The 72,089-nt window shown below is 33.6% G+C and overlaps 1 protein-coding gene and 1 long non-coding RNA gene across 2 annotated transcripts; both read left to right on the top strand.

The window, feature by feature from the left end:
• The first annotated feature begins 26,529 nt into the window (after positions 1–26,529).
• LOC128295358 (uncharacterized) lies at positions 26,530–28,793 on the top strand. The gene is made up of 3 exons (XR_008285751.1): positions 26,530–26,671; positions 27,588–27,629; positions 28,504–28,793. It is a non-coding gene; the product is annotated as an uncharacterized LOC128295358 (long non-coding RNA).
• A 10,621-nt stretch (positions 28,794–39,414) lies between these two features.
• LOC108479954 (DEAD-box ATP-dependent RNA helicase 57) lies at positions 39,415–48,338 on the top strand. Its single transcript, XM_053030994.1, is given in 13 exon segments — positions 39,415–39,538; positions 39,642–39,772; positions 39,857–39,948; positions 45,588–45,684; positions 45,863–45,896; positions 45,899–45,942; positions 46,030–46,262; positions 46,582–46,733; positions 46,736–46,775; positions 46,852–46,942; positions 47,220–47,342; positions 47,535–47,685; positions 47,787–48,338. Coding segments are annotated over 13 exon segments (1,521 nt in total). The 3' UTR covers positions 47,996–48,338.
• The last annotated feature ends 23,751 nt before the right edge of the window (positions 48,339–72,089 follow it).

The following is a 72,089-nucleotide window of genomic DNA, read 5'->3' as shown; positions in this document are numbered from 1 at the left end:
CACACGACATGTCTATCATATTACGGACCATATAATAAAATAAAAATAAATTTTATTTTTGGGTTGGATTTGTGGTCCCGAAACCACTGTTCCTATTTCACTGAAAAATGGGCTGTTATAGTTCGGGACAAAACCAAAAACTCGGGAAATTTTTACAAAAATTAGACAGTTTTTCAAACTACACACGGTCAAAGACACATCCGTTTCACAGGCCGTATGGACATTCGAAATGGAATTACATGGCCGTGTCCCAGCCCGTGTCTGACCCCGTGTAACTCGCTAACTTAGGTCACATGGCCAACCACACACCCATAAGACTAGCCAGTGTGCCCTTTCGAAATGGCCTTACATGCCCGTGTGCCAGGCCGTGTGCTAGGCCGTGCTAAACCTGTAGGGTATATTGACTTATGTCACACGGCCAAGTCACACGCCTATGTGCTAGGCCGTGTGGAGCATACTGACTTGATTTCTAATTCAACACCAAGAGACACACTGTCGTGTAACCTGACCGTGTATCACATACGACTGAGACACACGCCCGTGTAGACAAAAATAGGCTATTTACCAAGCCATTTTGCCACCTATATTTGCATACACCTATACCAAATCAAATAGTACAAAACATGGCATAACTAGGCATTTAAATCAACACCAACCAAGTTTAATTCATGATAATCTCATACCATTAACCACAATACACACAAGTATCAAATTTGACCATTTTATTCATGCTAACTCACAATCACAAATCATCTAAATGGCATCTTACAATTATGTATCATTTTGCGTAAACTAATAAGCATACTAATTCTCAAATATCAACCATTTGACATCCACAATACCTATTATCAACAAGCATCACATATCCATCATCAAACTCACAACACAAACCATATGCACATATATATACATGATCAAATATACCAAAATAAGCCAACTCTTATGGCTAAATACCAAAACCAAACAGTTAACATTTACAAGCCATTTTAAATGACTAATTTCATTACCAAACTATATATCAAAATGACCATAATCCTATACATGCCATATATCCATAAACTTAGATTCAAAAGTACCAAAGTGATAGTTGGATAGTGTGATGAAGTCTCCGACGATTCCCAAATCTGAGCTAGTTTTAAATTCACTATAAAACAAGGAAAAATAAATAATGTAAGCTATAAAGCTTAGTAAGTTCATATAGCATTAAAATCAACTTACCATATATGCGTAATTTAAGCAAATAAAACATAACATATCTCATATAGAATCACCAACCTGCCACATTTTCATTCACAATGTTAGATAAACGTTCATAAATTTCCTTATTTCAATGCTTGTAAAGTTAGATAAAACATAACATAACATATCTCATTCTCGAGCTATCAACGGGTCTGCTCACACAAGCTGATGGTCATGACAAAGCTACATGGTGCTGCTTACACAAGCTGATGAGTATCCGCAACACATGCTGGATAACTCAGCCACTAGTAGGACGTACGGACCAGCACCCAAATCACATAACCCCTAATGACATGCCATTCGTATCCTAATCTGTTCCTAAGGTTCAACAGGGATTTCACACTTACCGAGTCATCGTCGAACATGTCTGCAAGGCCGTATTCACAATTTATGCAATATCAAAGCATTTAAAACACAAACATAATAATGCTTATTACATACGAACTTACCTTGAATACAAAAAAGACGAAACGAGTCGATTAGTCCAAAACTTTGTTATTTCCCCTATCTAAATCCATATTTGGCTTTTCTTGATCTAAATTAATCACAATTAACTTATTTAATAATATCTCTATTCAATTTAGTCCAAAATACACATTAAGGCAAATTTACACATTTGCCCCTAATATTTCACATTTTTACAATTTAGTCATTATATTATAAAAATACAAATTCATGTAATTCAACCTAAACCCATGCTAGATGAATTTCAATTAGGTCCCTAGCAGCCCATATCTTTCATTTATTTCACAATTTAACCAAAAAATTTCAACATTTTTCAATTAAATCCCTAAATGACAATTTTGTCAAAAATCACTTTACAAATGTTGTTTATCTAACAACAAGCATACATTTTCTACCATTAAACATCAAAACACATGCTCATTCATCAATGGAAAAACCCTAAACCTTTAACAATTTTGCAATTTAGTCCCTGGGCTTGCTAGATTAAGCTGCAACGATCTCAAAAACATAGAAATCATTAAAAACGAAACAAAAATGGACTTACATACATAGATGATAGCTAGCCGAACCTTGAAGCTATTTTAATGGTTTTATCTTCTTCAATAATCGGTTAGGAAGATGATGAATTAAAAAAAATGACCTTTTGTTTTATTAAATTATCTTTTAATTATCTACTTACTTAATTAGTCTTATACATTAACCTTTAAAACCATTAAAAAGATGTCCATATTTGTCCATTCATATTAATAATGGTCTAATTACAACATAAGGACCTCCACTTTAATATTCCATAGCTATTAGACACCTTTAGCTAATAGAAGACAAGTTTTTTACTTTACGCGATTTAGTCCTTTTTATCAAATTAAGCACTCAAATGATAAAATTTCTTAACAAAACTTTCACACAATCATATTATCATGCTATAAAGATTAAAATAATAATAAAATAATTATTTTGACCTTGAATATGTGGTCCCAAAACCACTGTTCTGATTTGACTAAAAATGGGCTGTTACAACTCTCCCCCCTTAAGAATTTTTGTCCCCGAAAATCTTACCAGAAAAGAGGTTAGGATACTATTTTTCTCATGGCTTCCTAAGGTTCCCATGTAGCCTCTTCGACACCGTGCCGTTGCCACAAAATCTTCCTCAAAGCTATACGTTTATTTATCAACTCTTTAACCTCTCGAGCTAAAATTTTGATTGGTTCTTCGTTATATGTTATATCAGGTTGAATTTCAATCTCTGCCGGAGAAATTACATGCGATAAATCTGATTGATACCATCGTAACATCGACACATGAAATACATTGTGAATCTTTTCTAATTCTGACGGAAAAACTAATTGATATGCTACTGGCCCTATTCTTTCAATAATCTCATACGGCCTGATAAATCGCAAACTCAATTTGCCTTTGCGACCAAAACGAAGGATTTTCTTCCACGAAGATACTTTCAGAAATACTTTTTCACCGATCTAAAACTCAATGTTTTTACGTTTCAAATCTGCATACGATTTCTGTCGATCTGATGCTGCTTTCAAACTGTCACGAATTACTTTCACTTTATCTTCAGTCTCCCTAATCAAATCAACCTCGTGAATCTTTTTTTCACTAAGCTCGGTCCAATACAATGAAGTTCGGTATTTGCGACCATACAATACTTCATACGGTGCCATTTTATGCTCGATTGAAAACTGTTGTTATACGCGAATTCAACTAATGGTAAATATTTCCCCCAGTTGCCTTCAAACTCGAAAACATAACAATGAATCATATATTAGAGAATTTGAATTACTCTCTCAGACTGACCATCAGTTTGTAGATGAAATGCAATACTAAAATACAACCGCGTACCCAAAGCTTCTTGCAATTTATTCTAAAATCGCGATGTAAACCTCGGATCTCTATCTGAAATAATAAAAACTGGCCCCCTGTGCAATCTAAAAATCTCAGAGATGTACAACTCAGATAATTTGTCAAGCGAATAATTTGTACGTAACGGAATGAAATGTGTCGATTTCGTTAGTTGATCAAAGACAACCCAAATAACATCTTTCTTTTTCGGAGACAGGGGCAATCCCGATATGAAATCCATTGTAACTCTATCCCATTTCCACTCTGGTATCATCACTAGTTGTAGCAATCTTGAAGGGACCTGATGTTTAGCTTTAACTTGTTGACAAACCAAACATTTCGACACAAACTCTGAAATGTCTCGTTTCATGCTCGACCACCAATACAACTGTTTCAAATCATTGTATATTTTAGTACTTCCCGAATGAACAGATAAACAACCACTGTGTTCTTCGTGCAGATTTTTCTGAATAAGCTCAGAATTCTTTGGTACACAAATTCTCCATCGAAACATTAAGCAATCATCGGATCCGATCTGATAGTCTAAATCAGTAGTCGACTTACATTGTACTCTTTAAGATTGCAATTCATTATCACTTTTTTTAGCTTCACAATTTTTTTGAAGAAATACCGGTTTAACTTTTAACTTTTCTAGAATCAAACCATCATCAGACAAAGTTAGTTGTGTATTCATCGCTCGCAAAGCAAATAATGATTTTCTACGCAGAGCATCCGCAACAACATTTGCTTTCCTCGGATGATAATCAATCACTAATTCATAGTCTTTCAACAGCTCGAACCATCTTCGTTGTCGCAAATTCAAATATTTCTGAGTCATAATATACTTTAAGCTTTTGTGATCGGTAAAGATATGACACTTTTTATCGTATAAATGATGTCGCCAAATTTTCAATGCAAAAATAATAGCGACCAGTTCCAAATCGTGCATCAGATAGTTCTTTTCATGCGGCTTCAACTGTCTAAATACAAAGCTATCACTTTACCCTCTTGCATCAAAACCCAACCCAAACAGTTCAATGACGCATCATTGAAAATCACAAACTCTTTGCCTAACTCAGGTTGAAACAAAACTAGTGCCTCAGTTAACAATGCTTTCAACTATTCAAAAATCTATTGACATTTCTCAGACCATTCGAATTTCACATCTTTCTATAGCAATCTAGTTATCAGTGTAGCAATCATCAAGAATCCTTTAACAAAATGTCGATAATAGCCAGCTAATCCTAGAAAGCTTCTAACTTCAGAGACATTTCTTGGTGGTTTCCAATCAACAACAGCAGAAATCTTGCTTGGGTCAACTCGTATTCCTTCAGCTGAAAAAATATGTCCCAAAAATCTGATCTCTCGGAGCCAAAACTCTCATCTACTAAATTTAGTAAATAGTTGCTTATATCTCAAGGTTTGTAGCGTAATCCTTAAATGCTCGACATGCTCAGACTCATCTCGTGAAAATATCAGAATATCATCAATGAATACAACCACAAATCTATCTAAATACGGTCCAAAAATTTGATTCATCAAATCCATAAAAACTGAAGGAGCATTAGTTAATCCAAAAGGCATAACAAGAAATTCATAATGCCCGTACCTTGTTCTAAACGCAGTTTTTGGCACATTCGAATCTTTCACTCGCAACTGATAATAGCCAGATCTCAAATCAATCTTCGAGAACACTGTTGCCCCTTTCAACTAATTGAACAAATTATTAACTCTCGGAAAAGGATACTTGTTCTTTATCGTAACCTTGTTGAGCTGACGATAATCAATACAAAGTCTTATGGATCCATCTTTCTTCTTTACAGACAACACTGGTGCACCTTAGAGCGAAAAACTAGGTTGTGCAAAACCTCTATCGGTTAAATCTTGCAACTGCGATTTCAACTCTTTCAATTCTATTGGAGGCATTATGTATGGAGCTATCGATATCGGTGATGTTCCCAGTACTAATTCAAGGGCAAACTCGACCTCTCTGATCGGTGGCAACACATACAACTCTTTTGGAAACACATCTGGATACTTACAAACTACTGGCACTAATTCAATCTTCGATTCAGATACTTTTGTATCCAGTACATATGCAAGATAAGTATCACAACCTTTTCTCACATATTTCTGAGCTAACATCGATGATATCACAATAGGTAATGTAATGACCCGAAATTTATGGGTATCGAAAATTATGTTTCTGGATCACTATTTTCGTAAATCGGGTTCGTAAATATTTATTAGAAATATTTACAAATGTTAGTTGAGTAATTAATTAGATTTTGGTTAAGTGAACTAGCTTGAATTGAGATTAATTTAGTATAAGGACTAGATTGAATATAGTGTAAAAGTTTAATTATAGACTAAAGAAAATTTAAAGGACTAAATTAGTAAATAATCCATAAGGGAAATAGCGACAAATGTGTGGAAAATATAGTTCCATGTGTATGTATAATATACATATATTTATACTTAGTATTTAAGTATATAATATAATAATATTTTAATATAATAATATAATATAATAAAACATAAAATAAATGAAAGAAAATAAAGAAAAAATAGAAAAAGGAACAGAGAAAGAAACGAAAATGGAGAAAAAAAGAAGGAAAGAAAAAGAAAAGGGAAAATTGAGGTTTTAGGGTTTGAAGCTTAATTTGGTAAGTCAATTTAGTCTCTTTTCTTGTAATTTTGATGTTTTAGAAGCTTTAAAATAAAGTTTTGTTGAAATAAAGTTGAGGTTTTGGAGGTTTATAGGTTTTTAAGCATGATTCATGTTGAACAAATTGTTGAATTAGGGATTTAATTGAATGAATATCAAGTTAGAATTGATTAAGGGACTAAATTGTAAAAGAAGCTATAAGTTTTATGTTAGAGGGACTAAAGTGAAAAAAACTTAAGATTAGGGTTTTACCATGAATATTTGATGGTTAGGGTGAATATGATAGAAAATTGAATAGAAATGAAGTATAAATTGAGTTAGGAAGGTAGGTAAATCTAGTTAGTACGAAATTGAAAATTAAGGCAAAAGTTGAATAGAAATTGAAATGTATAATGTGAAATGATATATTGATAATTTTTAATTGTTTAATTTCCGTAGCTAACGTAGTATCGGAGACATCGACAAAGAAAGGAAAATAGAAGGTTGACGAAGAGTAATTCGAGAATTACAGTTTGTATTTTTGTAAACAGAACTTAATAATTAATTGTTGTTTTTATTATTTAGTGTGTATGGTAAGTGAAATAGAGGTAAGAATTGTTAATTTTGTATTGAATTGAAATAAGTTTTGAATATTGAATTGAAGTATGAATTGACTGTGATTTGAAAATTGAAAGTGAATTGAATACCCTATTAAATGTATCAGGCTAAGTCAGATATAGTTGGCATGCCATAGGATTGGAAGTGTTCAGGGATACTTCGACCTCAAGTTGATGAGGCGCTATAAGTGTCGTACTGTTACTGTTACTTTGGTTTAATCCAATGAGGTACTGAGTACCGTACTGTTACTGTTTACTTCGACAAAGCCAATGAGGCACTGAGTGCCATATTGGTGTGTTGGTTGGATCCGCGTATCTGTTCAGGTCCGAGTTATGTTAATAGGGGTAAAATACTGTACTGAACAAATGAATGGCTGTACTACTTTACTAAATAACTAATTGTTATTGATTGATTTTGAATAGAATTGAATATTTTCTTGAGAATGAGTTATGAATATAGTTATTGATATAAAATTAAAATTTTATAGTTTAAATGCATTTGAGTTGATAACTAATTTAAGTATTGGTTTATAGAAATACCACTGAGTATACTCAGTGTACGGTTTATTTCCGTGCACAGGTTAGGTACAAAAGTAACCAACGATAGAGCATCAAAGCCGATCCCGAACTCAAATACTTGGTGATGTATTTTTCCTTTGAAAAATGACATGTACCTAGGTTGTTGTTGTTGTCATTTTGATGTGTAAATATTAATGACAAATGGTGGTTTTGGTTGTTCCATATAATTACATATGTCTTAAATATAGTCTACTACATAGTTTAGTTAATTTTGTTGAATGATATTTAAATGAATCAATTAGACAATTTATGTTAGATTGTTATAAACATAAATATGTTAGAACCTTATATTATTAGTTAGTTATAATTAGAAATGTATAAGTTCATGAAATAAATTGGTTGGAATATTGGAATTGAGTTGCTTGTGGTTTAAAATTTGCAGGGTTGGTAAATCTGAATTGAAAGGTTCATTTTGAGTCTACACGGCCTGGCACACGGGCGTGTGACTAGACCGTGTGAGACACATGGCTTATACATGGGCATGTGCATAGGCATGTGTCCCTTGCACCTTAAATGTTGTAAACAGAATGCCCAGGTATTGCTATACGGGCAGAGACATGAGTGTGTGTCTCATCCGCATAAGGCACATGGCCAAAGCACACGGGCATGTGCCCTGGCCGTGCGAAAACTGCACTAGATTTGAATTAAAAAATAAATCCACATTGGTTAAGCACGTGGGCGTGTGTCTTAGCCGTGTGAAACTAATTTGTTCATGAGCAATAAGTCAGAGAGTTACACGAGAAAGAACACGGGCGTGTCTCGGTCATGTGAGCCACACGGTATGTCAGCATGGGCATATCTTGGAGACACACAGGCGTATCCCCTAGGCCACACAAACTTATGGGTACTATTCATAAGAAAATTTTTGAAATTTTACTAAAAATTTTATGAGTTTTCGATCAAGTCCTGATTTGTTTCTAACTTCTAATTTGGGTTTCGAGGGCCCATTAAAGGGACAATAAGGAAAAATACTGAACTGTATGATAAATATTTTTGTATTATTTGTGTTTGAACTGTAGTGATCGGTAATGCTCTGTAATCCTGTTCCGATGTAGGAAAAGGGTTAAGGGGTGTAACAGGTAATCCACTCGATTCATCAAAATCAATTAGAAGGATTTCACTATTCTAACATTTCAATTCAATAGTCTTTCATCTACAATTCACAATAGCGTGATGCAGCGTCAACCAATCCATACCAAGAATTACATCGAATTCATCAAACGGTAATAGCATACAAATATATGAATGAGTAGATCCAGGATCAATCAAGGCAATTACATTAGTGTCATAGAGAGAAAATGTACCAGTGATAACATTTGGTGACGATGGATCTTTGCGAGCGCTAATAGCGTATGCTCTAGCTGGTGCTTTAGCCTCAGATCTCACAGTAGAGTCCTTTGTCGTTCATTTGCTACTAGTTACGTTTCCTGTATTTCTAGGTGGGATCCCTCTAGTAGCAGTGTTGCTCGATCTTGCATTCCAAAATTTATCTTTCTCGGCTAACTCAAGGCAATCTCGAATGAAATGATCTGGAGAGGTACACTTAAAACAACCTTTATTATTCATCCAGCATTCACCAAAATATCGTCGTGCACACTGTTGACACTCGAGTTTATTATTTCTTATACTACCCACACTTGATACCGAAGTAGCTTGAGTTTTAGGACTTGAGTATTGCTTTCCACGATCTCTATTTGGATATCGATTGAAGCATTCGAATGAGTACAAAAATCCCATGATTTCTTTGATGAGGATTGATATGATTTACTCATCGATCTCTTTCTCGAGTCTCTAGCCTCAAAATTAGCTTTTCTCTTTTCTTTGTCCAATTCCTCTGCTTTGCAAGCTCGGTCAACTAGCACCAAAAATTCCTTCAACTCTAGAATCCTGACTAACAATATGATATCTTCATTCTCCATCTTCGAATCTTTTACATATAATTACCTCGGTGGAAACACATTCTCGAGCATATTTACTGAGTCTTACAAACTCTCGCTCATACTCAGTTATAGACATACGACCCTGTTTTAGCTCCAAAAACTCTTTGCATTTTTGGTCGATAAACCGTTGGCTGATGTATTTCTTTCTGAATTCAACTTGAAAGAATTTTCAGGTAACTTTTTCTCTCAGTACCACAGATACCAAAGTATTCCACCATTGATATGCAATGTCCCTCAGAAGTGATACTACACAATTTAAACATTTAGGTGGTGTGCAAGAAAGTTCATCAAATACCCGAATCGTATTTTTAAGCCAAAACTCTCTCAGGATCGTCATGAACGGTAGCTCTAAATTCTTCAGCCTCATATTTTTGAATTTTATCAACTGGCGGCTTATTCAATCATAAAAGTTCCACACCTTGAGGAGCTATGGGAACTGGTTAGGGATTAGGTGAGGGTGGAGGTTGTTGAGTAGCTGGATTTGTTCGAACTCCGTAAACCACTTATTCATCATCTGGAAGAAGTCTTCCTTAGCCTCTCCTCTCTGGCTACTCGATACGGGTCTCGACTCAGATTGTGCTACTCTGTGAACATAGATAAGCGCATTACTTTCAACATCATCAACTACTGCTCGATTGGATCCATTTACTATACGAAAACACGATTTAAACTATCAGGAGATATCACACTATCACAGGTTATATATGGCATGTATAGCTAGACTCTCACATATGCTACGTTAGTCCAAGAATCGACTAAACTGTAGCTCTAATACTAATAAATGTAACACCCCTCACCCGTATTCAACGTCGAAATAGGGTTACGGAGCATTATCGAATTTATAACACAAATAAACAAACATTTTACATACATTATTCAATTTCATGTTATCGTCATTCAACATCAATTGTATTGTCCCTAATATGAGCCTACGAGGCCTTGAACATGCATTTGAAGTGGTTCAGGACTAAACTAATAACTCGAGAAATTTTTACAAAAATTAGAAAATTTTTCAAACTACAGGGGTCACACGCCCGTGTGGACATTCAAAATGGAATCACATGGTCATGTACCAACCCGAGTTTGACCTCGTGTAACTCCCTGACTTGGGTCACATGGCCAACCACACATCCATAAGACTAGCCCGTGTGCCCTTTCGAAATGGCCTCACATGCCCGTGTGCCAAGCCGTGTTCTAGGCCGTGCTAAACCTGTAGGGTATATTGACTTATGTCACACGGCCAAGTCACACGCCCGTGTGCTAGGCCGTGTGGAGCATACTGACTTGATTTCTAATTCAACACCAGGGGACACACTGCTGTGTAACCTGACCGTGTATCACATACGACTGAGACACATGCCCGTGTAGACAAAAATAGGCTATTTACCAAGCCATTTTGCCACCTAAATTTGCAGACACCTATACCAAATCAAATAGCACAAAACATGGAATAACTAGGTATTTAAATCAACATCAACCAAATTAAATTCATGTTAATCTCCTACCATTAACCACAATACACACAAGTATCAAATTTGACCATTTCATTCATGCTAACTCACAATCACAAATCATCTAAATGGCATCTTACAATTATGTATCATTTTGCGTAAATAATAAGCATACTAATTCTCAAATATCAACCATTTGACATCCATAATACCTATTATCAACAAGCATCACATATCCATCATCAAACTCACAACACAAGCCATATGCACATATATATATATACATGATCAAATATACCAAAATAAGCCAACTCTTATGGCTAAATACCAAAACCAAACAGTTAACATTTACAAGCCATTTTAAATGACTAATTTCATTACCAAACTATATATCAAAATGACCATAATCCTATACATGCCATATATCCATAAACTTAGATTCAAAAGTACCAAAGTGATAGTTGGATAGTGTGATGAAGTCTCCGACGATTCCCAAATCTGAGCTAGTTTTGAATTCACTATAAAACAAGGAAAAATAAATAATGTAAGCTATAAAGCTTAGTAAGTTCATATAGCATTAAAATCAACTTACCATATATGCGTAATTTAAGCAAATAAAACATAACATATCTCATACAGAATCACCAACCTACCTCATTTTCATTCAGAAAGATATAACTTTCATAAATTTCCTCATTTCAACGCTTGTACGATTCATGTACATACCTGTACCATCTTGTATCTAAATTATACTCATCCACATCTTTGATATACCTGTTGAACCATTCAGAATACTATCGGAAACTTAGGAATGTCGCACCCTAAGTGCCAGATATATAGCCGAAGCTATCTCAATCTTGTATCAATATAATGCTCACTCTCGAGCTATCAACAGGTCTGCTCAAAAAAGCTAACAGTCATGAAGAAGCTACATGGTGCTGCTCATACAAGCTAATGAGTATTCGCAACACATGCCGAATAACTCAGCCACCGGTAAGACGTACGGACCGGCATCCAAATCACATAACCCCTAGTGACATGTCATTCATATCCTAATCTATTCTTAAGGTTCAACTGGGATTTCAAACTTGCCGAGTAGTCGTCGAACATGTCCGCAAGGTCATATTCACAATTTATGCAATATCAAAGCATTTAAAACATAAACATAATAATGCTTATTACATACGAACTTACCCCGAATGCAAAAACAAAGAAACGAGTTAATTAGTCCAAAACTTTGTTCTTTCCCCGATCTAAATTCGTATTTCACTTTTCTTGATCTAAATGTAATGAAAATTAACTTATTTAATAATATCTCTATTCAATTTAGTCCAAAATACACATTAAGACAAATTTACACATTTGCCCCTAATCTTTCACATTTTTACAATTTAGTCATTATCTCATAAAAATACAAATTCATGCAATTCAACCTAAACCCATGCTAGCTGAATTTCAATTAGGTCCTTAGTAGCCATATCTTTCATTTATTTCATAATTTAACCACAAAATTTCAACATTTCTCAATTAAATCCCTAAATGAAAATTTTGTCAAAAATCACTTTACAAATGTTGTTTATCTAACAACAAGCATACATTTTCTACCATTAAACATGAAAAAATCCTTAGTAAAAACCCTAAATATTTAACAATTTTGCAATTTAGTCCCTGGGCTAGCTAGATTAAGTTGCAACAATCTCAAAAACATAGAAATCATTAAAAAATGGAATAAAAATGGTCTTACATGCATAGATGATAGCTAGCCGAAACTTGAAGCTATTTTAATGGCTTTCTCTTCTTCAATAATTGGTTAGGAAGATGATGAATTAAAAAAAATGACCTTTTGTTTTATTAAATTATCTTTTAATTATCTAATTACTTAATGAGCCTTATAAATTAACCTTTAAAACCATTAAAAAGATGTCCATCTTTGTCCACTCATATTAATAATGGTCTAATTGCAACATAAGGACCTCCACTTTAATATTCCATAGTTATTAGACACCTTTAGCTAATAGAACACAAGTTTTTCTCTTTACGTGATTTAGTCTGTTTTATCGAATTAAGCACTCAAACAATAAAATTTCTTAACGAAAATTTCACACAATCATACTATCATGTTTTAAACATTAAAATAATAATAAAATAATTATTTTGACGTCGAATTTGTGGTCCCAAAACCACTATTATGATTTGACTAAAAACGGGTTGTTACAGTTTGTGATATTTATAACAATAAACTTTTACTGAAAAGTACATGTGCTTTATATGAGATGGATTTGAATCGTTCCCAACTTTTAACCAAATGACCTTCCCTATTATCTTCATACCCTAAATTGCACCGAGTGTGCGCTCTAGCAAATACGAATCTAACACAAAATCAGAAATTAAATTATCACTTTTTTAGTAGAATTACATTTATTTTCCTCTACCAGAGGTGTCTATTTATAGAGAAAAAGACAGGAGAATCCTAGTTGAATAAGAATATATTTATTTAATAGTAAACACCTTAGGTAATAACACTTGGGTTGTCGCCCATCTCATGTAATATGTAGGGATTTGGACTTCTCCTTTATTAGGCTAATTATATGTGTTTCTTGAACTTTTGACCTAACACTTTATAATTTAATCCAACCCAATACTTATTTTCCATTTCTCAAAATAAACATTATTTATTCAATTAATTTAATTAACTAATTTTTCATAACAACTTTATCGTATAAAATCTATAAGAAAATATATATATGTAATTTCCTTATTTAATGAGTTTATAATGACTAATTAATTTAATTCCATTTTCGATTTCAATTATTTAATTATAGTTAATTAAATAATAATTGTAAAACCTTAAATTAATTCTTAAGTAATTTTTGTACTTGGTGAGAAAACACATTCATTTGTTAATGAAACTCATTTTTCTTCATCATTTCCATTCATTTATATCCATTTGGTTCTACATGTAATTCAATTCTTGTTTCAACGAATTAGCGAAGGGATCAATTGAGTATATATAATTAGGGCTTAAATAATTTATAATTAAATTCTAGCTTTTCGCCGATTAATTATAAACTTATTTAGCCACGAAGTCATTCCACTATAGTATCGTGATTAAGCTCTCTCTAATTATATACCATTACGAAAGCTACTAAATAAGTGCTTGTCAAATGACCTTATCGTGAGTGAGTTACCCTCATAGGATATCCTTAATCTCTTTGGGATAAATCCATTCTCTCAATATAATCCTATTTTAACTCATGGCAACCATTACATCTTCTTTCATGAAAAGTCAATTTCTATCAAATAGTAATCAAGTCATTTTCATAAAGACAAATGACTCGTGACCTTGTTTATTTTTTATCTATCATTTAATGCCGATGAGAAGATATCATTTACCTTTTAGTTGGACTGTGAATTCTACTATTGTGAAATGATGCTATATATTGCAGAAGTTGTATACCTAAAGTACCACCTTTTAGTTCCTTATTTATTTAAACTCATGTTTTTACTTACATCAGAGTATATGAATCACACATACATAGTCCATCATCCACTTAAGATTAAGTTATGTCACATTATAAATGTCACAACTGAAGAAATCCATAAACAAATCTAGGATCTATTCTACTTGGGTCTTGTCCGATGTGCTGTTAATCAAGTCAGTAACATTTATTTTTCTATCTTCTGGGAGTTATCCGCTTTGATGCTCAAGACAAAGAATCTCCCTAATTAGACTTAATAGACGATATATTAGTCTTTCAATCAATTTTCTCATTTTCTAATTAGATTAAAGACATGTTTAGGTTATTTACTAATAAAAGTTTTCTTTCTGTATTACAGTTTGACCACATAATACCACGTAATGTTAAATAACCTGTGAGCCAATATTTGCTTCTATTTACGTACAAAAAGCGTTAAAGGCTATATATAAGAAATATTAATGTAGTCAATAGATATTTTATTAAACCAATTTGTTCGAAAAATACAAGTATATATAGACGAAAATACTACACTTGAGGTACTAGATCCAACAGTCATCCACTCACCTCTGTGAAGTAGATGAGTTATATTTCGCATTCCTATGCCTTGTACATGTTACTTAAACTCCTAGTTACTAGAGTGTTAGTAAAAGGATTTGCAAGGTTATCCTTTAGTGCGGCTTTGACTACATCCAATATTTCATCTGTTACTGCCTTCCTTATAATGTGATACTTTCTTTTAATGTGTTTCATCCTCTTATGGTTTCTGGTTTCTTTGGGGTTAGCTATTGCCACTTATTTATCACAATATAGTGTGATAGATTTTTTCCATACCAAGAATGACCTCGAGATTCGTAAGGAACTTCTAAAGCCGTATTTCTTGTTTTATTGCCTTAGAAGCCACTTAGGACAAAGACACATCCTGATGTTGATTTCCTCGAATCCCTACATGTTTCAAAGTCAAAATCAGTATATCTGATAAGAGTAAGACCTCCTTCACAATACACAAGCATATATTCATTCATTCTCCGTAACTGCTTGAGTATATGCTTAACTATTTGCCAGTGTCTTAGACTAGGATTCGATTGATATTGACTCACTAAACCTACTATAAAATAGATATTTGGACGTGTGCATAACATACCATACATGAGACTTCCTACTATCGAAGTGGAATAAACTTTTCTCATGTACTTTTTCTTTTATTGTCTTAGGACAGTCCTCCAAAGAAAGATGAAAACCTGATAGAAAAGGTTGAGTTCCTTTCTTTTAAATCGATCATTGCATAACGTTTTAATATCTTGTCTATGTATGAAAGTTGTGATAAAGTTATCACTTTGTTCTTTTGATCCTTTAAGATTTGAATGCCTAGAACAAAGTTAGCATCTTCCAAGTCCTTAATGTTAAATTATTGGACCAACCACAGTTTAACCAATGATAATGTTCCTATATCATTTCTAATGAGTAGAATGTGATCGACATATAAAATGAGAAAGACCATCCTTAATATGTTAATAAACACAAGTTCCATCAACGTTTTGCTCAAATCTAAAAGTTCTGATCGTTTGATCAAATCTTTGATTCAATGAGCAAAATGCTTTTTAAGTCCATATTGTTGGATATGATGTTCTAAGTGTAGTATATTTGTTTGTATACTTGTATTTTTTTTAAACAGTTTGTTTTAATAGAATTATCTATAAATTACATTAATACCCTTTATACATTATCCTCAATGGTTTTTTCCTTCAAAGCAAAATAAAAGCAAATATTATCTCACTAGTTAACTAATGTTCAAATAATACTAAGCGGCATTACGTGGTCGAATAGTAATACGAAAAAATAACTTGTATTAGTAGATGAACCTAAACATGTCCTTAGTCTAATCGAAAATGAGCAAATCGATTGGAGGACTAATATGTCGTCTATCAAGTCCAATTAGGAAGATGCTTTGTCTTAGGCATCTGAGTGAATGACTCCTAGAATATTGAGATATAAATGTGACTATCACATCCCAAAAACTAGGTTAGTAGAAATTAGGTTAATGAACCAAGAGTCGTCACGACCGAATTTTTATTTAGATAATCTTTTGCTTATTTGATAATAAATAAATATCAATTGTAATGATTGAGTAGTGATGGAGCTATCCTTGATGATCTGAGTTCGAATCCCTTCCCTCTCATTAATTTCTTTTCAATGAAAATTTGTTTTAAACCCTTAGTAAAGATCATATCATGTTTTAATTATTTTCCTGTTAAAATGATTATAATAAAGTGAAATGGCCTAGTGGTTAAAAGTTTAAATATTTTCCTAACGGTCCTAGGTTCAAGTCTCCTCTTCTACAATTTTTAATTTATTTTTTTTTTGTGATTTTTCCCATGTACTTAAAGCCCTTCCTGTCTAACATAGCTTTCCATAAGAGGGGAAGATTCTTTCCTTTTCTTTTGGTCAACATACCATAATTGTGGAGACCATAATCCCCTTTTCACTCCTTTATCCCCCTAACTTGCCAATTTCTCCATTTTTACCTTATGAATGGTTCATTGAACCTAGACAAGGTTGACCACACTTTTGCATCCATCCTTTCACTCTCCTCCCCTCATTGTTGCACCACCCATTTCTCCTCCCCATTTCTTTTTTTTTTCTCTTTTGATTAGCTCTTAACATTCTTTTTTTGCTTTCTTTTTCTTTTTCTCCCACTATTTCTAGCTTTGCACCACTATCAACTAACCACTGAACCACCACCTTGCCACCTCTCCCATCTTATTTTTCTCCAAATGCCACCCTTAGTGACACCTTCCACTACCGTGGCAACCACCGCGCACCACTATGCAACTTCTCTCATTTTCTTATTTTCTTTTCTCTTCTCATTCCTCTCTTTTAAGAGAGTGACTAAACCCATTCGTAAGCTTGTATAAGGCCCGAGAAAAGCTATATTTGAAGATTATGCTTTGAATTAACTATCATCATGTGACTCATGTTTTATTTGAATGCTGATTGTTTATTTATGAAATAGTTTCATGTTTAATTAAAATAAGGATTATGAATTATTTTTACTTTTTAATTGAATATTTAAAGCTGAAATTATATGTGGTTGCTCCGTTAATTGTTGTTACATCTCGTAGCCCGAGTCTGGAGACAGAACCAAGTTAGGTGTGTTACATTTAGTAGTATCAGAGTTACGATTTAGTTGATTCTAGGACTGAACATAGTGAATGTTGAGTCTAGAAATACATGCCACAATAACATGTGATAATTTGATTCTTTTGATCCGATTTGACTTTGTTTTCTTATAGATTTATTATGTTAGCAGATTCTAATCGTGCTATATCAGATAAGGTAAATGGTAATATTTCCAATTAAGGATCTACTGTTAGTGTGATGTTCTGCAAAAGCCATATGGTGAAATAAGAAGTGTTTTCTTTTAAAAGATGAACTAATGGTTCTTAGAGATACACGAGTTAATCTTATGGCTTTGCAACTACCCCCGATTGTGCCTTCCACGACACTCTCTTATCTTCAAAATTGGGTAAGTGTTCACAGACTTTCAGCTGATAATATTCGAAAACGTGGAACTAAATGATTCAGGGATAAAATTGATGATGATTTGGTCAAAACTTAATATTGCTGGAAACTACTCAGTGAATTTTTGATGAAATTGTATGTTCTTCTGAAGATAGTCTAAAACGATATGTCACTTTGAAAGATGAAGCTGATTGGAGATGAATAATTTTGATAGTAGTTACTCTTAAAGATTAAGTAAATTGTAATTTCCTCCAATAGGAATTTAAAAAGAAATACACTAGCAGATTGTATTTAGATAAGAAGTACAGAGAAATTCTAGAGCTGAAATAGAGAATTACGTCTATAATAGAGAATGAATGAGAATTTATCAGACTCCGAATGAATGAGAATTTATCAGAATCCATAAATATACTAGAGATATTGTATAGACAGAAGTTGAAATGTATACTCATTTTGAATGGGTTTAAATGAGGGCATATAGATGTTAGTGAGAGCTCTGAAATTGAAAGAGTTTGTAATTTTATCTGAACGATCACAGAAATTGGAAGACATATGCAGTGAAAGGGAGCAGACTAAGTTGAGACTCCGAGATTCTAGTAAATAGAGTACGACTAGATCATTTTTGACTCATTTATTGAAGAAATCAAAAGATGTTTATATTCATTTCACATCTCCGTCGAGATTTTCGAAAAGATAAGCTAAAATTGAGTAACTTGAGATCCCCGACTACATCAGTAACTAGTTTTGGCAGTGTTCGTAAAATAGACAAATCATTTTGTATTCACAGTGGAAAACTCATTGAAGTAAGTGTGGATTAAATAACGAGGCTTATATGTATGTGGTTCTTAGGAATAAAGAATGAGATTGTCTGAATTGAACATATCAAAAAGAGAGAGAATATGAAATCTGTGACCACTCCTCAGAAAAGTAGACGATTGGGAATATAATGGTAGTGTGGGGGACAGTAAAGTGGAGATTAAAGATACTGTCGAAACCATCTTTCTTGAAAAATGGGGTCGACTTTGATTTTGAAAACGAAAATGGGAGTCGCCACCAATCCTTTTTATTTAGGTGTGACCAGATCACCTAGTAATTCAATCATTTTAACAAAAATTTAAATTTATTAAAACAATGGTTTTTGGTCTACAAAATCCAAAAAACGGGTTCGGGAGTCAGTTACGCACGAGGAAGGGTTGGTACCTTCGATACGCCCAAAATTGGTACCTAATTGATTAATTAATGTCTTAGTGTCAAAAATTGAGAACTTTGAAGAGATTTAAAATACGATCCTTTGTTAAAAAGTTATTTAACTGAAATTTTTTTGAGAAAAATAGCGTATTTCACGTTAATCGAGGAAAAGAATTATGTCCCGTAAGTTAGGACACAATGTCTTAAACCCTCGAAATGAGAATAAACCCCGAAAATTTTGTTTATTTTGAAAGAAATTTGACTATCTCGGTTTTAGAAAGAAATCATATTCCTTAAGTTAGAATAAGATCTTTTCTTAATTCCCGGGAACATTAAAAATTTTAAAAATGTTTACTTGGTTTGGATTTATGAAGAAAATCGAAGCCCCGTAAGTTAGGGTACGACCTCTCGAATCTTAAAACACGAATTATTAAAAAACAACATTTTTTAAAATGTATCGGGTAAAAATGTAATACGAATTGGTAGTAAAATGTAAAAATAAATTTTGATGTCAATATGCGTGACAGAATAACAATAGATGCATTAATATGAATGACAATAATAAGAACAAAAATAAAGTAAAATAAATAAAACCAAAAAGTCGATAAAAGAAAAATAATAAATAAATCTAAAAGAGTAAATAAATAAGCCAATAAAATTTTAAAATAAAAAATAAACAAGAAATAATAATAGTAAAAAATAACAATAGTAATAATGATAATAATAATAATAATAATAATAATAATAGTAAAGACAACAACAATAGTAATAATAATAATAGAATATAATAATAAAATAAGGAATAATAATAATAATAACAACAATAATATAAATAATAATAATAAACAATAATAGTAATAATAATAATAATAATGATAGTAATAATAATAGTAATAATAGAAAATAATAGTATCGTAAAAATAATAATAATAGTAATAATTAATTAATTAATTTTAATAATAAAATAGCAAAATAACTAAAAAAAGGGGACCAAATTGAATTTAAAACATAAATTCAGGGCAAATTTGAAATAAATATAAAAAGAAAAGGACCAATTTGAATGCGCGAATAACAAGGAGGGACCAAAAGGGAAATTATTCCTCCCATCCAAATCGCACAGTTGCAGGAGGGACTAAATTGGAAACGAAATAAACTAATGGGCGAAAATTAAAGAAGATAAAAACTTAATTGCAAAATAATAAAAAAGCGAAAGGGCTAAAAGCGCAATTAGCCCTTCCGATTAAAAACACACGGATCCTAGGCTGGAGCGGTCGAGTCGGATGTGTAAGGCTCAAAACAACACCGTTTTTGGGTCTCTGAGACTTAACCTCTAAACGGCGTCGTTTTATTCTCTTATTTAAACCAATTTTTTTTAAATCAGCCATTTCCACCACTCTATTTAAAAAAAAAAACAGAGAAAAGGGAGGCTTTTCTCTCCATCCCCGCCTTGGCCAGCTCATGGGGGTTATCGGTGCTTCATGCACCTCCACCTCTGCCGACGACCCATGAAGCAAATTCAGGTAAGCTTCCCTTTCCTTCTATTTTTTGCCCTTTTTTTTATTTAAAATAGATTTGTAAAAAACAAAAATAAACAAAATAATAAAAAGGAAACATGAACACGAAGAGAAATCCCCAAAAAAGATTAAAAAATGACACCTTTTAAACTTTGGATCTGATTCTTTTGATTGTTATTATGCCCTTTTTTTGTATTGATTTTTGTTCGCAGTCAAATACAATCAAAATCAAAATGGCTTTATAGCCGAACGAAAAATAGAGAAAAATACAAAATTTCGCTCCTTTGTGCTTACTATTTTTCCTGTTGTTTTCGTATGATTTGTAGGTACAAAGCCAGCTGTGGCATATGGAGGAGGCGACGTGGAGCGTACGGAGGCGAAGGGCGCTGGCAGCTGTACATGGGGGTGTTGGCTGCGGCGCAAGGGAGCCCTAGGGTTCTGAGATATTTTTTATTTTTGGGCCTGTTGGGCCGTGTAACTTTGGGCTTAGTGTTTGTTTGGATTTAGGGTTAATGATTTAGGCTTGTGGGGTGCTTGGACATTTGTATTTGGGATTTCTAATTTGGGCTGGTTATTTGGGTTTGTAATATCTTGGGTTTTATTTTATTATTTTGTTTTTTTATTTTGGTTTTGGTATGGGTCCGAGCAAATTAGGCCTGTTACAAATACGATTATCAGATCTAAAGCTCAGGCTGTTGTCAAGGCTTATGTTATTCAAGTTCATGAGAAAGTTGTTTTTTCTGATGTCATTCATGGTACATTTCCTTAAAATTTGACATTAGTCCTGATATAGATTGGTTAACTTGTTATGAAATGATATAAATTGTAAATAGAAGTGGATTGTATTATGATAACAGATGAGTAAATCGATTAATGATCGAGATGATAGATTTGAATATTCCACCAATATCATGGTAATGTTATATGCTCAAATATTGATCTAAAAAGGTCTTGCATTATAGATACAAAATATATAAACTGAAGATAAAACAAGTCTGATGGTTAATGTATTCTTTAATGTGTTCACAGAAAATTTGCTAGAGTTTTCACCCAAAAGAAAAGTTGAATTTGTTATTGAATTAGCATTGGAAACTGCTTCAATATCTATTACACCATTTAATATAGTGCTGAAAATATAGAAAGAATTGAAGCCTCAATTGCAAGAGCTATTAAACCAAAAGTTCATTTATTTGAGTGTGTCACCTTGGAATACTTTGATCCCAATTATGAAAAAGAAATACGAAACTTTTAGATTTCGTATTAGTTGCAGACAATTAAACGAAACTATTGCAAATAATAGATATCTATTGTTTTGTACTGATGTTATCCTATTTTACTTGAGGAATAGAGATAAACTTGATCAACGTCTAAGATTTGTACTGTAGACTTTATGAGAAAAGCAATTGTATGCCAAATTCATCAAGTGTGAAATCTAACTTCTCGAAGCAAGATTTCTAGAACATGTAATATCGGCTAAAAGTATTTGTATTGATCCGAAAAAAAGATCATCAGTTTTGATTTGGAAACCTCCGAATAATGTACGGAAGAGCACAATTTCTAAGAATAAGTAAGTGTTACAAATGGTTAATTGAGGCTTCGTGGTGGTCGTATTACCATTAATAAAACTATTACAGAAAACTGCTAATTTCATTGAGTTTGGAAATGGTTGGCAGAGCTTATTGTGAATACTCGTTTGGCTTGGAGTTATGACGATTATGACAATTCTATTTTCAATAGATTTGAGAACTAAATCGATATTTCTTCAGAGAATTCAGGAATTTCATAAAGACAATTTGAAGATTGCTAGTTAAATGAAGATTTGTACTTCTGAATTTAGTATTAATGATAACAAAAATCTACATCTTCGTAACTATTTGAGTATGCCAAAAGATTCAAAACTGAAATGAGATAACTTACGTGAAGCTCACAACAATACCTATTCGTGTTATCAGGGTAGTATTAAAGTGTATAAGTTCACAAAATTGTTTTATTGGTAGTAAAGTATAAGAAGAGAGATTTCAAAATATGTGACAAGAAGTTTGTTATGTTAGCAAGATAATGCTTAGCATCGAGTTCCGTCAAGTTTGTTACGACCTATGATGGTTCTAGAGTGGAAATTGGATCAAGTCATTATGGACTTCGTATCAAGTTTATTGCTATCACTAAAAAAGAAAGAAGTAATCTTGAATGTTGTTGGCGGACTCACCAAATCCACACATTTCATTTAGGTTATAAAAGATTACTCATTTGAAATTTTTAATTACAAAACTCCATTACACTGGTCAGAATTGAGTGAAAGAAAACTAGTCGGGACTGATTTAATTAGAGAAACATAAAATAAAGTCTGCATTATCCGAAACTGTTTGGCAGCCAACTTAAATCGTTAAAAATCGTATATTGATCTAAAAAGAAAGGAACGCTCAGACCGGGATACATATGACCATATGAAATTGAATTAAAACTTGACTTATCATATTCAAAAAAACTAGTAAAGATCTTGGTACAAGAAGTAAAAGAACTATGCAATAAATGAGTACCATTAGTGGCAGTTCTGTGGCACTAACATGGTACAGAGGAAATTACATAGAAAATCGAAGAATCCATGAGATCACAGTACCCGAACTACATTTCAACTAAGAAATTTTGAGGAAAAAATTTTCTAAGGAAGGGAGAGTTGCAACAACCCAATTTTTTAGCGGTACCGAAAATGGTAGTTTCAAAACTTCATTTCCCGATGATCGATTTAGTAAATATTATTTATTAATATTTACAAGGTTGTTGCAGTATTAAACTAAATTCTGGTATAATGATTTTAGTTATGTGGAAAGTTAATCAACGTACAAGTGTAACAGGTCAAAACTCAGTGGTTTTGGAAATTGAGGTACTGGGACCTCATTTTCATAAACCGAGGCCTTAAATATTTTTATTAAATATATAAGGAGTTATTATATAGTTGAATTAAATTTTGGATAAGTAATTTTTTGAATTAGTGATTAATTGTGGTACAAAAACTAAATTGTAAAAATGGTAAAATTAAGTTCTATGGATTTTAAATCTTTTAAGGACTTATATATTAATTAAACCAAGTATAAAATGGCAATATAGACTATTTTAAACTATACTGGATGGGTAGGTGATGATTTTTTTAATAAATAATAGTAAAATATAATTAAATTATTATTATTATATATTACAAATATGAAAATATTTATGTTTTTCTCTTCTCCACCGATTGTACATAAAGAAAACCCTTGGAAACCAATTTTGTTTGAGCTTCAACATATTCAACCGTGCATGGTAAGGATTTCAAAGTCCATTTTTTATAATTTTTTTTGTGTTTTTGAGATCGTTGTAACTAGATTTAGCTAAATCGTACCTTCGCTTTCAAAACTGTTAATGATTTGAAATGTTGCCATTGATGATTTTTGAAGCTTTCGATGTTAATGAATTAGTTTAAAATATTAGAAACGGAAAAAAGGACTAATTTGTAAAGTTAAATTGTTAGTTTTTGAACATAGGGACTAAAGTATGAAAATTTTGAAATTAATGCTAAATTTCTATAATTATAGATTTTAGAGGGCAGTAGAAGGAGGTAACAGAAATTGGTTTAAAAATATGAGCTCAATTTTGATAGATATAACTATTTCGGTTTTAATGACTAAATTGAATAAAATGTAAAATTTTAGGACACCTTTGAAAAATGAAATTGAATTAATATATGATTACAATATGTTGTTTTGAGATGTGTGAAATTGATAAATTGAATTAAATTATATTATAGATCAAGATTTGAACCAATCAGTAGAAAAACGTAAAAAAGGAAAAATTGTGGAATAGTCCTCAGAATCGTGTTTGTAGCTTTTTTGGTTAGGTAAGTTCGTATGGACTCACTTTATTAATTTTTTATATGATTGTGTTATTTTTTTATTGCTGGTTAGAAATTATATATATATATATATATAATTTGAACCAATCAGTAGATAAACGTAAAAAAGGAAAAATTGTGGAATAGTCCTCAGAGTCGTGTTTGTAGCTTTTTTGGTTAGGTAAGTTCGTATGGACTCACTTTATTAATTTTTTATATGATTGTGTTATTTTTTTATTGCTGGTTAGAAATTATATATATATATATATATATATAAAGTTTTGGCATCAAATGGATTAAATCGTAAAACAATTAAATATATGATAAAATGAATAGATGTGTGGTAATGGATAATTGTGAAATTGTTATATAATTCGATGATATGTGTACAATGTTTGTTTCAATTAATTCTTGTTTATGTTGGATTGTATGTATATTATTTGTGATTAAGTTGTTGTAAAATAACGACTTCAGTATTGAAATGATTAAATTGTGAAATAAGATATTGTTAATAAATGTGAATGAATATGAGAACGTATATGGCTGCAGTACATGTATATAAAAATGTTCAAAGGATTGGAATGAAATGAATATGAATATGGAGGCCCGTGTGAAATTAGTGAATAGCTAGGATACAAATGACATGTCATTAGGGTTATTACAGTTTTAGGTGCTGATCCTGGATGTTTTACCGATGGCTAATGTCCTGCATTTGTTTCAGATTCTTCACAGCTCGTGTGAGTAGCATCGAGTAAAAGTCATCATTTCAACCCACAGTTCGTGTGAGCAGGTCTATTTTCACAGCTTGCGTGAGCAATTACAGTCACAACTTGTGTGAGTAATTTTATCTCGTGTATCCAAAGTAAATTTATTATAGTTCCTTGAGCGAAAACAATAATTAAATGAATATGATAAAAATAAAAATTTCAATATATATGTTATAAATTTAATATGAATTGGATGTCATATGTTATGCCATAATAAATTGCTATACATGTATATGTGAATTGCATTATAAGTGCTTGATGTATAATCAAACTAACAATTTAGTTGTTTATAGAAATGTATATGAAAGTACAAGGATGTCAAGGATGCCATGTTAATTACCAAATGGATTTAATTACTTAAACTATTTTAAGGTCAAGGTATGTTGTGTAAATTTCATATGAACTTACTAAGCATATATAATGCTTACTCGATTTCATTTTCTATTTTGTTTCTGTAGTTGACATTTTGCGAAACACATCGATTGGATCAACTTGGAGAACACACTATCCAGCTTCTAATTTAGTAGTTTCTCATTTGATTCAAACTTGGTTATGTGGTATTTATATAGGTTGGACTTGTACTTTTATGGTTTTGAATGTTCAAAGGTTTGATATAATGACGGCAATTTTGGTTGTTTGACAAGATGTTTAAAGATGTGTATTATGACACTTTAGTAAGTTATGCTTGAATTATATGTATAGTTAATTAATAATATTAATGGATTGTGTTAATATGATAGAATTGGTATGGTTGTTTGACAATGAAAATGATATGGCAAGTGATTGGTTAGACTTGTATATTACAAGTAGTTGAATGGCATGAAATGATTCATATTAGTTAGGTTTGTTTTAGTTACCAATGTGGAATATTGGTTAGATAAATAGATGATTGAAATATGGTATTTTTTTGTAACGCCCCAATTTTCGGGAATTCTGTGAATGTTGGCATAGGTTTAATTATGTTAGTGGCCTCTAGAAAGCCCAAACTTAAGATAGAACCCGACAATTTTAGTTAATTTTTGTTCCATAAGAAAAAGGGGGTGAAATTATGAAATAGGACCTATGTGAAAATGTTTGAAAATGCTATAGGCTAAATTGAAGTGGCCAAATAAATAGGAGTGCAAAATAGGAGGGTTTGCATGACAAACCTCCCATTTTACATGAAGTGGCCAGCCATCATGTTGTTGTAGACAAAATGTACACTTGATATCCATAATTTATGGTACAAATTGATAATAGGTTAGGTAAATGTTCAATGATAATAGGTTAGGTAAATGTTCAATGATAATAGGTTAGGTAAATGTTCCATGATAATGTGTTAGGTAAATGTTTCATGATAATGGGTTAGGTAAATGTTTCATGATAAGAATTTCATGTCTTTTGTATTAAAAAATTAAATGGATGAAATATGAAATTTTATTAAAAGAAAAAGGGGTGAAAAGAACAAAGTTTTGTCCATCTTTGTTCATCATAGCTGAAAGTTAGAGAAGAGAAAGGAGAGGAGAAAGCTCTTGAGTATTCGGTCATTAGGAGGAGGAAAATTGAAGGTAAGTTCTTGGTACCTTGCTTCTATTTTGAGGTTCATGAGTTCTTCTTGATTCTACCTTAACTCTTGAAGTATATTTTGATTTTTAGTTGTGTTGTGAGCATTTAGTCATGAATTAAAATGAAGGAAATGGTTGTTGTTTCATGTTCTTTTGATGAAAAATGGAAGATAGGTGAAGTTGAGCCAAACAAATGAGCATGCATGTGCCTTAGATGCTAAAGGAAAAAAATCGGCTAACATGTTCGCTTTAAAATGATGAAATGAAGATTATACTTAAGTAAAATCATAGATATGTGATGATTGATTGGTGATATACATGTTTAAATAACAAGCATGCAAGTTAGGTGTGAAAGAGTGATTTGGTAATAAATCTGCTTGGGACAGCAGCAGTAACGTGACTTTGGAAAATCACCATAAATTGTGGGAGATGAATTAGAAGCTGAATAAGTTATGTAATTAAAGCTTATTGAGTCTAGTTTCTAATGAAATAAACAATAACATATTTTGAATTCTGTACAATGAGAAATTTGATTTGTAATGAAGAGTGGTCAGATTAGTCAAACAGTGAAACATGGGAAACTTTGATAAAAATCTGGTATTGATTGGCTAAACCAAAAATTCTGAAAATTTTATGGATAGAAGATATATGAGTCTATTTTCAGGGAAAATTAATGGCAATTGATTTGGAGTTTCGTAGCTCCAGTTATAAATGATTTAGTGACTATTGCTCAGGAAGACAGCTTGCAGTGAAATTACGATTATGTGGTAAACATTGACAAAAAATTGTTAATGAGTTGCTTATTGATTTCTTATAAGCTTACTATGATCTGTAGGTGTGGTTGGCCGAATATTGTAAGGGGTTAATACGTAGTTCGTATTTGAATAGTTAGATTAACGTGTTCGTAATCCAATTGTAGGCAGTTCGTGTGTGGATCTTGTCAGCATATCGTCGCAAACAGGTGTGTAACTGACACCCTCTCATAGACTAGATTGGCAAAAGCCGAAAAGCCGAAATGCCGAAAAGTCGGTATTTTGGGAATTTGCGAGTGTGCGAATGCTTGTAAGATAGTTGGGTTTGTATATTTGGTAATCTAAAGTAATAAACTGCAGTACGCGCGATTTCGTACATTTTGATAATTTGGGCTTAATGGGCCAAAGATCGGGTTCATGGGCCAACGGGCCCAATTTAGTAAGTATGTGCGGTAAGTGTTCTGATAGTACGTAAATAGTTAGGATATGCATGAAAACCCTAAAAGTAGCTAAATTACTATAATACCCCTATGTATGGAAAATTACTGTTATACCCCTAGGTGCAAAATTACCGTTATACCCCTAGGGTTAATTTTGACTGAAAAGCATGACGATCTGATTCTGTATGATGTATGCCATGATTATATATCTGTTGCATGGGGACATGGGTTATATTATGGAGGAAGCGTTCTGGTGGCTATGCCACAAATATCCGATCCGTAGCTCGCCACATATATCTGCTTTTGGTGGCTCGCCATGATTATTCATGTCTGGTGACTCTGTCACATTATTCGCTCTGCAGCCATGCTGCAAATTCGTGGTGTGTAGCGGTTGGGTGGGTCGAGTTGTCTCCCCACGGTGTAAGGTTGGTACGGGGTGTATACGGTTGGATATGGTTGGGTTTCGCATAAACATGTAATATCTGCTACGCTCGCTATGGGCCTATGGGTTTTGTTCTGAATTCTGTTCTGGGCTAAGGCCAACTTATTCTATTTCTGTGGTTTGAGCTGATTTAGACTATGGTTAGGTTATTTTACACACTGAGTTTCCCCAAACTCACCCTTTTTATTTTCATCCACGCAGGTAATCCCCAACCATAGTGGGCTTGGAGCTGTGAGGGAATTCGGAGTGGCCACCCGTTCTAAAAGTTTGATTTTCTTCTGGTGAATTGGACATCCTTTTATTTACGTTTGAAGTTTTGGGTTTTTAAATGTAATAAGGCCGCTTAATTATTTTTGATGGTTTTAATATGTATTACTAAGATAGGTATTACTTATTTTAAATGTTGAAATTGGATAGCTTTAGGGCGCGTTTTCAAAAACAACAATTGATTTCAAAATAACACGACAACAAGCAAAGCTTCCGCAATGAAAGTATTTTCCAAAATTAATTACTTTTCCTAAAAATGACTTAATCAAATCGGTTTCCTAGAAATATCCATGACGTTAAGGTGTGGCAATGGCGGTATGCATGTCTAGGATTGGATCCGAAGGAGCTTGGTACTTAGCGATCCGATGGAATCACCACCTCTTTTCCGGTTTCCTACCTGGTGCACAACTTCCATTCACTTTAACCCTTAATGAATTAATCTTTTGAACATCAAGTACGATTTTCTGGACTTAGAATGGAATTTTTTTTTTACGTTTTTATGTGGCATGCCGGATCTGGCCATAACTTCTGGGCCGGGTTTGGGGTGTTACATTTTTGGTTTAGTTTTGGACTGTTTAAATGGAAAATATTGGATGTTGAAGTGGCATTTTCATGCATGCAAGAACTTTGAAGAATCAAAGTTATTTATTCAATGTTTTAACATGAAATTTTTGGGTATTGTTGGAAAGTTTGTGTATGTTGAATGAACCCTTGTATGCATGTTTTTGGATGGTTTTAAGTGCAGTTGTTATAATTCAATTATGCACCAATGTGTTTTAAGTGATATTGTAACAACCCAATTTCGGAGAAATCGAAACAGTGGTTTTGGGACCACAAATTCGGGTCGAAAATAAAATTTATTTTTATTTTATTACATGGTTTGTAATATGATAGACATGTCATGTGAAAATTTTGATAAGAAAATTTTACCGATTATGTGCTTAATTGCGAGAAGGACTAAATCGCATAAAATGCAAAAGTTGAATTCTAGTAGCTATAAGGATTAAATAACTATGGAATTCAAAAATAAAGGTCCTTATATGGTAATTAGACCATTAAAGAAAGTATGTAGATATTTTAGTATGACTCATCCATGAAAAAATAAAAAAAGGCTAAGGACTAAATTGGAAAGATGAAAAGTTATTAAATGAAAAATTAATTAAATGAAAAAGAAAACAATTTCATATCATCTTCCCCAAATATTTTCATGGAAACCCTAGGAGAGAGGAAGAAGACTTATCAAGCTTATTTGGTTATGTAATCAAGCCCCGTTTTTAGTAATTTTTATATTTTTGTAACTGAGATAGTCTAAGCTATCTATTTAAGGGATCAATTTGAGAAGTTATCAAAGTATGAAAAATGGGTCATGGATGTATATGCTGAAAATTAGAAATTTATGGTAGAAAATGAAAGGTTGTTGATAGATAAACAACTTTTACAAAGTGATTTTTGATGAAAACATGATTTAGGGACTAAAATGTGAAGTTGTGAAATTTGATGAAAAATTCTGAATTTTTGTGAATATATGTGCTGGAATTTTTGTAATGGGATTTTGGTTAGGCTTGGAATAGGTAGTAAATTGCACAAATTTTATTTTCTGAGCCTAGGGACGAAATGGGAATTTATGGAAAAGTTAGGGGCAAAATGGTAATTTTGCCTAGGATGAAAATTAAGTCCACTTGAATGTGAAATATGGTAAATTGATGTTAAATTTACTCGTATAGATCCGGATAGACCAAATTTGGAGCTAGAATGAGGAAAGAGGAAAATGTCGGATTAGTAGATTTTACGTACACGAACATTGTCGAGGTAAGTTCGTATAACTACATTGTGTTTATTTACATGCTTGTATCGATTGTGTTTATTCAAATTGTATAAATTTCATAAATATATGTAATGATTACATATCCGATCAAACCCGATAAATAAAAATGTTTAAATTAAATGATAATGCCAGATAGATGATAAAGGATAAAATATGAGAATGTTACTTATATGCTTGAAATGAACGTGGAATGTGTTTATTTGAATTATATGAATGTTTTGGATGTATGAAATAATCACATGCCCGATAATTCTTGAGAAAAATGTTTAAATACCGGTTTAATAAAATGGAAAATCGATGGATATGTGATTTCCCAAAATGGATGAGGTCCTGCATTTGTTGCTGACGGGATTTAACTTGGAGAAGTAATCCTACTGACCTCATTTATGGAAGGATTTATCTGAGACGGGTAATCCTGATATAAGTCCTCCCGAGCACATGTTATGTATTGGATTTATCCCAGACGGGTAATCCAGATCAAGCTCTTTAGAGCATATGTCATAAAAAGGATTTAGCCTGAACTGGTAATCTTGTTGTTTATATGTGTGGCTCGAGAGTGTACTATCTGAAATAGTACCTTATGGGTACTATTAAATATGAATTGACGGATCCTGATTTGTACACCTTGAGTGTACTACCTGTGTAACCATCGATATTTCAGATAAATTCAATGGGTAAAAATCTTGACATGAGAAATATGAATAAGAAATGAGTTATTACATTTATTTGTCTGAAATACAAGAAAATGATGATACATGACAAAATGATATATTAAAACATGAGATGATGATAATTTTACATGGACTTTATTTGATAAATATATGTTCATTCTTGATTATAGACTTATACACCTTAAGTGTACTAATCGCGACCTTGATATTTTGAATGATGTAAGTAAAGTTCTGACTTGAAATGATCTAAAATCGAAATGAACTATTATGAAATTATACTTGAAATAATGAGATGAATTATGCATGTTGAATGAATACATGTTGTAGAAAGCATATGTGCTTCGAAACTTGGTTGTTGTTGAGCCCATATATATTTTGATGTTATTATGGAATATAAACAAGGACGATAAGAATGTATGTAGGGCTTGAGGTCAAATTGATTGATTATGCCTTACATAGTTGCCTTGAAATAGAATGAATTGTAACTTAAGTACCATGTTATACAAACTTACTAAGCATTTTATGCTTACTTAGTTTTATTTCCCTGTTTTAGAGTAAATCAGAAGCTCGTTGGATTGGAAGCTTGGTAGAGATCACTCACATTATCCATCGGCCCATGTCGGTACAATATGGTAAAGCAATTATGGTTACAATGGCATGTATAAGATATATTGGCCATATTGGCATATAAATGTAAATGATGCTTGTACCCTAGCCATTGGAATGGCTAGTAATGAGTTGTTTTGATATACTTGTAATGTCAAACTATGGTAGCTACATATATGTTAAGTAGTTGATCAAAATATGTTTAACACATGTATTGAAACAAGGTAAGATGGTAAAGATGTATGCATGTTGAATGATGGAAATTACTTAATTTGAATGCTTGGAATGGTTGGATTGTACTTGGTATGTTTTGGTGTAGGAAAATGGTGAATTTAGGTGACAAATGAGGCTAGGAAATGACTTTATTTTGTCCACACGGGTAGACACACGGGCGTTTGTCTAGGCTGTGACACACGGCTGAGAAAATGGGTGTGTAGTTAGGCCGTGTGTCCCCTGCACCTTAATTTTGAGAAACAGAATGCTCAGAATTGAACACACAGGAGTATGTCTCAGCCGTGTGTGCTACATGGCCTAGAACATGGGCGTGTGTCTTGGCCGTGTGAAACTTGCATCTAATTTCAAATTGAATTAATTAATCACATGGCTTAGCACACGGACGTGTGGCATGGCCGTGTACACAAGTTAGAGAGTTACACGGGGTCAGACACGGCCTGCAGCACGGGCATGTCCCAGGGTCACACGGGCGTGTCCTTTGTACCACACAGGTGTGTGAGCCCTGCACCTTTGAAAATTTTTGAAATTTCGCAAAAAATTCTTAGAGGTTCCTATTAAGTCCCGACTCGATTCTAATGCTCGTATTGGACCTCGAGGGTCCATTTAAGGGACGTTACGAATGATTTCGGAATTTGAATAGTAACTTGCATGATTTATCTGTAAAATGTGATTGAATGTTCCAGTAATGCTTTGCAACCCTATTCCGACGGACATGGGTTAGGGGTGTTACAGTTGTTGTTTTAAAAAGGTTTTAAAGTAGCCCAATTTGGCATCACATGGGCGACCACACGGCCGTGTAAGATACACTAGTCGAGGCATGATTGTATGACATGATAGTTTGACTACTGAATAATGAACAATTAATTCCACATGGGCACAGTGAGTTACACGGCCTGGGCATATGGTCGTGTGACCCCTATTTGCAAAATTCTTCATACTTTTGAAAAGTTTACAGTTAAGTCCTTATTTGTACTCAGGTTAACTTAAGAGCTTTCATAAGCTCAAATAAGACTTAAATTTAGTTTTATACCATAATATTTGAATGGATTATTTAAAGAATTTATTTATGTTTTAACTGATCCGTAACTTTGAAAATGTTGCAAAATAGTCTTAATTAAAATCTAAGTTGATATTAAGGCATACGTAAGCTTGTATAAGGCTCGAGAAAAGCTAATTTGATGATTATGCCTTGAATTGACTATCATTGTGTGACTCATGTTTTATTTGAATCTTAATTGTGTATTTATGAAATATTTCTTATTTAATTGAAATAAGGATTATGAATTATTTTTTATTGTTTAATTGAATATTTAAAGCTAGAATTACATGTGATTGGTTCGTTAATTGTTGTAACATCCTATAGCTCGAGTCTGGCAACTAGACTGTGTGAGCAGTGTTATAGTTTTTTTGTAATTGATATCTTTTTTCTGAGTGTACCCCTTTGCTACAATTCTGGCACTATAAGTTTCAAAGTTTCACTTATAATTATAAAATTATTTAATCATGAAGTCATTCTACTATAGTATTATGACTGAGCCCTCCTTAATTACGCACCATTACGAAATTTACTTAATTAGTGCTCGTCCAATGAACTTGTCATAAGTGTGTTACCGTCATAGTATATCCTTAATCTCTTTGGGATAAATCTATTCTCTCAATATGATCTTATTTTACCTTACGATAACCATTACATCTTCCTTAATGAAAAGTCAATTACTATCAAAAAGTAATCAAATCATTTATCACAAAGACAAATGACATGTGGCCACGTGTACTTTTCTTCTATCATGTAATGTTAATGAAATTATATCATTTACTCATTAGTTGGGTTATGAATTCCACTATTGTGAATGATGCTACATACTACAAAAGGCGTATATCTAACGCACCAGCTTTCGATTCCTTATTTATTTGAACTCAGGCTTTTACTTACATTAGAGTATACAAGTTATGCATACATAGTCCATCATCCACTCAGGATTATGGTATGCCACACTATAAATGTGAAAAGTGAATAAATCCATAAATTGGTCTAGGATTTATTCTTCTAGGGTCCTGTCCAATGTATTCTCAGTTCAGTCAGTCAAATTTATGTCTATATCTTTTGAGAGTTATTCGCTCTGATGCTCAAGACAAAGTATCTCTCTAATTGGACTTGATAGATGACATATTAATTTTTCAATATATTTGCTTATTTTTTATTAGACTAAAGACATGTTCAGGTTTATATACTAATATAAGTTGTCTTTTTGTATTACGATCCAACTACGTAATATCACTTAATATTAGTTAAATGTTTAGATAACCTGTGAGCCAATATTTGCTTCTATTTTGCTTTGTGTACAAAATCATTGAGGATAATATGTAAAGGGTATAAATGTAAATAATGGATATTTTTATTAAACCAATATTTTCGATAAATACAAGTATACAAAACAAATATACTACACTTAGGACACTAGATTCAATAGTCTCTTACTTGCCCTAGTGAAGTAGATGTGCCTAATTTTGCATTCCAATGGCCTCTACATGTTTCTCAAAACTCCTAGCTACTAGAGTTTTGGTAAACAAGTCTGCAAGGTTGTCCTCTGATGTAACTTTGACTACATCCACTATTTCATCTGCTACTGCCTCCCTTATGATGCGATACTTTCTATCAATGTGCTTCATCTTCTTGTGGTTTTTGACTTCCTTAGTGTTAGCTATTTTCGCATTGTGATCAAAATACAGTGTGATAGCTTTTTTCATACTAGGAAGGAATTTATGATTCGTAAGGAACTTTTGAAGCCATATTTCTTCTTTTGTTGCCTCAGAAGCAACTACATATTCGACTTCTATAGTGGAGTCAGTAGTAGAACTTTGCTTGATACTTCTTTAGACCTATCACCTAGGACAAAAAAACATATCCCAATGTCAATTTTCTTAAATATTGGCATGTTTGGAAGTCATAATCGGTATAACCGATAGGAGTAGATCTCCCTCGGAATAGACAAACATATATATGCTTAAGCTTGCTAGTGACTTGGACTAGGATTCACTTGATATCGACTCACCAACCCTACTACAAAACAAATATTTGGACATCTGCATAACATAGAATACATGGGACTTCTTATTGTTAAAGCATAAAGAACTTTTATCATGTATTATTTTTCTTATACTGTCTTAGGATAATCTTTCAAAGAATGATGAAAACTCGATACAGAAGGTTGTGTTCCCTTCTTTGAATCGATCATTGCATAACATTCCAATATCTTGTCTATGTATGAAGCTTGTGATAAAGCTATCACTTTGTTCTTTAGATCCTTTAGGATTTGATTGCCTAAAACAAAGTTAGCATCTTCCAAGTCTTTAGTTAAACTACTGGTTCAACCACAGTTTAACTAACGATAATGTTCCTATATCATTTACAATGAGTAGAATATCATCGATATATAGAATGAGTAAGAAAATATTTCTATCCTTAATATGTTTTTCAACATAGGGTTCATAAATATTTTGTTCAAATCCAAATGTTTTGATCGCTTGATCAAATCTTTAATTCTATGAATGGGATGTTTGCTTAAGTCCATATATAGATCTAAGCAGTTTGCAAGCTATATGCTCATCTCTTTTAGTTATATATCTTATGGGTTGCATAATATAAATACTCTTTTCAATATACTTGTTCAAGAATGTTGTCTTGACATCCATTTTCTAGATTTCGTAATCAAGAGATGACATAATGGATAAGAATATATGGATTGACTAGATCATGGAAACCAAAGAGAAAGTTTCTTCATAATTGATACCTTCTTTCTGAATATACCATTTTGCTACATATCTGGCCTTATAAGTTTTCATTTTTCCATCTGTATTGCTTTTGTTCTTGTAGATATATTTATACTTTACAGGTTTTATCCTTTTTTGCAAGTCTACTAGTTCCCACACTTAATTGGATTTCATAGAATCCATCTCAATTTTCATATCTATTTCTTAAAGCTTGGAATCAGTACTCTGCATCACATCATCAAATGTGAGTAGGTCATCATTTTCCTATTCGAAAAATTTAGTGTTTAAAGCACTTCTGCTAGACTAGAAGAACTAGGGCCTATGAGAGACCCTCCCACTACGATGAACCCCTTATACTGTTGACCATTTGTACGTCTACTATTAGGAGTTGACTTTGAAACCATTATTGTAGGGTTTTGTGTATTTCCTAAAATTTCCTTGAGTACTTCTTTATTTCAAGGTTTAAATTTGTTCATATAACTCTCATCAAAGAAGGTAGCATAAGTCAACACTATAATTGTTTGCTCTTTTGGGTTATGAAACAAACCATCTTTTGTTCCTTTAAGATACCCCACAAACATGCACAATTTTGTCCATGAATATAACTTTTTCGCATCTTTATCTAATACATGGGCTAGGCATCCCCAAATCCTTAAATGTTTTAGGCTTGGCTTATTGTTGTGCTACAATTTGTATGAAGTTTTAGGAAAAGGAAGATTTGAGATAATCGTTGATTAATTACTTAGGCATGGGAAGCTACCTAATGATCCAAAGAACAAAACAAAAGTCAAACATCAAGCTCTTGAATTTATTTAATTTAAAGGTACATTTTATCAAAATTCATTTGATGGAGTCTTTCTTTCGTGTCTGTGAGAAAATTAAGCACCACAAGCCTTAGATAAAGCTTACTCTAGAGTATGTGGTGCATATTAGTCAAGATCCAAGTTGCACTTTCAAATAAAAAGGATGGGGTACTACTGGCCCACGATGGTAAAAGACTGCATGGACTACACTAGGAAATGTCAAGCTTGTTAGTTTCATGCTAACTTCATCCATCAACTACCTGAGTCATTACATCCAACAATCACATATTGACCATTTGATGCTAGGGGACTTGACTTGGTGAGGCCATTATTGAAAATTTCAATGGGACACATGTATATACTTGTTGGGATAAATTACTTTTCAAAATAGACAACTTATTGAGAAATGAAGAAAGAAATTGTGGCAAACTTCATCAAAACAAACATCATCCATTATTATGGTGTTCCACTATGCGTTATTATTGATATATGAAACAATTTGACATAAACAAGTTGTGTGCCCAATTTAGTTTCAAACAATACCACTCTTTGATGTACAATGCTCTAGTTAAAGGCAAAAGCTATCAATAAGACTCTGTGCAATCTTCTTAAGAAGCTTTGTGGGCCTAGAAAACTACATATCGTACACTAACTCAAGCCATTCCATATGTATTCATTTATGGTGTCAAAGTTGTTTTACCACTTGAGTGAAAAATTTCATCATTGAGATTACAATTCATAAAATTCTTTCAAGTGAAGATAATGTGCACCTACTACTTGAAGGATTGGAGGCACTATATGAGAAAAGATTAGAAGCAAAAAAATATTTGGAATGCTACCAAGCTTGATTACTCAAGGCCCTTAACAAAAAAGTGAAGTTGCGACCTTTTGAAGTTCAGGACTTACTTCTTATTATGAATGGGTAAGAAGTTTGTGTCAAAATAGGACGGGCCATATGTCATTCACGAAGTCTATACCAATGGTGCATATCAAATCTTTAATCAAGATGGTGCCAAATTTGGACCAATCAATAGCAAATTTCCAGGCTACTATCCGTGAAGATTTTCACTGCTAAGCATGAGTTTAAACTGCACAAAGAAAAGAAAGCAAAAGAAAAGCTAATTACATGGTTTTTGTACTTGGTTTAGCCTAACTCAAACAAAAAAATCCTTTACTTGAAAGATTATTCTTCATATCATATCTTTTCATGTAAAGTATTTTTTAGAAGTTAAATTTCTTTTGAGGTTTATTTGTAGTTGATATGGCTCATTCATGTAACACTTCCAAGATGATATGTGGAGAAAAAATATCATTCATTCCAAATTTGAATACAAAGTAAAGTTCTCAAAATTTCCTCTATCAAAAAAAAAAAATAGTCAAGGTTTCCACTTAAAAAAAAACTTCAGGTCTCCTTGAAAAGCTTCTGACATGTTTTGCAACAAATCCAAGCTTTGTACTTCATCTTCATTCCAGTTTGACTATAGAGAGTTAATGCTTGAAACCGCTTTTTGCTCCAATGACAGAAATTCCTAAAGCCAAATCTTCTCTGAATTGCAATGTAATGACATAATGTGATCGTTTCTTAATCAATAAGTTTAGGGCACACTTGATCTTCAATCATCATAATACTTCGCAGTGTAGGGGTGGGTCTACCTTGGTCTTCATGTTTGGTACATGATCCACTTCTCACCATCTAGAGGTTGTGAAAAGTTGAATGAATTTCCTACCATTTGGATGCTTCAAAGACTGACCGAATCTTCTCACAAGCTAGATGTTTCAAAGGGTTGATTGAACTTCCCACCATTTGGATGCTTCAAAGGTAGACTAAATCTTCCCACGATCTTGATGCTATTAAAGATTGATTTGACTTTTCACCATCTTGGTGCTTTGAATTGTTGAGCGAGTCATCCCACCATCTTGATGTTGCAAAGGGTTAAAAAAATATCTCCACTATCTAAATACATCAAAAGAGAACTAAATTTTACCATCTCAAATATTAAATCTTACAAAATTTGGGATGAACCTTATTTGGTTACCATAAGAAATGAATATGCTATCCTTCGCCATCTTGGTGCCTCAAAATTTGGATGGATCATCTTTGGTGCCCATGAGCTATCTTTCACCATGTTGACTCCTCTAAGTTTAGATTGAATCTTCCTTGATGTGCATCCTCCACTATCATGAAGTGTCTAAGTCTAGGACGGATCATCTTTAGTGTTCATAAGCTACCTCAAAACTTGAACGAATCATTATTGGTGTGAATAGCTTTTATCACCTCAATGTCTATAAGTTTGAAAAGGATCTTCCCTGCATGCGAGCTATGCCTCATCATCTTAATGTCACTAAGCTTAAGATGGATTATGAAATCACCAAATGTCTATTAACGTGTGCTTGGGAAAGCAAGAATAATTGTAAAAAAAATATAATTTTGAATTGTAATTACACTCTCTTATAATGAGAACAAAGTATACTTGCCTAAAAACCTTTGACTAATAGAGTATAATTACATCTGGAAAAAAATTAAAAAAAATAAAAATTTGAAGTCATGATGGCTAATTACCTAGTATTGTTTTTCTTTACATTCTCAACGAAGCAAGTAATAGGATACTTCAATTACACTCAATTTAATAGGACATAAAATAAAACGATTATCCAAAACAACCACATATGTATAACTACAAACAATTACACCTAAACCCAATTATAATCATCTTTTTATCACTACAGGAAATTAGGACTTTAGCGGCGTTTGGACAAAAAACGTTGCGAAGGTTATACATTAGTGGTGCTAGCAGAAAAATGCCTCAATAAATAAAGAAATAGCAGCATTTATGAGAAAAATGCCACAAAAGATTAGCAATAGTGGCATTTTTTGTCTAAACGCCGTGAATATGTATTATTTTTTGCGAACCGGTGCCGTTTTGTTAGCCCCGGCATGCCTTGCTCTTTTTCCCAAAATCAGTTCCTCTCCCCAAAATCCCTAAGTAATTTTCCTAGAACCTGTTCAGAGGAAGTTACGGTTTCTACCAAAAAAAGAAAGCGTAAACAAGCAGCTTCAGGTATTATTTCTTTTTCTTCGGTTTTTTTTTGAAAAAATAATTGACTACTATATTGAATACTCATGAGAAACTTTTTTCGTGTGTGTGCTTGATTGGAATGTAGAAGCAGTAGAAGGATTTAATGTCTTTAAGAATTCAAAAAAAAAAACACTAGTTATAAGCGAAGATAACAAAATAGACGAGGGAGAAGATAATCTTTCTAAAGAAAAGAAGAAAATAAACCTAAAATTGGAGGTTTGCTTATGAAAAATCATGCATAATTTGCTTATTTTGTGCACTATATTTGTTGTAATTTTCTTATTTTGTTGATGAGATTAGGTAGATTTGATTTTGCAGAAACAATATAATATTCATGTTTCTGGGAATAATGTTGTGTCTCCACTGAAGAGTTTCGCGGACTTAAGCTTAGTGTATGTGTTCCATTATGAAGTGTTTTTAACTTAGTTGACATTTGACTCTGCCTTTGGTTGCTATGAGTTAAGCTGTTCCTCAAAGGGATAAATATCAAATTTGCATATGAACATTGCTCCAATATTCTGTTTGATACATGAGTTTTGATTTAGTGCAATTATGCATGTGAAACTTGAATTGTGGTTCATATGTATGCATGAAGCTTAGATTTTGATTTAAATGTACACATTTAAAGAAATGAATATTGTTAGTGATTTGTAAAATGGTGTTAATTCGATAATATTGTTAGTGATTTGTAAAAATTGAATCAAATAAATATTTTTTTTACATAAAATTGCACAAAATCAAAATTCATGTATGGCATTGCACATTAGGTTTGTTCAAAGGTGGCAACTACAGCAGCAACATGCATGCAACCATGCAATCATGCACGAGCATACAAGTGACTGAGCATCACAGCTGAAGCATGCTATTGTCCAAGGAGTAATTCGATTGGCATGTCCATGTAACGGTTGACTTTTGTTGTTCCAATATAACCTTTTGTATTTGCTAAGGTTTAGTTAGATACTTAGCTGTTTTAGTAGCTGTTTAGGAAGTCATTATGCTAATTTAACAGGTTATTTACTTGCACAAGCAAGCTTTGTTTTTTACCAATGTAATCCATCTACTTATGTACATGTAATTTTGAACTTTTCAAGTAATGAGAGTTGCCAACTTGTTCTCTCAATTTGTTCATCCGATTTTTCTTCTGTTTTGAGCTTTCAAACACAATATTTCTTTGCTTGTTTCATTGATCATTTGATTGAAACTTAACACATACTTCATCAGGGATTATTGCTTTGTTGCTCTAGCTTCAACAAGAGCTTCATATTTCATCCGGATAACTTTGTTTTATTTTTCATCCTGTGAAAAATTCCAGCAAATGGTATCAAAGCCAGTTGTCTTTGAGGGCCTTGGTGTGCACAAATTTATGGTTAACTCGTGTTTGAAAGAAAGAAGCAGGAGCTGTTGTTGTTGGCTTGTTTTTTAGTTGCTGTAAGTATGAGCTTCTCACCACCACCACCCCCTGTTTTTACTGGTGAAAACTACAATATCTGGGCTGTGAAAATGAGGACATACTTGCAGGCACATGACCTGTGGAATGTGATCCAAAATGACACTGAGCCACCTCCTTTGAGAGCAAACCCGACCATTGCTCAAATCAGGCAGTATAATAAAGACTGTGCAAAGAAGTACAAGGCCATGTCATGCCTTCAAAGTGGAGTTTCAGATGTGATATTCACAAGAATAATGGCCTATGACAATCCAAAGCAATCATGGGACAAACTCAAGGAGGAGTTTCAAGGATCAAAGAAGACTAGGCAACAACAACTAATAAACTTGAGAAGGGACTTCGAGAATCTGAGGATGAAGGAGTCAGAGACTGTCAAGCAGTACGCTGACAGGATCATGGCCACAGTCAACAATATAAGACTACTTGGGGATGATTTTAGTGACCAGAGGGTAGTTGAAAAAGTCATAACAACCCTGTTAGAGAAGTATGAATCAAAGATCTCTTCCTTGGAGGACTCGAGGGACCTATCAACTATTCCCTTGACAGACTTGATAAATGCTCTCTATGAACAAGAGAAAAGAAGAGCAAACAGAATGGAGGAGTATTCTGAGGGAGCTTTTCAGGCCAGAGGCAGAGAAGGCTCAAACTCGAGCTCAAGTTTCAAAGGCAAGAAGCCTTGGACAGAAAGAAAGGACAAGGGCAAGAAAGAAGCTACCAAAAGAAAGTTTCCACCTTGTGCTCATTGCAAGAAGACCACTCGCCTTTAAAAATACTGTTGGTACAGGCCTGACATTCAGTGTAGAGGCTGTAAACAACTTGGACACATTGAAAAAGTCTACAAAAATAAGCCAAAACCACGGCTACACCATCAGAATCAAGCTCAAACTGCTGAAGATGTTGAAGCACAAGAAGAGCATGTCTTAACAGCTTCTTGTTTTGCAAGCTCGAGCAAGGTTAGAAAGATGTGGCTGATTGATAATGGATATAAACATCACATGGCTTCAAACAGAAGCATGTTCAAGGAACTTGACACCACCTTTGTGTCCAAAGTCAAAATAGGGAATGGTGAACTCATAGAGGCTAAAGGCAAAAGCAAGGCTGTGATTGGCACAAAGTCAGGTAACAAAACCATCTCTGAGGTTCTTTATGTACTTGACATTGACCAAAATTTGCTCAGTGTTGGTCAGTTATTGGAGAAGGGGTATTCTCTCATTTTTGAAGGCAAGGTTTGTGTGATCAAAGATGCTGTTGACTAGGTGTTAGCAACAGTAGCCATGAATGATCGAAGCTTCACTTTAGATGTGAATCAGCTAGAACCAAAGACATATGTGGCTCAAGCTAATGAATCAAGTTTGTGGCATAGGAGGCTGGGCCATGTGAACTACAAGTCACTTGTCCTGCTACAGAAAATGAGCTTGGTAGAAGACATATCCTGGATTGAACCAAAGAAGGATGTGTGTGAAGTGTGTCAACTTGATAAGCAGGCCAGACTGCCCTTTCCAGTCAACAAAGCTTGGAGAGCTCAAGAGAGGCTCCAGCTGGTCTATACTGACATCTGTGGACCTATGAAAACCACCTCCCTGAATGGCAACAAGTACTTTGCACTGTTCATTGATGATTGCAGCAGATTCTGCTGGGTAAGCTTTCTAAAGCAAAAGTCAAATGTTGCTGACTTCTTTTGTAAGTTCAAAGCATTGGCTGAGAACCAAGCCAGTTGCAAGCTGAAATGCTTAAGGTCAAATAATGGAACGAAGTATGTGTCTCAAAGGTTCCAAAAGATATGTGATGATGCTGGAATTCAACACCAACTAACAACCATCTACACATCACAACAAAATGGTGTTCGTGAGAGGAAAAACATAACAGTTCTTGATATGGCCAAGTGTCTTTTGTTTGAGGCTGAAATGCGTAACAACTTTTGGGCTGAGGCAGTAAACACATCTGTTTACTTGCTGAACAGACTGCCAACTAATGCAGTGAGGGGTAAAACACCCTTTGAAGCCTGGTTTGGACAAAAACCAATAGTGTCACACTTGAAGGTATTTGGTTGTTTGTGCTATGCATTGGTTCCAGCAGAGAAAAGGACTAAGCTTGAAAAAAGGTCCATGCCAAGGGTGTTTGTAGGCTACAGCAGTGTGAAGAAGGGTTATAGGATCATTGATCCATCAACCAAGAAGATCATTGTAAGTAGGGATGTAAAGTTTAATGAAGAAGGGTACTGGAAATGGGATGGAACTGATGCAAGCCTGCTTGAGGAAGACCAGAATAATCGACTGCAACTGCTTTGAGGCCGAAGTCGATCTGTGAAGATGATTATGATGATGCACCTATTTGAGGCACTAGAACACTGGCAGACATCTATGAAAGGTGTGCCATGACCATAGTTGAGCTATCCTGCTATGCTGAAGCTGCAAAAGAGAATTGCTAGCAAGAGGCTATGGAAGCTGAATTAAGAATAATTCAGAAAAATGACACACGGAAGTTGGTCAATAGGCCTACAAAGAGAAAGGTTATTTGTGTCAAGTGGGTGTTCAGGATGAAGAACAATGCGGATGGGTCACTGAACAAGCACAAGGCCAGGTTGCTTGTGAAAGGTTACAGTCAGCAGCAAGGGGTCGATTTCTTTGAAACCTTTGCACCTGTTGCAAGGTTGGACACCATAAGGCTGTTATTTTCCCTAGCAGCTCAAAAACAGTGGAAAGTGCACCAATTAGATGTGAAATCAACATTTTTAAATAGATTTCTCAAAGAAGAAATCTTCATTGAGCAGCCTGAAGGATTTGAGGTCTCTGGTGAGGAACATAAGGTCTATAGGCTCAAGAAGGCCTTGTATGGTCTAAAACAGGATTTAAGGGCGTGGTATGATAGAATCGATACTTACTTATCAAGGCTCGGGTTCAAAAAGAGCATAAGTGAGCCTACTATTTATGTCAAGAAAGCTGGAGAGGAGACACTGCTGATTGTGTCATTGTATGTTGATGACTTGCTGGTCACTGGCAGCAAAGACAAGTTGATTGAAGACTTCAAGAAGCAAATGCAAGACATTTTTAAGATGACTGATCTTGGCTTGATGACATACTTTCTTGGCATGGAGGTAAATCAGAAAGAACAAGGGATTTTTATAAGCCAGCAAGCCTTAGCACTGAAAGTTCTAAGCAAATTCAGCATGTCAAAGTGCAAGCCTGTTAGCACACCTGTTGCACTAGGAGAGAAGCTGTCAAGCACAAGTGAATATGATCGAGTTGATGAAAAGGGGTACAGAAGTTTGGTTGGTTGTCTACTCTACCTGACAGCAACAATGCCAGATATCCTGTATGCTGTTAGCGTACTTTCGAGGTTCATGCACTGCTGCAATGTTGCACATTTTAAAGCAACAAAAAGGGTCCTAAGATATGTCAAAGGGACATTGAATTTTGGTCTGAAGTTTGGAAGAGCAGAGGAGCTGAAACTTGTTGGTTATTCGGACAGTGACTGGGCTGGCTCAGTTGATGATATGAAGAGCACATCAGGCTACTTCTTTAGTCTAGGCTCAAGTGTTTTTAGTTGGAGTTCAAAGAAGCAACAAACAGTGGCTCAATCCACTGCTAAGGCTGAGTATATTGCAGCTGCTACTGCTGTTAACCAAGCCATTTGGCTTAGAAAGCTACTGGATGACTTGAATGCAAATCAGATGGAAGCAACTGAGATTAAGGTTGATAACCAGTCTACTGTTGCCATTTCCAAGAACCCTGTATTCCATGGTAAAACGAAGCATTTCAAGATCAGATATTACTTTGTGAGAGAGGCAGAATTGGCCAAGGAAATTTGCTTGGTACATTGTTGTTCGAGGGATCAACTTGCTGATGTTTTGACCAAGCCATTGGCTGCTACAAGGTTCGAGTGTCTGAGGAAGGAAATTGGAGTTAGCTACTTAGTAGCCAAGGAGGAGTGTTCAAAGGTGGCAACTACAGCAGCAACATGCATGCAACCATGCAATCATGCACGAGCATGCAGGTGACTGAGCATCACAGTTGAAGCATTCTATTGTCCAATGAATAATTCGATTGGCATGTCCTTTGACAGTTGACTTTTGTTGTTTCAATGTAACCTTTTGTATTTGCTAAGGTTTAGTTAGATACTTAGCTATTTTAGTAGCTGTTTAGGAAGTCATTATGCTCATTTAACAGGTTATTTACTTGCACAAGCAAGCTTTGTTTTTTACCAATGTAATCCATCTACTTATGTACATGTAATTTTGAACTTTTCAAGTAATAAGAGTTGTCAACTTGTTCTTTCAATTTGTTCATCCGATTTTGCTTCTGTTTTGAGCTTTCAAACACAATATTTCTTTGCTTGTTTCATTGATCATTTGATTGAAACTTAACACATATTTCATCCGGGATTATTGCTTTGTTGCTCTAGCTTCAACAAGAGCTTCATATTTCATCCGGATAACTTTGTTTTGTTTTTCATCCTGTAAAAAATTCCAACAAGGTTGAAGCTCATGTATAGTAATTCTAACAAGGTTGAAATTCATGTATAGTTTTGATCTTTATCCATTTTCTTAAATTTATCCTTTATTTCTTAAATTTTGTTTCTCTGCAGATATGGATGTGAGTCTTATTTATTGCACAATTTTGCTAAACTTGGATTTAAAGAGCCAACACCAATTCAACGACAGGCTATTCCGGTTCTTCTATCCGTATTTTCTTTTATTTAACTCCTACTGCTTTCTTTTCTATCATCTTTAATGTTCTTTTATGGGAAATTAGGTTATTAAGTGAAAGGATCAGTATTTGGTTGTTTTTGCTTTATATAGATTTGCTATAGTTTCTCATAAACTGAAAATTTAAATGATGTATTACCGTCGTTTGTGCAAGGGTCGAGAATGCTTTGCTTGTGCCCCAACTGGGTCCGAAAAACCTTGGCTTTTGTATCACCTATGCTTATGAAACTCAAGGTATCTTTCTTTTGGATACCTGATAATTAACCATTTTTCGGAAAAAACTACTGTCATGTTTTCTGATTAGCTTTCTTCATATATCAGCATGCATCGACTGAAGGTTTGAGAGCTGTTATACTGTGTCCTACTCGTGAGCTAGCTGCTTAGACGACCAGAGAGTGTAAAAAACTTGCAGGAGGAAATAAATTTTATATAAAATTGTTGACTAAAAAGCTCATAAGAAGCGCGGATTTGACAAAGCTGCGTTGTCATATACTTATATCCACGCCACTTCGCTTGAGTTCAGCTATCAAGAAAAGGAAACTTGATTTGAGCAGGTTTGGCGCTTATAATCGTCTTTATGGATACAATTAGTTTCTCATCTTAGATTGTAGAGAGACCAATAGGATGAGTATGTAGTTAAGTAGATGCTAAAAGCTCTTTCGACTATTGGATTAGTTCTGGTTTATTCTAAGCAATTTATTTGAATGCTTTTAATGCACCCATGATTATGAGAAAACTATGATTAGAACATTTTGTTTTAATCCGAATGGTTAGAACAATTTACGAATGTTTCAGGGTTGATATTGTTAAAAGGTAAAAAAGGTTCATAGTTGAACATTGCTTTCTTTATACAATTTCCTTTTCTTTCTTCAGGGTTGAATATCTTGTCCTGGATGAGTCCGACAAACTGTTTGAGCTTGGCTTGATAAAGCAGATTGATTCTGTGGTTAAAGCATGTTCTAATCCTTCGATTATACGCTCATTATTTAGTGCTACTTTACCTGATTCTGTTGAGGAACTTGCACACCCATAATGCATAATGCTGTTCGCGTTATTATTGGCAGAAAGTAAGTATGAGATTATAATTTTTCAGTAGTAAAGATATATAATTTTTGACACGCTTCTTTTTGTTATTTTATCCAGGAATACGGCTTCTGAATCTGTTAATCAAAAGTTAGTTTTTGCCGGAACTGAAGAAGGGAAACTACTTGCACTTCGCCAAAGTTTTCGGGAGGTATGCTCATTATACGAATGCTAAGAAAGCTTGTTTCTCTTGCAACTATTATTGTTTGAGAAAGAAACATTTTGTGTTATTTTGATGTTATATATCACATAGACAATCCATCTTATTTACCCTTCGAAATTGTGTTTGGTTTTCTAGTTGATAGAGGTTTAGGATATGATTGTAAAGGAATCGTGTTCTTTTCTCTCGTTATCCATGTAGGTTTTTTTTATCTCGATTATGTCTTAACCATATTCTTGTGTTTATCTTCTAAAATGCTTGACAGTAGAGATTGAATCCTCCGGTTTTGATCTTTGTACAAAGCAAAGAACGCGCAAAGGAACTGTATGAAGAGCTGAAATTCGATAATATTAGAGTTGGTGTCATCCATTCAGACTTATCTGAAACACAGGTAAAGGATTATTTCTATGCTTATTAACGAAGCTGCACCAACAAAAGAATTCCAAGTACAATCGAAGATGTTTCACCTTCACATAATATATGGCTAGGTGCTCGTTGTAGTGCATAATCGAAAAGTATAACCTTATGTTTGCCTTTCTGAATGGTTATTTTCTTCATCCTGATATCTTATAATTGAATGCAGCGTGAAAATGTTGTTAATGACTTCCGAGCTGGCAAAACGTGGGTTTTGATCGCCACCGATGTCATTGCCCGTGGTATGGACTTCAAAGGTGTCAACTCTGTGATTAATTATGATTTTCCCGATTCTACTGCTGCGTACATTCACCGAATCGGTATGTTGCAGAACTTGCTTCTTTTTAAACAGATGGAAGTACCATGTCTTTATTTATTCGTGTGGTTACTGAAACTGAAGTTTAATTAATCTCTCAAATAGGTCTGTCCGGCAGGGCAGGGAGGACCGGAGAAGCTATTACTTTCTACACAGAAGATGATGTTCCGTTTTTGCGTAACATAGCTAATGTGATGGCAGCATCCGGCTGCGAGGTTCCGTCCTGGATCATGGCTTTGTGTAAGCTAAGGTGGAACAAGCATCGGCCCAAAAGAGAGTCGATTTTAACCATACCAGATGTTGCAGAAGAGTAAACAAATTGCTGGGAACGAACTATTTGCACCGGATTCTTGCTCTTAAATTTCCTGTAGAGTTTTTTACTTCATAACTTGTCTGATTGGATTTTTATCCTTGAGGTAACAAGTGCAACGAAGATTAATTATCCCGGCACTGGAACCTCAATGGGGACCAAAACGGCAATTAGACTTAGTAAATCTTCAAATTTTTGATGAAACAGGAAATTGATGGCTGTAGGTTTTGGGGTCAATGTTCCTATAATTATTGCTTCCCTTTTATTTAATCTATATTGAAATTAATATATATTATAAGTACGTACATTTAAAGAATACGAATTTATTACAATTTATATTAAAATGAATAATAAATTTTATATAAATATATAATGTCTTGAATTATGACATGTGAAAACAAAATATTAGTATTTATAAAGTTTGGAAAGATATAATTATTATTGTTTAAAATGTGGTTATAGAAGTGTTAAAATAAACCAAAATCAAGCACAAATTTTAGTCTCTAGTACGATTTATTTTTATTTAGATATTATGTTTGGATTAAATATGGATATATTTGGTTTATCAATTTCATCGTGATGATTGATTATAATTCTTTACATTGATATTGGTTATCTTTATTTAGGTATATTGATTATAATTGTAGTAGTGATTGGGGTGTAACTAAGTCGAGTTCTTTGGTAAACTTGAGTTTCAGGTTCTATTTGAAATTTGGGGTGCGATATTCTATTCAAGCTCAACTCGTACATTAATTTCTAAGCTTGAGATTGACTTGAGGCATAATCAAATTTATTAAATTCATTTATCAATTTTCATACTCAAGTGTAAGCTTATTTGTTTTCTTATTGTGAGGATATTTTAATCGTTTGTTTTCTTATTGTGAGAATATTTTAACAATATAACTTTTGAATATAATATATTTTGTTATTTCATTTATTAATTTAGATCAATTACATATTTCTTTCGTTGGATTTGAAGTATAATTTAGATTTGCAATTTTTGGTTGGATTGATGTTATAAGAAATTATGTTGACAATTCGGGTTTTATATGAATGAAAATGGGTTGGTAAAAATCTGTTAAAGTTAGTGGCATTTGTGGGAGAAGCGTAGTTAAAGGCCATGTTTTTTAGCGGCGTTTGTGGAAAAAGGGTCGCTAAAGGTCATGTTCTATAGCGGTGCAGTTATCAAAACGCCGCAAATTATTTTAGCGGCGCTTATAGGGCTAAAAAAACGCTGCTAAAAACCTATTTTGATATAGTGTATTTTTTACGAGAAGAAAACTTCAATTATTTTATCTTAAAATGTAATAAAAAGAACCATGAAGAAACCCTTTTTCAGTTTAAAATCTTATTATTTACGATGCTAATTCCTAGAATAGAGAACTGGCTTTAATGTCTTAATACACGTTGAATAATCAAATTGTTTAATGTTTTAGAATAGAGGGAAGTTACAATAATTCTAATCTTTAACAGTTACCTAACTTGACTTAAAATTGTTCCTTCAAATTTTGACCTTTTTATTGGAATATTGTTGCTCTTTAAGCATAGGAACATAGGGCATGGTGCAATGGATGTAAAAGAATATGTTCTATATATATATATATATATATATTCACATTCTTGTAATAGCAGACATTATTAGTTGATCCCATAAGAATAAGATTACAAACGATTTTTTGAGATTACAAAGATTTTCAAACTCAAACTTTGAACCATTCTTCATTTTCGTATTTAGAGTTCTTATTCCTTGCTTAACATGAAAAAAGATAAATATATACCTATAATATTGTTTTTTGTTGGAATAAGGTTTGAGTCTTTTACATTTTAATACGATACTATCTGAATGCAAATATTAAAAATTGATAATTATTAAAAATATTTGAAGCTAATAATTTCATCTAATATTTATATTTAAGCATGGTATATTTAAGTATTTTATTGAATAATGAAATTATAGAAATATATTTTCTTTTAAATTATAATTAATATTATGATAATACTTTTGTTTTTCATACTTCCATATTACTTTTGAATAAAAAATTAAAAATTTAAGGATAGAACACGTATTTAACAATATTAATATTATTTAGATGCATTCAAGTTGTAATGGAATGGAACCGATTCTTTGAGACGTTAACCCAACCAGTGTCATACTTTCCAAAACCATGAATCCACAGTGAAACACATTTTTATGGGTATGTGAATATAAATGAAAACTCAATCACGAAATCCAACGAAAATGAGACTCCACTAGGAAACTTTTGAGCTGAAGATGCGGAGAAAAGGAGGATTTCACTTTATGATATGCCAACCAAACAGAATTTTAGCCTGCGGTGGGGAACCTTTGGTTGACAGACTTTTTAGACCGATTGACTCATCCTTTTTTTTATAAGTTTAGCCCCTTCACCTTCACCTTCATCTTTTTCCATCCATGAATTCTGCTTTACAATACTTATTACTCCACATTTGGGAACAACTTAGACATCTTAAAATCACACCTGTATTACATTTTTTTTTTATTTACACTTAGATTTTTTATGTTGTAGATTAGAAGGTTGAAGCAAAAGGAACTTATCAAATGAAGTTTTTTTTTAAATTTAAAAAAATTAATACTTATAAATAAGGGAAAAGATATACAACTTCAGTTTATTTATTTAGTGCTTTCTCTTTTGTTAAATTTCATTTTCTAGTTAAAGGAATTTGAGGTTTTGATTCTTTATATTTGTGAGATTTGATTGGTTTTATTATTTGATATTTGCATATCTTTTATTTTAATTACAAATATTCAAGTTTGTTGATTATATATGTTGTATTCAATAACTTAAAATATTTTCCATGTTAATTAGAATTTTAAATATGTAATTATTTAATCATTCTAATACTTGTGATAGGGTATAAGATAAATATGCAATTAGTGTTGTGTGGTATGTAAACTAGTTTAAATGAACCCCACTTGTATATATCTATGGGTTAGAATTAGGTCTCTTTAGTTTTTAATGGTATTGATAGGTTAAATCCTAGTTGTTTCGTTGTAGGGTTTTTTATTAATGTAATAAATGAGTTTTTCTTGATTATCAATAAGGTAATGAGAGATTAGTGCTAGATTCATTGTCAGTAATTAGTTACAATTTATTAAATAGTATTCAAATTTATCGTTGTATTGATGATCAAACTTATGAATCAAAATAAATATTACTTAAATTTTATTTGTGATATTTTTGATGTTTTTAATTTTAATTTTAATTTTAATTTTAATTTTAATTTCAAAACTCTCCTTTTTTACTATTTTCTTGTTTTAATTAAGATATAATATTGTTAGCAGTCCTTATGGATATGGCTTTGCTAATTGATATCTATAATTTTTATATTTTTAGTAGGATTTTATTTTTATTAGTTTCAACACTTATCAAATTTCAATGTCATTATCGGAGTTTATTTTTATAATTTTATTTCTTTTTATGTCTCGATCTTCTTATGCAAGTGAATTCCAATATAATCTTGAAATTAAGAAGAATGCTTAGAGATAAGGAAGCTAACTTGTGATCTAACCAACCACCTTCATATCCCAACCTATAACAGAAGAAATGATTAACAATCAAGAAAGCACTATGAGAGACTTAGTCGCCCTAAGTCTAAATTAGCATCTACTTTGCATTTAGTACTCTGAATTAAAGGTGCCTTTGAATTAAAATATGAAATAATCCATTTTTTGCATACTTTTTGTGGTCTATAAAATGAAAATATGAACAAGCAACTGATGAAATTTCATGTGGTGGTCTATTCGACAATGAGATTTCAAGAAATATTTGAAGAAAGTTGTGAAACTTACCTTTTTCACTCTCTGATAAAGAAAATGGATGGCTAATTCTATTCCATTCCAAGTCTATAGCCACATTGATAGATATGGTAAGCTTATTTTTAAATAATTTTTTATGTTTCATGTGTTACTTATGTTAGGAAGGAGATTCACGACATTAAGTAGAACTGTATATGAAGACCTTTCATGATTATTGGGAAATGTTAAAACAATTATATGCTATTTGTCCCCACACGAGATATCAAATTAATTATTCATCTAGTATCTTTAGGAAAGACTTCAACCTATGGAAAGAAAAATGATGGATGTCTCTAGCGAATGTGCCATAGTGAATAAAACTCATCACAAAGCTATAGAGTTGATTTCAATCATGGTTATTAATTGACAATAGTTTGGATTCATACAATACAATTTAAGAAGAGTGAATGAGGTAAACGTGTCTTCTCTTGAAAATCGACTTTTTGAACTAATTAGTCTTATTCGACAAATAGTTGTGGGGAATGCACTACAAGCGAAAGTTTGTAGGATTTGTGTTGATTTTGGTCACGCAACTGATATGTGTCTTTAATCTACCACAAATTGATGTGGCAAATTAGGCTCTTCTGGTATACTTAAGGAGCTTTTTCTCGAGAAAAATAGAATCTTTAGCATAGTTTTTTTTTTTTTGTTATTTTTAGATTTTTACTTAATAAGTGAAAATCTCTTGTTTTTAGTCCATTTTTTGACCCAATTTGGCCAATAGTGCCATTGGGAGGCCTAATGTGTGATTGAGTGGTATAGGGACGTGTTGGAGGTTGAAAATGAGCGAGAACGACACCAAAAGAAAGGGTATCGCGATATCCACACCTTGGAATCGCGACACTTCCAATAGTTTGGAAGAATGGAGTCACCCTCCAGTGATATTGTGATATCCTCTTTGGGTATCATGATATCCACCCTTCAAAGGAAACCCCAAGGCTTGAAACTTCTCGAGGTGTCACAATATTCACTTTTGAGTATTGCGACACCGCCTTCGTAGTGGGACAAACTTGGACAAAAAGGAAGTCTTTGTCCACCTGGCCCACCAATCACCTAAGGCCCATATAGGGGCATTTTTGGCAACGAAAAAACATCATATGACAGCTTAAAACAGCCAAAATTGGACAAGGAGGAGAGAGAAACTTTCATGGTTATTTTTTTTTTCCATTTATATGTTCATCTCTTTTATTTTCAGCTTGAGTAGCTAAACCTCAAAGAGAGTTGGTTGATGGAGATGTGGGTAAGCTTATTTTTGGAAGAAGGACTAAATTGTAATAAATTGTACTAAATCAAATAAACTTAAAAACTTAGGAATTGACGCCCCTAAGAGAATATCTAGGCAAGTGAGACCGAAAGGTAATCTTACTATGCACCCGTTCATTAGTCCTGGATTAATTAGTGATATCGAGAGATAAATCAGAGCTAAGCCATCTAAGGCTTAGTTTGGATGGGCGGTGTGTTTACCTCCGGTGAGGTTAAAAACAGCGGTGGCGGTGAGATTAGTTACTGTAGTGGTGAGATTAGATACTGTAGCAGTGAGATTAGAAACAATGGTGGAGTGTGTGTTTGGATTCAAACACAGCTGTAGCGGTGAGGTGAGAATAAAAAGTGGCTATTAAGGACATCAGATTAGAATTGATATATAATAGAAGTTTTTTAAATTATTAAAATATGTAAATTTATAAATTCATTAATAAAATATTAAAATGTATATTCCAATATTTTATTATAAATATTTTAATGAATTATATAATTAATTTAAATTATTTATAAGATAAAATGATAATTATTTTAATTTTTATAGTTAAATATTCTTTTATAACAATGATAAATATTATGTTCACAAATAGTAACATTATACTTGGATCAAATTTTGAAGTATCTAACGGATGATTTTTAATAAAAAAAAATATAGTAACAAAAGACATAACAAGTTTCATTATTACTAGAAATTAGGTTATGATACAAAATGTTTTTACAAATATGGATTCATTAAACTAGTTGCAATGGTTTCCCTTAACATCACGATTTCAAGGTTACTTTCACTGTTAGAAGAACTCGATTCACCTCTATCAAAATGGCCTGAAGATTCTGGCATGTCGGGTATATTCTCAAATTGTCGAAAATCCTCATCATTTGACCAAGTATGTCTTAGAATGTAATTATGCAAAATCATTGTTGCAATAACTATGAAAACTTGCTTATTGAATGAATAACTTGGAATATCTCTTAATATTGGCCATTTTTTTTTCCACACTCCAAATGTTCGTTCAATCACAGAGCGTAACGAAGAATGGGCATGATTAAAGATTTCTTTTTTTCCAGATACTTGATGATTACCTCGACGAAAATCAGGTAAATGGTATCGTTCCCCCTATACTGACCTAGAAAACCTGCCATTTGTGGATATCCTGAACCCACAAGATAATATTTTCCTACAAAAAAGTAAAACATAATATCAAGTTTAAAAATAAATTAAAAATTTTAATATTTTTTATGTAAAGATTAATTAAAAAATTAAAGTTCAACCTGGTGGAGGGTGTAGAAACTTTAACTCTTGTTTTCTAAGTGCTTGCAAAAAAATTCTACTATCATGTGTTGTTCCTTTCCAACCAGAAAATGTAAAAATAAAGCACATGTTGAAGTCACAAACTGCCATAATATTTTGAGTTAGTTCACCTTTCCGTCTGATATAAGGTATTTGACAAAAAGGCGAAATGCATGCTTTTATGTGTATTCCATCTATGGCCCTAATACAATCCTTTAAAATAAATACAAGTAATGAGATAAAAGTTAGAAATAAATTATATTTTAAATATATAAAGATTGTGTAAATTTTACCTTAAAGTGAGGCCAATATCTTGTATCATGTCGAATATGGTTCAGTATTTCCTCAAATTAACCTTCGGTGGGTTTAATCGTGTCTATTCCCATTCGAGCAAATATATGTAACATATCAGTAAAAATTCGACTAACAGTTTCCCCAGATCGTTGAAATCGCTCTGTTGCATTTGAATTTGATTCTCTATTTCCAAGAATGTACAATGATAATGCTAATTTCTCCATCGCCGATACTTCCCCATGTTTTAAGCCATAATTTGTTTGCAAATCATGCAACAAGCTGTGAAATATATTTTTTGGCATCCTAAAACTATTCATGCAACGATCATCATGCCCATTTAATACTTTGTCCACCCACATTTGACCTGTATAATTTGAATCCATACGCGGTTGCATAGTGAAATAAGTTTCATGATGCACCAATACACTGTTTAACACATATTCTTCCTCTTCATGATAATTGTTGTTCTCAACTTGGGTAACAATTGTGGCTATTCTTCGTTAAGCTTCTTCACTTAATTAGGGGTATCATAATTCATATAAAAACTATTATACATATTTTTAAATTCATCCATAAGCTGAAAAAGTAATCAAATGAAAATAAATTAATAATTTGTGACATTCTATACAACACAAAAACTTGAATAAAAGCATAGCATAAAAATACCAAACATAAAAAATATCATACATTAGTTTTACTGTAAAAAAGTAGTATAGTTATATTACAGTAATAATTCTAAGGAGCTTATGGTGGAGGTGGTTGATGGTATGGTTGGAAGGGAAATGAGCATGTTGCTACTAAAGATGAAAATAATGCAATTGGATTTTGTTCAGCATACTCACGTCGAAGCCACCAAACCTTAACATCTGGATCTAAGTTCAAAAACACTTCTCGTTTCACCGGTATTTGGAACATTTTGATGGTAAAATAGTACAATTCATCTTTTTTTGGAATTTCATCTCCCAAAGCACGCAAAGCATCCATTGCATTTGAAATAGTATATTGAGAGTGAGGAAAAATAATTTCATTCACTGACTTCCTTGGACTAGCCATACTCTCACACAATTTCTCAATCTGAGTAGTTAATGTATTTCTTGATGATTTTCTACTTGAACTTGATTTTTTTCCTTTACCATGTACAACCCCAAGTGTTTGCTTTCTTTGATTAGAGTTTCATAAGAAGGGTTTGATGGTACCTCATTAGGAGGAATACCTTCATTCTCATTACTATGTTCATCTGAATCACCAAATCCCTCATTAGGTGTATCATCTCCCATACGAACCCCACTTGGAAGAACACTAGACGAAGGTGCCCATGCATTCTCTCTAGTGGCTACAATGCCACCAAACATTTGCCACATTAACTCATTCAATCGTTTTTCAATTCATTTCTTCTTAAATCCTTTAAAATCAGGATTTTCCTACATAACATGTTCAATGTTAAATGTTATACTACGATTTTTTTAATTCTAAATTATTAATTTCAATAAACTTTATGCATTAAAATAATGATAAATTTAACACTAACCGGTATTTTTTCAGCCCACCATTCTTCGGTAGCATCGACCGTCTTTTTAGATGGACACCATCTAATACCTGTAGATTCCTTAAGCAACTCCCTCCATAACTTCAATTCCTTTTTTTAATGTATCCCACTTATTTTTCAATTGAAGTTTTCCATAATTTTTTTGTGTTTTTGCTTGAAAAAGAGCAATGACATTTTCCTATCCTTTTGAATTTAAATGAGTTGTCGGTCTACTACCAGCATTGACTTCATTCACGTAAAGTTCACAGAATATCAACGTCAGCTCATCATCCCAAATAGCTTTTGTTGCTAAGGTACTATCTTCTTCCATAAAATTTCTTGTCTTTACCATATATTATTATTATTTTGATTTTAAATGTCAACTGACATAAAACCATAAATATATATGTAACACCCCCTAACCCCACGCCGTCACCAGAATAGGGCTATGAGATATTACCGGACTTGTACACTAACATTTATACAAAACCCAGTCATACACTTTACATTTCATATCAATATTCATCAAATTTCATCATAAAGTCCCTAATATGGGCCTACGGGGCCCAAAATATGTTTTAGAAGTGATTCGGGGCTAAACTGGCAACTTTAGAAATTTTTCCTTGGAGATAGGGGCACACGCCCGTGTGGCCTGGGACATGCCTATGTGGCTTGGGACATGGCCGTGGGGCCAGGCCGTGGGCAGATCTGACTTGCACACACAGCCGTGGGAATGGCCCGTGTGACATAAACAGAGGGCCACACGGCCTGAGCACATGCCCATGTGCCTTGGCCGTGTGAAAACATGATTTTTGACCATTTTTATGCTATTTTCACTTGCTAAACACATCTAATTCTTGCCCAAACATTTACTGATAATTCTTAAACCAAATATCATACATTATGCCACTTAGACTTAGCAAATATTCATTCATTCACTTTAAAACCTCTTAAGGATCACTTACCACAATTTATATCAAAATTTACTACATTATCATACTAGTCAAACTCATGTAAATTTAATTTCATACCATGCTTCAACAACTTTCATGTTTATACACTATCATATACAAAATAACACTTTAACAACCTAGGTACATGCCATTTTACCAAAAGAAAAGTATTCACCACTTTGAGTCCAAGATTGGCTTGGATGCTGAGTCCTTAACTTTCTTTCGTACCTAGACCTGCGCACGGAAAATATTGTACGCTGAGTATACACTCAGTGGTATTTCTATAAACTAATGCTTAAAACAATAATAAGTTATGTATATACATTGTAACATAACTTTTTATTTCATAATCTTATTAGCTTCATCGCTTATCTTTAACTTATAGCTCTTAAATGTATTTAAACAAATCTTTTTATACTTTTCATATCATTTAATATCTTTCAATACTTGTATAACAGTCACATAATCAATAGCAGTCAGTCTTTGTCTTTAGTACTTTCAATTACCCCTATTAACATAACTCGGACTTGGATGGATACATGGATCCAACCCACACACCGGGGATAATGTACAGTGTTTCATCGGCCGAAACCGGAATACACCGTAGGGTAACAATAACAGTAGCAGTAACAGTCATAGTCAGGTACAGAGTACCTCTTCGGAACGAATCTAAAACAGTCACAATAGTTGACACATATAGTGTCTCATCGACACACAGTCGGAATATCCCTGAACACTTCCAATACTATGGCATGCCAATTATATCCGACTAGTCCAACACTTGTTAATAAGGTGTACAAATCATTACATTTCAATACAGAAGCAGTAATAATTTCTATCATATCATTCATTATACATTCTAACTGCTAAGAATAGCAATTACATTTTATTAAATCATTAAGCATAGTTTATAGAAATACAAACCTAAATTCTCGATTTTGCTCGATATCCTAGTTCACTTTCTCCTTTCCCCTTTTCGATGACGTTTCCGGTGCTACGTTAGCTACATAAAATTTAACATTTAAAGTTATCAATATATATTATTTAATAACACACCCTTATATTTCCATGTATCTTTTACTTAAATTCCAATTTAGTCCTTCCACCATAACCATTCTTTTCTTCAAATAATCTTATAAATTTCATTTTGTACCTATTTTAAACAAGTTTCAACTCTTAATATTCAATATAAAACATCAATTCTACAATTTAAACAATCTAATCCCTACTATAACAAAACTTATATCTATCTTTACAAATCAATCATTTTTCCCACTTTTAACTTGAATTTCTATCAATTAAACCAATAATTCATCAATTCATACAACTTAATCAACATCTAAAAATTCATTAACTTTCTAAATTTCAACATAACTCAAATAATATTTCTTCCTAGGATTCCATAGACACCAAAATTACAAGAAAAGAGATCAATTTGACTTACCAATTAAGCTTGAAACTTCAAAGCCCTAATTTTTCTTTTCTTTTCTTTCTTTCTTTCCCTGCTTCATCCGTGACCTTCTTTTTCCTTTTCTTTATATTTCTTTTATTCATTCTTTATTTTATTATATTATTATATTATATTTAGTAATAATTATTTATTTACTTATATAATAAGTAAATACATATATACTCACACATTTGTACTAGTTAAATTAATACACATGTATTTATACTTACCACACACTTGTCACCTTATGGTATAATTTCTAATTTAATCCCTTGAATTTTCTCTATTCTACAATTAAACTTTTACACTATATTCAATCTAGTCTTTTCACTAAATTAGCCTTGATTAAGCTAAATTTACTTAATTAAAATCTAATTAACCTCTCACTTAACTTCGTAAATATTTCTAATAAATATTTACGAATCTAATTTTTCAGAATCGAAGACCCAAAAATTCACTTTTTCGATGACCTAAAATTTGGGTCATTACATTTCTCCCCCCTTAATAAATTTCGTGCTCGAAATTTACCTGAAAAGAGATGGGGGTACTGTGATCTCATTGTATCTTCCGGTTCCCATGTTGCTTCTTCAATATTGTGAATTCTCCATAACAGTTTTACTAAGGGAACTCACTTATTACGTAATTCTTTTACTTCACGTGCTAATATCTTAACTGGTTCTTCTTCATATGACAAATCAGGTTGAATCTCTATATCTTCAATTGGAATCACATGAGATGGATCTAATCGGTATCTTCTCAACATAGAAACATGGAAAACATCATGAATCTTCTGTAATTCAGGAGGCAGAGCTAAACGATATACCATTGGTTCAATTCTTTCTATAATCTCATACGGTCCAATGTATCGTGGACTCAATTTACCTCTTCGACCAAATCTCAAGATTTTCTTCCAAGGAGAAACTTTAAGAAATACTTTGTCTCCGACTGAGTACTCAATGTCCCGTTTTTCAAATCTGCATACGATTTCTTTCTGTCAAAAGCTACTTTTAATCTTTCTTGAATCTTTCTAACAGTATTTTCTGTTTCTTGAATCAATTCTAGACCAACCACTTTTCTTTCATTCAATTCCGTCCAACATATTGGTGATCGACATCTCCGACCATACAAAGCTTCATACGGTGCCATCTAAATACTTGATTGGTAACTATTATTGTACACAAACTCAGCCAATGGTAGATATCGTTCCCAACCTTATTCAAAATCAATGATACAAGCTCGGAGTATGTCTTCTAAAATCTGAATGACTCGTTCTGACTGTCCATCAGTCTGTGGATGAAAAGCTGTACTAAAATGAAGTCGAGTACCGAGAGACTTATGCAATTGTTTCCAGAACCTTGATGTAAACCGTGGATCTCTGTCAGAAATTATTGATTCTAGAATACCATGTAACCTTACAATTTCTCGAATATACACCTCCGCAAGTTTCTGTAGTGACTAGTCAGTTCTGACGGCTATAAAATGAACTGATTTCGTAATTCGATCAATAATTACCCAGATAGCATTCTTTTTACTCGTAGATAGTGGCAACCCAGTTACAAAATCCATTGTTATTCGATCCCATTTCCATTCAGGAATATTAATAGGCTGAAGTAAACCAGTTGGAACCTGATCTTCAGCTTTGACTCGCTGACATGTTAAACATTTAGCCACATATTCCACTATATCTCTTTTCATACCTGGCCACCAATACAGTTCCCGTAAATCACGGTACATCTTCGTTCCTCAGGGATGTAATGCAAACTGACTATTATGAGCTTCTCGAAGAATCAATTCCTTAATTTCAGAAGTAGTTGGGATACAAAGTCGATTTTGAAATTTCAGACAATTATTTTCATCAATACTAAAGTTCCCTGTTGTACCGTTCTGTACTGTCTTCCTCATCTTCATTAACTTTTCATCTTCTAACTGTGCTGTTCGGATTTGATCAAACATTACTGATTTTACTATCAATTCGGCCAAAATACTTCTATCATCAATAATATTGAGCTGTGCAAACATTACTCTCAACTCAATTGTAGCCTTTCTACTTAACGCGTCAGCTACCACGTTAGCTTTACCCGAATGATAGTCAATAACACAATCATAATCTTTTAAAAGTTCTATCCACTGACGCTGTCTCAAATTCAACTCTTTCTGTGACAGAATATACTTGAGACTTTTATAATCAGTGTAATTATAACACTTTTCGCCGTATAAATAATGTCTCCAAATCTTCAAGGCAAATATCACTGCTGCTAGTTCTAGATCATGTATCGGATAATTGCGTTCATGCGATTTCAACTATCGTGAAGCATAAGCAATTACCTTTCCATTTTGCATTAATACACACCCGAGACCATTTAAAGACGTATCACTGTACACGACGAAATCTTTTCCCGACTCTGGTAAAGTCAATACTGGTGCCTCTGTCAACATTTGCTTTAACGTTTCAAAACTTTTCTGACACTGTTCACTCCAAACAAACGAAACATTCTTTTGCAGTAACTTTGTCATCGGTAAAGCTATTTTTGAAAATCCATTCACAAACCTTCGATAATATCTGGCCAAACCAAGGAAACTACGTACCTCAGACACATTTCTAGGAACTTTCCACTAAAGTATGGCCTCAATCTTCTTTGAATCTACTCTAATCCCGTCTGCTGATACTACATGACTAAAAAATACAACCTCTGTTAACCAAAACTCGAACTTACTCAATTTTCCATATAATTTCTTCTCTCGCAATGTTTGCAAAACAATTTGAAGATGCTGTTCATGTTCAGTTTCAAATTTTGAATATACTAGAATATCATCAATAAAAACTACTACAAACTGATCCAAGTACGGTTGGAAAACCTGGTTCATAAGATTCATAAAAGCAGCCGGAACAATTGTTAACCCAAATGGCATCACCAAAAATTCATAATGTCCATACCGTGTACGGAATGCTGTCTTCGGTACATCACTCTCCTTTACCTTCAGCTGATAATATCCCGATCTCAAATCAATTTTTGAAAATACAGAAGCTCCCTTTAGTTGATCAAATAAATCATCAATGCGAGGTAACAGGTATTTATTCTTAACAGTCACCTTGTTCAACTGTCGGTAATCAATACACAACCGCATCGAACCATCTTTCTCTTTAACAAATAACACTTGAGCTCCCCACGGTGACGTACTAGGTCGTATAAACCCTCGGTCCAATAAGTCTTGTAGTTGTACCTTTAACTCCTTCAACTCAGTAGGTGACATTTGATATGAAAGTATTGACACTGGATTTGTACCCGAGTATACTTTAATCGCAAATTCAACTTCCCGATCAGGAGGTAATCTAGGCAATTCTTCAGGAAATACATCAGAAAATTCACATACAGTCCGAATTCTACTAACTGACTCTCAGCTGAATCGGAGTTAATAACATATGCTAAGAAAGCAACACATCCTTGGTAAAGAAGCTTACTTGATTTAACTGCAGAAATAACACGAATAGTTCCACTAGTCCGAATACCATTTACTTCAATCTAATCACCACTTTCATTCTGAACAGTGAATTTCTTTTTATAACAGTCCAAAATTACTCCATGATCTGATAGCCAGTCCATGCCCAATATAATATAAAAATCGCCAAATGGCATAATTAACAGATCAACAGAAAAAATGTTATCCTGAATCATTAATGGACATCTTCGACATATTTGATTTACTAACACAGTTTGCCCCAATGAACTAGACACTTCTATCATTATTCTAGACAGTTCAGATTTAAAATTTCCCGTCTCAACTAGTTTTGTATTAACATAGGAATGTAACGATCCTGGAACTATTAAAGCATATATGGGTTCTGAATGTAATAAGAATATACATGTTACTACATCATGAGCATCCCCCTCTTCTCGAGTTCTTACAACATATGCTCGGGCCGGAGCTCTTACTTTAGATTGTTGGGTAGCATTTTCACTAGTTCTTCTAGTACCTCCTTTAGCAACTAGACCACTTCGGCCTGATCCTCGACCTCTAGAAGCAGATTCAGATCTTTGTGATACCATTGGTGCTGACTTACCAATCTTCGAACAATCCTTAACAAAATGATCAGTGGATCCACATAGGAAATAACCCCCAATTAACTTTCTACATTCTTCTCTATGTCTGTTTCCACAATACTCACATTCTAGAATTTTAGTGTTCTGAGCTGGGCTTTTGATACTGCCAGTAGATATAGTAGTTTGTCTCTTTCGACTTCTGTCTCCTCTTTCTGATCTTGAACTGAATCTTCCACTACCATGAGATTCCCTCAATCGTTTGAATTGCAAACTTGAACTAGCAGTTCTAGGATGTTCTTCAGTTGAACGGACAGTTTCAGACTTTTTACATTTTCCCAGTACTTGCTCAATCAGTTTAGCTCTTTCTACTAAATCTGCAAACTTTGTAATCCGTAGAGGTTGGAATTCATCTCGTAGTCCTTTTAGAAATCGTTTGCATCTGTTAGCTTCAGTCGGTACAAATTCAGTTGCATATCTGCTCAATCTCAGAAACTCCCGTTTATAATCCACTACGGACATATCTCTCTATTTCAGCATCAAAAACTATTGTTTTCGGTCTTCCGTATATGTCTCTCCTAAATACTTCTTCTGAAATTCCCGTTGAAAGAATTCTCAGTTTACCTGTTCCTCTGGTATATTCTGAATCACTGATTCCCACCATATGTAAGCCTCTTCTTGTAACAAAGAAACAACACATACTAAACTTTCCTGTGGTGTGCATTTTAATTTCTTCAAAATTCTCTTGGTAGTCTTTAACCAATTTTCAGCTGTTTTGAATCAGTTCGCTTTGATCCCATAAATTCTGTAGCTCTGTATTTCCGCAGTTCCTTAATAAGGGCTCGTCGGGTAGCAGGGGTAGAAATAGTAGCAGGCATACTTCCTACCGCTCTTTGAAGAGCTTCAGCAATCATTCTAAATATTTTTGTACTATCCCTTCCAGTATTCGGTGGCTGGTTACCTACCGGATTGACATTTGGGGTTGCAGATTCAGATTCATTTACATCATGTGATTCATCTCTACTGTACACTTCCTGATCGGTACCCTCGATACTTTCGTCAGACATCTTTTATTCACTATAAAACAAAGTTAATTTATCAGTATATAAATCAGCATCCAATCACGACTCAAAGTTAACATAATAATGGCATGTACCTCTAGACTCACTTTCGTGCTCGATTTAGTCCTAGAATTGACTAAACCTAAATAGCTCTGATACCACTAAATGTAACACCCCCTAACCCTAAGTCGTCACCAAAATAGGGCTACAAGGTATTACCGAACTTATACACTAACATTTATACAAAACCGAGTCATAAACTTTACATTCCAGATCAATATTCATCAAATTTCATCATAAAGTCCCTAATATGGGCCTACAGGGCCCAATATATGTTTTAGAAGTGATTCAGGACTAAACTGGCAACTTTAAAAAATTTTCCTTGAAGATAGGGACACACGCCCATGTGGCCTGGGACATGGCCGTTAAAAATACCTACTCCCCAATGCCTTTAATTGCTGCTGAAATCTCCAACCCCTTTTCATCACAGCAGTGAGGTTGAAATCAATTTTCACTGAACTGTAATGCTGAACCAAACAGCATATCAGTGAGGTTGGTAGCAATTACCTACCCCAACTACACCTCACTAACGTTAAAAGCTAAACCAAAGGAGTCCTAAGTTGATAAAATTGAAATCGAAAGATAAAATGAAGTCATTTAGTAATTTAAGAGATTTAAGTTTCTTTTCTGAGAATCTGTGAACCACATTGAAATCAACTAACCATTGTTAGTCATTTATTTGGTTAAATCCTTAGTTTTATATTCTTTGTAATTTAGTCACTAGATTTGCGTATTTAATTTTCTTGCAAAATTTCCTTGTTATGGTTTTCCGAACTATAAAATCGTATTAGTAGTCACTTAGACTCTATCGTGTATGCTAGTTATCATCCAATCATCATCTTCTTTGGGTTCGATCCTTGGAATACTCAGGTGTTCCATTGTAACACTATAAATATTACAACTAACTTGTAGGCTTGTAGTAAAATCGGGCTTTAAAATTTGTTTTATAAATTCGTTGTTTTATACACGCATGCACGATGCTAATCAGTCTCACATTACAAAAGGATTGTAATACCCCTTACATGTCTTCATCGTCGGAATCGAATTACGGGATGCTATAGTAATTAACAGAATAGGAACATTTAAATTTAATTAAAAAATCTAATAAATCATACATCATATCTTATACATTTAAACAAACATGGTTATCATACAAATTTGAATTTAAAACGAGCTTACAGAAGCTTTTAAATTGAACTGGAATCAAATAGGGACTTAATAAAAAACTTATCAAAACATGGTCACATGGTCGTGTGACAGGTTGAGGCCGTGTAGAGCTAGATAACATGGTTGTTTATCGAAACCATGTCATAAACTAAAGTCGTGTATAACAGGGTCACATGAGATTATCACTAGGCCATATAACAAACAAATACTATGTGTACCTAAATGTAAAATCTTGCAAACATTCACACGACCTTGTAGCTAGGCTATGTGAAAGACTGAGACCGTGTTTACCCAAAATCACCCTAATCATATAGAGCACATAGTCGTGTCACTTGCACGTGTGTGACACAAGGCCATGTGTTAGCTCGTGTGTGTCAAACTGTACCTTATAATGCAAGTTACATACATCAACTACTTACTTAAACCACAAGCATGCCATTAATCATTCAATAGACCTGTTCAAAATACACCAAAAGCATGCTAAAATTTATCATTTTCCTAATTCTAACTAATATGCCATAATGCACCATCACTAACAATAATCAATGCTAAGGTTCAACTTCATTTCCTACCAAACTAGAACCAAGCAACACATGTGTCTAACATGCAATCCAAATTTCAATTTCTAACATCATTAAGTCGGTCATAATGCCAACCTATTAACATACCATTTGACAACTAGCACAAGCTTACTTATTCTACTAAAATACCCAAAATCAACCATCAACATGATATACCATATACATAAACTAAATCACACATTTCCAATCATATCTTTATGAAACATAATGTAATATACCAAGTACCTAATGATTCCATCACATGCTAAGCTCAATAATCATATTCAAGGCCATTAGTTCATGTCATGATCAACCACATTAATATACCAATATGTTCACAACTTTGAGCAATCAGAAACACACCTCACATTTACAAAACATAAATACATATATATAATTCAACTCATATTACATGCCACATAATCGAAGTAAAATGTTTTCAAAGTCTTCCAAAAGGTGGTTGGATAGTGTGATCTTCAAGTTGATCCGATAATCAGGTTTTACAAAACGATAACTACAAGAAAACAGGAAAACAAAATAGAGTAAGCTTCAATTGAGCTTAGTAATTTCATAGGTTGAAAATGATATAACGTACATTAATATCAAAGTTTAATTAACAAAATAATTCAAATAAACCAAATACCAAACCATTTTAGTTCCATCCCCCCCAACTCCCTTCCCCATCAATCCCTTTTGTTTTCCCCAAAATATTTTACTTCCCCTAAACTTTCAAAACTTTTTTTCCTTTTTATTTTCTCCCCTATTTCTCCCCAAAACTTTTACTTCCCCCAAACCCCTAAATTTTTTCTTTTTATTTTCTCCATAAAACTTTTACTTTCCACTAAAAAATTTACCTCCTTCCAAACACCAGAACTTTTTTTCCTTTTACCTTCTCACCAAAACTTTTACTTCCCCTAAACCCCAAGAACTTTTTTTTTGAATTTACGTCTACTATTTATATTATTGAATTATTTAATCATACTAAACTTTATAAATTTCGATAAAATTGAATTATTCTTGATGCCATAAAGTATTTGTCTTAAAATTTTCTATTGGTTTTAATTTCACATTTTATCTTTAATATATCTTTTATTAAAAGTTACCTTTTTACATTTAATATGTTTTTAATTTCAAAATACACGGTGACAAGAATAAAAAAATAATTGAAGCAACTAAGCAAGCAAAGAAGCTAACCTGTAGATAAAAGATTAATAAATAAATTATGAGGGACAAGGACCAAAAGTCATTTTTTTAAATTTAACTTGAACAATTATATTTGATTCAAATTCCATCTCACTCGACTCGATTCAAGAAACTTTCAAATCAAGTTAGGATAATAAAATACGATTTGTCAACTCGAACAACTCAAAATTTTTTCTTTTGATTCGAAAGCGCTCACCCCTGGTTATACATTTTGAGGTCCTTCACACTTTTGTTTTGGCTTGTTTTCAAGTAATCCTAATTGCATGTCTTTATAAACATACCAATAAAACAAAGCACAAAAAATCAATTTTTATTGGCACCAACGAACCCACCTCGTGGCAAATGTAACACCCCAAACCCGGCCTAGACATTATAGCCGATTCCGGAGATGTCACAAGGAATGGGTTTTGAAACGGTGTTAACTTAACAAACAATAAATATTTCAAAACACAAATACTTTTATAGAATTGCTGAAAACACCAATTACTTTGTTCATTTACCAAAACTCTATTACAGCGGAAGCTTTAAAATAGTTATAATTCAGGAAATGAAAACGTGTTTTTAGGAAAAACCTTTGTTTGCGTAAAATCGTCGTTTTTAAAGAAAATGTTTTATCGTAGGATGCACGATTATTAGAAAAAGAAACCAAAATCAATAGTTAAACATCCATACAGTCCAGAGAGTCCCAAAATTTACAAACTCTCAATTGAAACCAAAATCTTAAATAAACCAATAAATAATAATGTTAGGTTGTTTACGGTCGTGTGGTTCCCCCTGAGTCTCCGCTGCACCGATCCGCCTAAGTCTGTGGATTACCTGTACAGAACAGACAAACGGATGTGAGTTTTTGTAAACTCAGTGTGTAATCCAACAGAAATAAGCATGCAAACATACAGAATTTTGTACACAGACAGATACAGAATCGGGCTTACGCCCATCTCAGATACAGTAATTGGAATCAGAAAAACAGATCATAATATATAGAAATCCTACCCCATCCTCTACACACCAACTCCGACCATCCTATCACACCATGTGGGGTTAGAAACACCCACCCAACCCTACACACCATATCATGGCATTATGACACATATCAGATAATATGCAGCCAAGCTGCTAGAATATAGGCGTTATACGCCGTACAAAACACTTCCTCGACATATACCAAAAACCCACCCTAGTCACAGATACAAAATTATTAGATATAGAATCATCAAGCTAGTCAGGCTCGCATACAAAAATCAGATGTGTATAAATAGCAATATAATCAGACATGCATAATATTATCATGCTCAGAACATGATATCAAACTATCAGATCCACAGTTTTAAGGTTTGGTTAGCCCTTATCGACCCTACGATAGGCCCATAGTCGATCGAAATGACCCGTGCGACCCTAGGAAAAATTATAGAAATATGGGCCCACATGCCGTGTGGCTTGCCCATATGGGCACACAAGCCCGTGTGGCCCACACACCCAGATTAGTCTTGCCCACACACCCAGATTGGCCTTGCCCGTGTGGCCCACATGGCCTAGACAAAGAATCCACGCTCCCATTTGAGCCCATACGCCCAATCGGCCTAGCCCGTGTGGCCCACACGACCACAATCGACCACACGGCCATAATTGAGCCACCACACAGCCGTGTGATGTGCACAGCCATGCCTTCGTCGACCACACGACCATGTTCTCGCACAGGTGACCACACGCCCGTGTGGCATCGACAGTAAGGTTTTTTAGCTTTTTTTATGTTCATTTTTTTGCGTTTCGGGCACACATCTGTTACGATTTCAGTGCGAAAACACACCTGAGCCACCCAGCACCTAAAATTGACCAACAAACCACAAGATTAGTCGCTTAAATCAAAACTAAAATCAAAACCAAGTCTCCCTTCAATCCAATAGACAACTGAATCCTTTACCTTTAAACAAACACAGTGATTTCACGTAACTACAGTACTGATAAGAAGCCCCCAGCCCTTTGATCTACTCCTAAGCAACAAGATACACATCATTAACATAACTGAAAGATCCAACAATTGCACAAAGCTTCCAAAACACTTACCAAACACCACGCGAGCGAAAGACACAGGACCCAATGCAAAGAACGACAATAGTTTGAACGAAAAAGAAAGGTAAAAAGATGAGAAAGAACAATTACCGACAAAATTTCTTTGAGAGTGAGAGAAAAATGAAATTCTAAAAAAACAAAAATAGTATCTGATAGCAACAATACCTCAACCCCCACTAACATCTCAAACTCATCTTCCTCAGAATTCAAATTCCACTGAAACTCTTCCAGATAACCGAGCAAAAAGAAAATAACTTCTACGTTTGTGCGAGGATTCGAACACAAGACCCCTAACACACCACACCTTTTTACCACTCGAACCAGTAGGATCATTCTGGTACAGATTTACAGGAAATTAAATAAAAGTCCATTGAACAGGGATAAGGCTTGAATTTAAAAACAACCAAAATTTGCCAATGACAGGGCTTGAACTTGGGACCTCCCGCACACACCCAGAACACTTAACCACTGAAGCAACTACACAGTTGTGTCAAAATTATACAGAAACAGAATCTAACATAAGAAAATTAGGGCGTTACAACTCTACCCCCTAAAAGAAATTTCAACCTCAAAATTTACCTGATCAGAACAGGTGAGGATACTGCTGACCATCGAATCTTCAGGTTCCAACGTGACCTCCTCAGTACCATGATTCCACCATAGAACCTTCACTAAAGTAATGGACTTCCTCCTCAGAACCTTGATGTCATGATCTAGAAGTTAAACCGGCTCCTCCTCAAAGGTCAAATCCAGCCTAACCTTGATCTCCTCAATAGAAACAACATGAGAAAGGTCAGATCGATATCGCCACAACATCAAAATATGGAAGACATCATGGATAAGGTCCAACTCTAGAGGTAGCTCCAACTGATAAGCAACAAGTCCTACACGCTTCAGAATCTGATACGGCCTAATGAACCTTGGGCTCAACTTGCCCTTACGACCGAATCTTAGAACTTTCTTCCATGAAGAAACCTTAAGAAAGATAAAGTCCCCCACAGAGTATTCAATATCACGCCTCTTCAGATCTGCATAAGACTTCTGCTTATTAGAAGCCGCCTTCAGTTGATCCCGAATTAGCCTAACTTTGTCTTTGGTCTCAAAAACCAACTCAGGGCCCAAAACTCGACGTTTACCTAACTCAATCCAACACAGCAGTGTACGAAACTTACGACCATATAACGCCTCGTAAGGTGTCATCTGAATGCTAGACTAGAAGTTGTTATTATAGGCGAACTCTGCTAATGGCAAATAATCCTCCCAATGATAAACTGTAATTTATACATATTTTTATTCCATGCTTAGCATATTTATGGATGATTTCTCTTTAGATTTGGTGAATTCGATGCTTCTAATTCTTTAATTTCATGTTTTATACTTAGGTGAGCATAGGAGAGTAAAAAGAGCGAGAAACGGGCTGAAAACAGAGAAAATAGACCCACGTGGAAAATCAACACGGCCTAGACTTCCTCACACGGTGTGGCACACGGCCGTGTCCATTTGATAGGATCGAAGCAAGACTTACATGGGTAGACTACACACCCGTGCCTATTTAACAGCCTTAACCACAGGCTGGAGTAATCGCACACGGGCGTGTCCCTGCCGAGCCCAACTATAGTCTTATTCGAAAAAGGCCACTTTTGAGGGCTCTTAGGTATTCTAAAACCTATTTAATCACTGGAGGAGGCACTTAGAGGAGACACGCAGAGTAGGAAGCAAGGAATTACTCAAGGGAAGTCGATTGGTCCATCTCAGAAGTCGGATTCATCGTCAAGACTAAAAATCTCCCTTCAATTTCCATTCAGGGGTTTTGGGGTTTTCTTTATGTTTCGTTGTCTTTATTCTTTTTGAAATGTTTTCTTTCTTAGTTATGAACTAAACCCCCTTAATACCTAAGGGGAATGAAACCTAAGACAGATCTTGTTATTATTATCTGAATTGTGTGATAAATATTTGACTTGTTCTTCATTACGTGTTCTTAATTCTAGTTTTAATATTCCAGGATATTGATTCAAGTTAATGCTCTTATTCAAAGGAGGAATAGACCCTGTTTAAGAGTAAATTTGTCATAATTAAGCGGAGTTGATTGCACGCCTAGAGATAGGGTGATAAGATTTTACCGGATTAGGGTGAAACCTAATAAGGGGGTCCATAGATCCAGACAATGCAACACTAAGGCGTTAATTAGAAAGAGATTTCAATTAATCAACCTAGGGTTTGACGTTATTAGTCTCGAGAGAGATAATAATATAACTTAGGGATTTCTACAGATCAAGTCAAATGAATAAATCATCTGATTTAGAGTCAAATAACAAGTGAAGTCTAGGTGAATTTTTCCTTGGGTATTGTCTTAATCAATCGAATTTTCCCAAAAGCTTTTCTCTCTGTGCACTCTTAGTTTAGTTAATTAGTTTAGATAAACAAATCCCTTAATTTTTAGGCTAGATAATAAAAAGGAAGTAATTACTAGTACTCTTGGTTCCTTTGTGTTCGACAATCCGATCTTGCTAAAGCTATACTACTATTAGATAGGTACACTTGCCTTCATCGTGATAATAGTTAGTTTCAAGAACGATTAATTATAAATTTTTAAAACCTATCGCGAATATCACGTGTCAAGTTTTTGGCGCCATTGCCGGGGAACTAGGATATTAGGAACACTCGAATTTTATTACTTTAGCCATTGTACTTTATTTGCAATTTAAATTTTTATTTCCTTTTCTAATTTTTCTTTTATTCGTTCCTGGCAAGTTTTTATAGTGTATGACTAGAAGAAACCCGTCGAGACTATTACTGTTTGATAGTGAGATCGATCGCACAGTTTGCAGAAACCGAAGAGAAATAAGGTGAAGCTTAAGATACACAGAGGAAGAGCAAGAGGACGATACTTCAACCACAACCGAGGAGATGGCTGAAAACTAAGAAAATCCACTACCTCCTGTAATTGCTGCTGATCCAGTAAATCAGAATTCTGCTCCACGTACTATGTATGATTATGCTAAACCTACTTTAACAGGAACTGAGTCAAGTATAGTTAGACCTGCTATTGCTGCAAATAATTTTGAACTGAAACCTAACACAATTTAAATAATACAGCAATTTGTCCATTTTGATGGTTTACAAGACGAAGATCCCAACGCTCACTTGGCAAATTTCTTAGAGTTTTGTAACACTTTTAAAATCAATGGCGTTTCTGATGATGCCATTCGTCTTCGGTTGTTTCCCTTTTTGTTAAGGAATAAGGCTAAACAATGGTTGAACTCGTTACCACGAGGGTCAATCACTACTTGGGAACAAATGACCAAAAAGTTTTTATTAAAATATTTTTCGCTGGC

The sequence above is a fragment of the Gossypium arboreum genome, chromosome 7, assembly GCF_025698485.1.
Source record: "Gossypium arboreum isolate Shixiya-1 chromosome 7, ASM2569848v2, whole genome shotgun sequence".
NCBI lineage: Eukaryota > Viridiplantae > Streptophyta > Magnoliopsida > Malvales > Malvaceae > Gossypium > Gossypium arboreum.
This window is presented reverse-complemented; position numbering and strand designations above follow the sequence as displayed.